Source organism: Adiantum capillus-veneris, chromosome 26, assembly GCF_014529385.1.
Source record: "Adiantum capillus-veneris isolate H3 chromosome 26, ASM1452938v2, whole genome shotgun sequence".
Lineage (NCBI taxonomy): Eukaryota > Viridiplantae > Streptophyta > Polypodiopsida > Polypodiales > Pteridaceae > Adiantum > Adiantum capillus-veneris.
Window position 1 is genome coordinate 62766722 of NC_140956.1, and position 72089 is coordinate 62838810.

Consider the following 72089-nt stretch of genomic DNA (forward strand, 5'->3'; position numbering starts at 1 on the left):
TGCAAAGGTTTTGGATCCGAATTGTTTGTCTGCATATGCTCGTCATCACCTGCACACGTCATCAAAGCGTACTAAGCCTGCTCAAGTCCTCATCATTACCATAGTGCAATCATCACCACAAGGAAATCGATTTGCTCGTGCAAGGTGCCCCTCCAACCACTGCTTTGCTCATCATCAAATTAGCTACCGTTTCTTCTTCGCACCATTGACCTTGCATGTTGTTGCAGTGTTGTGGTGAATTTGTTCTTATGAGCTGGATTTAGCTCTCTCCACTCACACACAGTTGCATTATGAGCCAAAAGAAATTACAGAATCCTCAAGGCACATTAGGTTTAGAATCTTCCATTGATCTCTCAGGCACGTCGTTGAAAGAGTTTGAAGAGGCTATGAAGCTTGTAGATGACATTAGCCAGAGGCTCAAAGAGCGTGAAAATATAGTGTCATCGAATGGTGATCCATCACATCTCATCTCCTCCACCCGGCAAAAAATTATTGATTTGAACACCTACAGTCTCAATCGGCTCAAAACCCTCCAAAAAGGCCTAGGTTGTATGTAATCTTCTCCCAATTTAGCGCATAGGCTCTAAAACCTTTTGTATTGCATCTATCTAGTCTCGTTTTCCCACGAGCCTCAAATAGTTCTCCCCATTGCGCGTGTTCACAACTCCTCTGTTGCTCAACCTCGGTACCACACTCATTGGAATATCTTTTTTTGGGAGTTTGCTATCCAAAGGCGGCTTTCCACGCGGATCTTCATGGAGTCAAGCTCCTTGCTTTCGAGGGCTATCCCATGCAGTTGCTTGTTAGCCAGCCACAAGCACTAGTGCCAATTTTTTTCCTTCTAACTCTCTTTAGCCATGATTTACTCACTTAATTTGCATATCTCTAATGGCTTAGACACCAAGGAGAGCATTTCTTAAAAATTACAAGCTCAAGTCTCAAGGACACTCACTCTTGTTGCAAGATTGCACACAAAACCCATTATAAAATGCATATAATATTTGTGTACAAGAGCACACACGAGTTTAGACATTGCCTACACATTATGTATACGGTAAGACCACCCATAAGCATGAGCACACACACAAGGACAACAAATGACATGCATGCGTGTCTTGCACTATTGGCCATGAAGGCTGCATCCTCAATGAACCGGATCAATGAAGAAGAACATATGACTGCATGATGATGAAGATGATGACAATGACATCATGACACCAAGACAAAGACGGTGAAGGGGGCGACAATGACTACCTCTCTTCTTCACTCAAGTAAAACTTTATGACATGAACTATTTTGTATTACCATAGGTCTATCTTGTAAGCCTACGATGAGTACTATTGAACCATGGACAATGAATCCATTATGAGAACCTCTATGATGAATCATGTACTATGCCTAGATGTATCACTAGAACCTAGGAGTACACTATGACATGAAGATTATGATATCTTTGTATTTTTCCCCAAGCGGTGGCTTAAGGGGGTGATTGTTAGGGTAAGCCCACACTAGTGGCACCACATGGGAAAGATTCCTACTCTACTAGGATGGATAAAAGGATGACTTGGTCCAGTAGGAAAAGGATGCAACCTCTTTAGCCGATGGATGTAAACTACCAAGCCTATATTAGAGGCTATTTTCTAATTAAGCTTTGCACTTTGAACTCTATCATTGTGTCTATATTCTCTCTCGTTATGCTCTTGCCATTGGTGTAACCTAATCCTAATCTCCATCTCTCCAACCCTAACACTAACACCATGGTTAAGCTAAGGCTTCACCTCCATAGCCTTATGCTAACTATTGGCGATTAGGGAGTACACTTCCGCATCGACTACCCATCATTACTTCATACCCCTTTGGTTGAAGCATGTAAATTTCCTCCTCCGAGTCACCATGAGGGAATGATGTATTTACATCCATTTGCTCGCAACCACAAGGCTTAAGACAAGCCTAATTGAGTTCATTTTTACAACAAGAGAAAATATTTCATTGAAATCAACCCTTTTTTTTGAGAAAACCCTTTTACCACAAGCCTGGAATTGTATCTTTTCTTCCCACCTTCTTCTTCCTTCAGCTTGTACACCCATTTGTTCTGTAGTGCCCACTTACCTCTAGGCAACTCAACCAACTCCCATGTTTGGTTGTGATGTAATGATTCCATCTCCACTTGCATGCTCTTCATCCATTCTTCTTTGGATCATGTTGCATAGCTTCTTCATATGATTCCGGCTCTCCAGAATCTGAGACCAAGAGGTAGTTGAAGGAAGGAACGAACCTTTTTGGAGGTCTACTTGTAGATCTTCAGGGCATAGGTTGAGGCTCCTCATCTAATTGGCATTGTTGCACATTGTCACCACTTGAACTTCTTTAGTCTTCACTGTCCTCAAGCTCCATGTCCTCATCACCTGTATCTTTTTTTTGTTTTCTTTCCATGTAATCTTTGTGCATATTTTGCTTGTTGAAAATTACATCCCTACTTCTAAATATTTTACCATCTTTGGGATTCCATAGGAGATACCCAAAGTCTGTTTCTCCATAGCCAATGAAGAAACACTTTTTGGACTTTGCATCTAGCTTTGACCTTAGGCTTCTATCTATGTGCATAAAAGCCTTGCACCCAAACACTTTGAGAAATGCATAATTCATTGGTTTACTGTCCATGCCTCTTTTGGAACTTCCCCATCCAATGCTATTGAGGGTGATTGGTTGATTAAGTACACAGACGTACTTACTGCTTCTTCCCAAAGCTCAAGCAGTAGGCTTGCATGTATCTGCATGTTTCGTTCTCGCTCCATTATTGTTTTGTTCATCATTTCCAAAATGTCATTTTGTTGAGGTGTCCTTGGGGTTGACCTTTGCCTCCAGATGCCATTGCTAGCACAAAATCCTTCAAAAGCTTGGTTGCACTATTCGCCTCCATTGTTGGATCTGAGGTATTTAAGCTTGGTACATGCTTCATTCTCCACAAAAGGCTTTTCAGCTTTGAAATATGAAAAACACATCAAATTTACTCTTCATTACATAAACCCATGTTTTCCTAGTTGCATCATTGATGAATGTTACATAGTACAATGAGCCACCAATGGTGTACTTGCAGGATCCCAAACATCAGAATGAACCAATTCAAGTTTTTATTTTTTCTTTCGTTTTTTGCTTTTTGAAATTTTACCCTCTTTTGTTTACCATAAATACAATCTTCACAGAACTCTAAATCCACTTCTTTCAAACCTGGTAGAGGCTTCTTTGATTGAAGAATTTGCATTTCTTTGTCACTCATATGCCCACCGGTAGTGCCACACAGCACAATCGACTTCTATAGTCGTTGCACAAGTTGAAGATTGCGTGCTGGCAATACACAAGTAAAGTGTACCAACCTTTTTTCCTTTGGCAACCACCAAAGATCCCTTTGGGATCTTCCACCGTTTGTTTCCGAATGCAATGTTGTGACATTTATCGACCAATTGTCCTGTAGAGATCAATTTTTTACAAAGAGAAGGAACATACCGAACATCTTTAAGCTTTCGTTCATTTGCATTTGCAGTTTTTACACAAACTGTATCTTTGTCGGAAATTTCACAAGCTTCATCATTTCCCAAGTATAAATACCCAAAATTATCTTTGGTGTAATCTTGGAAATGTTGCTTGTGTGGTGTCGCATGAAATGAAGCTCCGGAATCTACTATCAAGAAATTAGACACATTGTCTAATGAGAGAATTAGAGTGTCTTGCTCTAATTTACCTGCCACATTGGCCTCCGATGTTGGCTTATTGCCTTGAGACTCCGACTCCTTCTTCTTCTTGGACCAACAATCCTTCTTAACGTGGCCCTTCTTGCCGCAGTTCCAACGTTCAAGAACCGACTTTGTGCGTGACTTGCTCCGCCTTGAGCGATCACGACCCTTTTGGTTTTTGAACCTCTTCTTCAATCTTTCCCTTGTTTCCACTAACAGTGCAGCACTTGATGGTTCACTTGTGCTTCTCCTTCACATTTCCTCACTTAGGAGAACACCCACAACATCATCAAACTGAAGAGTCTTTATGTGAAAGACAGAGTTACTTACAACCATCACAAGGCTGTCCCAACTATTCGATAGAGACAATAGTATAAGGAGGACTTGCACTTTGTCATCGAAATTGACCTTCACCGATCAAAGTTGACTTATGTTGGTGTTAAAGTCATTTATATGTTCTGCAACTGAACCACTCTATGTTATTTTTGGATTGAACAAGCGCTTTATGAGAAATACCTTATTGGATGCCGATGGTTTCTCATAGAGGCCGTCAAGTGACTTCATCAAGTCCTCCGTGATCTTCATCTTCAAAAAGTTGAAGGCCACCGTCAATACCAAGCTTAACCGGATTGTTCCTAATGCCTTCCGGTCAAGGACAATCCATGCTTCATCTGCCATTGTTGCGGGATTCTTTGCAAGACTGCCTAGTGGCAAATAAAGGTCCTTTCGATAGAGATAGTCTTCAATCTGCATCTTCCAGTGTTGGAAGTTTTTGCCGTTGAGCTTCTCGATCTTGAGCTTAGTTTCCTCCGCCATTACTTCCACTCGATTCAACGAATCCTTTCCTTGAGACACTTTAGCTACGAGAAAACCTGGCTCTGATACCAGTTTTGTTAGGAAATAGGACGTAGCTTAAGTATATATTAGAGTATTTTACTTAATGAAGAGAAATTTTCACACGAGAGAGAGAGAGAGAGAGAGAGAGAGAGAGAGAGAGAGAGAGAGAGAGAGAGAGAGAGAGAGAGAGAGAGAGCACATGATATACGTGGTTCACCCAATGTGGGCTACATCCATGCAATCTCTTTCCTTGTGCTTGGCCAATATAAAGTGGTGGCTTATTTGGTAGTGCACTATTTCTTGTGATTGATTCTACATTGTGATCGTTATGTCCACGAGATGATGAAGCTTTCTAGGGTTGTGTTTGTGAAAGCATTCTGCCCCCTTGATATTGAGAGGAGAACTTAAATGTTGAACTAGTGCATCAAGAAAACACATCAAGAAAAAACCCAGGGGACTTCTTAAAAAATCTTATTGGATACGTAAAGGATAAATTTTCCTTTCCTATTCATATAAATGGTGACATAGCATTTGGGTGAAAAGGAGGTATTGCCCTAGAGGAGGAGCATGAAAGTAAGCTCGAATGCCTATGAAACCAGCCAACATTACTCTCGAACATTTGTATGTATGAGGCTATCCTAGGGAAGTGCTTCTTAAGGTGTTCAACTCAATCTCCTATTTAGTAAGGGATAACCTCTTGAAAGAACCCTCCCCAATAAAAAAACACCCCTCCCCAACCATTTTTATAATACCTTTTACCCCCGAAACTAGAAAACTAAAACCCTCCTAAGAAATTGGGAAAGCTATTCATCAAGCTTGCAAAAAATCTCCTAACCTCTCCCAGCTAGAAAAACCCATCACTTGTTGGACCACTGGACCCAATTTACATACAATTCACAAATTCTAAACCTATTTGCCACCTTTTTCAAACATCTTCAATCCTAAAACTCACCTTACTTAAACAACCCCCTACTCCCTTCCCAAACTTCTTTACCATCTCCAATCCCCCTAGGAACACCACTGATGAGCTCTCTAAAGAGCGAAACGTGTTTGATTTCTCGCCTCCCTCCTCCCCCCCCCCCCCCCCCTCTTTGTTTTTACCTCTCTTCCCCTACACCAAAATAAGGCTAGAGTGTCCTGCACGCTTGGTCGTTCTTAATATATTGATTTATTGAAAACAAGGGATGCTTTAAAGGTTTAAGATTATCAATGGTCACATGGTTAGGCCATTAGATACCTATTTCCACGGATTGAAAATATCTTTTTTTGTATATTTTAGAAGATTCCCTGATATCAAACACAACTGTGGTGTTAGAATTAAAAGATGATTCCTTTGCATCTTTCTGAGCATGAACTAAATTTTGACTAATGGATTTTCTTCAATAATCCCACCTAAACTTGGCTAGTATGATTTAAAATTATTTACAAAAGATGCACAAACCATTCATGCATTACACACACTCATGCTTTCAAGCTCTAATATAATATTCAGCTAATTCTCACATTTCTTTCACCAATGGCCATTGCCCTTTTTCTGGTTTGGGATGGAGAGAGAGAGAGAGAGAGAGAGAGAGAGAGAGAGAGAGAGAGAGAGAGAGAGAGAGAGAGAGAGAGAGAGAGAGAGAGAGAGAGAGAGAGAGAGAGAAATGAAATGAAATGTTATATTAACGTCTTCAAAAGCCCCCAGTGACCTATGAGACCAGAAAGTTACAATGTGGTGGATCTGATACAAAGTCAGAGTACAAGATGACAAAATGACAAAATAAAATACTATGGAATCCTAGACTGCTGGGTGTGGACTAAGCAGCTAAAACAGCTGGCTGGGATAGCTAGATCACAGGAGATCCAGCATTGGCCATTGGCGGATCTCATCAATCTCCTCCATGGTCAGTAGTCTGACCGGGCGTCGTGCATGTCGAGCCAAAGTGACCCGGATCCTCTGATGCATCCTTTGTTGATGTTGTGTAGTCCTCCGCAGTCATGGGCGTCTGGATCTCCCCAGCTCAGTCGCTCGGTCGATCACTATGCCTCTGGTGTAAAGCGACGAGCTCTGCTGTGGTAGTAACTCCTCCGAGTGTCCAGTGGCAGCTCTAAAGAAGTATGTGATCTGTCTCTGAGACTGGCTAGTCTTTCCTCTCATCAAGCTCTCTCTGTGTCTGCGCAGCTCGAGAAAAAACAAACCCAGGCATCTCTGATCCTCGTACTGCTTGACTCTACAGAATGGTCCAAAGCCCTCTCTAAACAAGCAATGGAAGCGGCCTCGTATCTCGTAGTAGACGGGGTAGTGGCATGTGTAGTGCAACTCTGTCTCAGGCTCAATGTCACACAGGGGGCATGTCCTGGCCTGTGCTGGTACTCCGCTTTATTTCCCAGTCTCGATCCGCAGCTGGTGTGAAGATGTGTGTATCTGGCCAATAGCACATTGTATCCCATGAGACAGGTGAGTGTCCATGTATCTGGGCCTCGTCACAAAACCATCCTCCGTAAGCTGGAGGAGATGCTCTCTTTAGAAATCCATCTTCGTGCCTAGCTCCTGTACTGGTTGTATCCATGTCCTCTTGGTGTCTAGTGAGTCAAGTCCTGGCGAATGAGCCTGGTGATCTCGGATTATATAAGAGTCAGAGAGGGCGCATCCAGTGAGTACCGAAAAGGAGGCAATCTATCTATGCTGAACCCATGCGCCTGAAAACCATGACGTCATCTCCCCATACCAACATGTTGTATCTCCCTGCATGGCTAACTGTCGAGAGGACTCAAGTGCAAGGCATGCATATCTGTCTCTAGGAAGTTCCCACATGCGGTGTATGAAGGAGACAGATCCGGTGAGCGCCTCAACCACCAGTGGGGAGGCAGCTAGCTCTGCTCGTATAATAGCACGTGGTACTGAAGTCTTGGCCCTAATGAGCCGCGAGATCATAGAGACTAGAGGCTTCTCCATGTCCCCCCATCCATCACTACGGCCTGTCTTCCCGTGATGGTCCAATGAAGGTCCCCAAACCTCAGCTCCATAGAGCATTACAGAAGCCACCAAAGTGTCAAAGAGCCAGAGCTTCGTTCGAGGCTCTTGAAACTGAACCTGTGAACACATCCTTTCGAATTTACCCAATGCTGCATGGGCTCTGGTCAATCTAGTCTCTGCTGCCCTCCTCAATGAAATGCTGGCGCACTAAAAACCACTCCAAGGTAAGTGTGAGCATCTGTATACTCCACCTTCTCCTGGCCGTATGTGAAGGCGGGCGTTGACCTCCTGATCCACTGTGGGGTGGTATTAAATACCATGACCTTGGTTTTACCAAGGTTGACGGACAAACCACTTTCTTGGGCAAACCTATGCAAAGCATCCAGGTGACGTTGCATCCCCTTCGGAGAGTCAGAGATCAAAACAATATCATCAACATATAACAATAGTGGAATCCATGTCCCCGCCAGCTGTACACCTCTATCACCATCTCTCTCAATGTATTCAGAAACCTCATCTACATACATACCAAATAGAGTAGGAGAGAGCGGGCAGCCCTGCTTCACCCCAATAGTGGAGTAAACCGGTGTGGATAGACCCTCTGGGGTGCGTACATGCCCCACTACTGACCTGTATAATGCCATGACACCCCAAATGAGCTCTGTGGGTACTCCCATCTGCTGCAATCTGCGCATCAATCTCACTCTGGGCACTGTGTCAAATGCTTTACGAAAATCCACAAAGCTGCAATAGATCCGTCTCCCATGTGATCTGCCCTCCTCAATGATGGCTCTGAGTGTCAAGATATGGTCAAGAGTAGAAAAACCCCTCCTGAACCCTGCATGCCCGGCTGCACGCATCGCCTCTCTCTCTGCCCATCTACTCAGTTGTTGCTCAAGAATAGATGCGTATAATCGTGCCAATGTGTGTCCAATCATGATAGTGCGATAGTTCCCAGGCTACATAGGGTCTCCCGACTTGAAGATAGGTACAATAGTAGATAGGCTCCAGGTATCAGGCAAGCCCTCACACATGGCACGGTTAAACATGACTGCTAGAAGCTCTGCTAGTAAATCTCTGGCATGCATGAAATGCTCAGCCACTAAGCCATCATGATCATATGCTCTCCCAGTCCTCATCTTGTCAATGGCCTTCCTCACCATCTCAGCGGCGGTGAAAAAAACACGTGTGTGGCCATGGATCAGGGGGTGGGGAAGGGGGGGCTGCTCAGGAACTGTGTACAAAGATGATGCATACTGGCCCCAGGCCTCTGTAGAAGTGATGGCAGGGGGGGGGAGTGCTCATGAAAGAGCCTCCACGCCTCACGTGAGTCCTGACTCAAGAATAGCTGGTATAGATCTTGCTCTAGGCGAGCCAAAAATGCCCTCTTCTTCCGCCACACTAGGCGTCGGAAGTCAATCTGTGACTGCCTATGAGTGATATCCCCGAAAAGCACCTCCCTCTGAAGTCTAGCTCTAGTGTCCCGACATTCCTCATCATACCAACTGTTCTGGGGCATGTTCTCTGAACGACATCTCTGCTCAGGCTGGGTATGTGGGTATGCCTCTGCTTGCTGCATCATGTAGTGTCCGTGTCAGTATAGTAGTAAGCTCCTCCAGAGGTCGCCCTGGCTCCTCTGTGCATAGGCACCTGTAGATCCCATCTATGTACACAGAGTCCGTCTCCCACGTGAAGGTGTAGCGAGTAGGGGCTGCTGCTCGTCGCCTGTGTGCTACACCAACTGAAAAGAAATGGTCAACGATACAAGAGCATGATCCAGTGCCACACCAACAGGTCTGGGTCCAACTGTGAGGTCGTTGGATACTAGAGATGAGGCTCGGTTGTGCCATGACATAGTCCACTGTGCTGGCTCCCTGTCTGTGTGGGAAGCATGTGAAGCCTCTCGAAGCAGGGAACCTCTATAGGCCATTCAAGATGGCCAGTCCATTTGCGGTGCCCATGTCTATTAGGTGTCCCCCATACTCAGTATATTCCGCATCGTGTGATAGTCTGGACAGGCCCTTCTCTACAACATCTAGCTCTCTCAGCATCTCCTCTGAAGTATCATAAAACACTGTCTGGTGATGGGCAGTCCTAGCATTGAAGTCCCCTAGAATGATAATGTCACCATCTCTAGAGAACTCCCATATGTCATCATCCAAAATAGAAAAGGGGGACTGTCCCCCGAGTGATGCATAGACGGACGTACTCGGGGGAAAGTAGCAAATAGCTATGTAAAGATATCTATCTGTCTTTGCTTTAAATCTCACCCACATGTACCTAGCCTGGTCATCCCTACGGGCTATATGTATCAATGGCTGCAAATCCTCTCTAAATAACACTGCCACTCCCCCCGAGCCCATCCTCTGTGCTCTGAGCGTGTCTCATGTCTGTAAGCTGTCACCATTTGTATCCACTGATGTGAGGCATGGATTGCCCAAGGTGGCCCTAATTCTCAAGGATGATCTTACCTTCTCATAGGTTGTTCAGTTTTCTAGTTGGCTTTGAATTAGGGTGTAAGGACCTCTTAAGCACATGGCCATTGATTTCAATTGCATCAATTACCCTACCAAGCCTTTTCACCGGAATATACCATTGTGGAGATGATATGGCCATTAATTTCTTGGAGGAAGGATTCCTTTGTTGGCCATCAAGCAAAGAGATTGTCTCGCAAATTCTCAAAAAAATCCACTAGATGCTAAATATGCTTCTCCTGAATAGATTGACTAGACTCTTGACCCATCAAAGAGAACATCAATATATGCTGTACATTTCTTAATAAGCCTCTCTATTATAGGATTGAAATTCCACCAAGCATTTGTGAGCTCAAAAGACATCAACTACTCGTGTTATCCAAAATTGATTCAAAGCAAAGGTAGTTTGATTACTAACCTACTAATAGCATCACTTCTTATTGATACAATTCAAGAAATTGGAGCTCTTAACCTTATCTAAGCTATTCTCTGCATGAGGAGTTGCAAACTTCCTCATTATTCAAGCTGCTGTTTGTGAGACCTCTCTTCTGTCCACGAGTCGATGAAGCTTTCTAGGGTTGTATTTGTGAAAGCATTCTGCTCCCTTGATATTGAGAGAACTCAAATGTTGAACTGGTGCATCAAGCACACATCAAGAAAAAACCAAGGGGACTTCTTAAAAAATCTTATTTGGATACGTGAAGGATAAATTTCCTATCCTATTCCTATAAATAGTGACATAGCATTTGGATGAAAGGGAGGTATTGCACTAGAGGAGCATGAAAGTAAGCTCGAATGCCAACATTACTCTAGAACATTTGTATCTATGAAGAGGAACTGTGGACCATTAATCATGCTCTTCATCCCCCTTTTGTGCATCCATTCCTGACCATGGGACCTGATGCCATTCTTCTCCCATCGACCGCCCAGCCATCATCGAGGACTGCACAGTGCACAGCTCAAGTCACAGTCTTTGCTTCGACAGAGGTGCTAACATCACAACGCAGTTCGAAGCACGTTACTCTCAGCTACACAAAGTTTAATACCTCCTCAGCTTTTCCTGGATTTGCCCTTCCCACTTGCACATACAACCACTTCAGGTCTCAGTTCAAAGTTCAAAGGCAAGCTTGGTAAATTCTGAAGTTGATTCATTGGTTTACTCTACACAGTAACCCAAAACGAAATTGAAGAGCCTTCCCAAAACCTTAGAACAGGACGCAAATCCTTAGGAAAAAACCCTCAACTAAAGTAGGAAAGGGGCATTCAGAAATCTGTTATCTAATGTCTTCAGCATGCAAAAGAAGATTGAACAGAGTATCGGAGATGTGACATTACGCTGTTGACCTCAACAAGAAATTCGAGATATATCCTCGGTCTTAGAAAACTAAACACACTAATACAACATAATCAGCTTCACTTTTACGCTTTGCTTGGAGAAGCCCAAGTACTGTAAGACAAGTTTTAAAAGTGGGACAAGCTCTCAATTGCTTCCCATACTGCCCTTATACTGCAAAAGGGCTTGTGCATAATTACACATCCCCGAATACCTAACAATTGTGGTATAAATGGGATCAGCAGCAGTAAATTGGTTCTCTGAAAAAATAGACGGTAGCCTGATTTTGCTCGATTTGTTATGCCAGTCTCAAACCGACAATTTACTTTGAGCAAGAATGCCGGAAACCTGCACAAAAAATCTAGTGCTCACACATCCTTATTTCATTGGCACAATCACCCTTGTCCTGCAAGTCCATTACCCGCAACAGCAGCAGGGGCTTTGGCTTTACTTTCAATGAGGACTCTTGCACAAAGCCAGGGGCTAGAAGGCCACTCTTTCTAGAAACCAAAAAGCTATACACTAGACATTATTGGTGCCGAGTTGTAGTTCGAGGGGTGACCCCATGAAGGAGCTTTGTAAAACCAGTAAAACTTAGCTTCCCATCCATATGTCGCACCCAATCATGGAAGACAACATGGGCAGGCACGGTTGCAGACAGACCTACCTCCTGTAGATAATAGAAATGGTTACACCCATAGACATTCGGAATCTGCAAAATGTCCAATTGCGACATATATCCCCAAGAAAAAAAAAACTTACTCGAACTAGTTCGTCGATGCTCACCACTCGATTCCCATCCCTTTCAAAATATTCATATGCGGTCCTTGCATATTGCTCCCAATGTTCTAGCGCTTCGAGTTGGTGCACACTGATTGCAGCTGAACAAAACTCTTGAAAATCCATCTTCTTGAAAGCGAGAGCATCCATCTAAATAGAGAAAAACAAGACTTTCAAGCAATAGCAGTATGTTGGCGTGCCTACTCTGCACATTTCTTAATCTCATATGGCAATGGCAACTACAGTACCGCATTTAAGATATCAAATTGCTTGGCTTCCTTCATAGACTCTGTTGAAATTCGTGCTAAAGCCTGCGTAATGATGAATGCACCAAATAAACCCTAGTATCATCAAATGACTTCTAGCAATCTTACAACTTCTGAGAAATGTACCGCTCGGAAGTTATCCAATGTGATGCGTCCATCCTTACTAGGCTGTAGTAAGGTGAACTGTGCTCGGAGGTAAATCAGTTCATCTTCAGTTAGCGTCTTTGATAAAGCCTGTAACAAAAATGATCAAACAACATCTTCATCTGTGACTGGTTGAATTCACTCTCATGTCCAAAAACGCAAGTGGAACATGCAATACTGCATTCATTTTAAGGCAAAAATTCAAAAGAGAAACCAAAGAGGGCCAAGCCCCAGAACAATTAACATACTTTGCAATCGAAAGCACCTACTCTTAAAATCAAGGTCAGCATTTCATTATTCATTTGTTCTGAAGTCACACCTTCAGGCTTCCAGTTTGAAGCTACATATTACAAAAATGCAGAAAACACACTGATTTTTCTGTCTTGCACACTGTTACGGAGCCATACCAGACTTGAATTATGATTGCAATTCATTCATGCCACCCAGCCTCTTGCATGAGGACTTCATCTCAGTGGGAATGATCTCTTCGAATCAATTGCAAAGGTTGCAATCTAGACAGATATCACACATGCATCGAGTGCCAAAGAACAACATATAAGATCCACAAAACAGGGGACGAAAAAACCATATCTATGACATCAAACCTAAGTTTCTCTGAATCCGGTGCTCCATCAAGTTTGTTATGCTCCCTTAGCACCAGCAGACGCATTCTAGCCTCAAGCTGTGACTAGTTGCAATTCTTAGGGCTTCTTTCAAGCCTTTGGCATGATTGGCCTCTTTGAGGTCCAGACCTCTTTAGAATGAGAAGGTCTGCAAAGATGGAGAGTTTATAATTACAGGAAACTAGCCCAGAGGTCGTAGCCTCGTGTTGAATTATTTGTGTTGGTGGGTAAAGACCGTGCTGCATTCCCAAAGGAGTTTATTCTAAAAACAACAGTTAATGACAGGACTGCAACTACGAGACATAAGAGTAAAAAGGCAACTGAAGTCTTAGTGTGTAGCTTCCTGAGAGACTCGTTGATTAACTTGCTGAATAATCCTCCGTTTGCCTCAAAGCCCTCTTAAATCAACACGTGGAGCTATAGACTTAGCATAAGAGATTCCTGTCTCCCTGTCCAGCAGAACGATTCTATTACAAATCATCTGCAAACTTCATCATGACAGAAAAGACCTTTGAGGGTGGATAATTTGCAGGACAGGGAGCAATCAAGTGACTGGCAGTATGATGGTAAAGGATCACAGAAGAGCAAGAATTCTCAAAAAATGAAGCTTATTTTAATTCTCACATGAAATAAAAAAGAAGAACTTCAAGAGACCTTCAAAGCAGCTCTCTTTAGATGTGACGCTCGAAGGTAGGCTTTGACCAGTTTATACACCAACATATCAAGGGGAATTTTATGGTCTCCTCTTAGCCAAGGATGCGCTGAAATACGCAAAATTGATGTGAGTGCGAGTCAAACTGACTGCGAGAATAACTTTCTCAAAAACACACAAAAAAACAACTTACTTAAAGCCTGTGCAGCTGTCATTCTCTTCCGATAATCTCTACTTAGAAGACGCTTCACAAAGTCCTTCGCTTCTAAGGAGAGAGAAGGCCATGGCATCTCGTCAAAGCTGGGGTCTGCACGTATAACAGCCCGAAAAATTCCAGACTCTGTTCGAGCCCAGAAAGGCCGGCTCCCACAAAGTAGTATGTATGTGATGACTCCAATACTCCAAACATCAGCTTCTGTGCTATAGGAACGATGAAGAACTTCAGGAGCTACGTAGTACGCACTTCCCACAATATCATTGAGTCTTTCCTCTGCAAAGATCCAAGTTCTGTAACCTTTGGTTTGGTCACAAAAGTTTTACAAGAAAAATGGAGGTCGTGGAATGGAGATCTACATGAAGCATCCAACCCTGGAAACCAGATCTACTATTTGATACCTGGTTTTACGAAGTCCGACAACCCAAAATCTATTGCCTTCATTGTTGAATTCTCGTCCTTCGTCATGAAAAGGAAGTTCTGTTGGGAAAAACAAAAGAAACTCTTAACTGCATTCGACTCTCAATTAAAGCTCTACCAAGGAAAAGAAGGGGAGAGGGGAGGAAATTAAGCCAGTACTCCCATGATACAAATAACCCAACCCATGCGTAGCACATTCCCTTCCAAAACACAGATGGTCAGCCATGAAAATCAGTTATGTTGGTCTTTTCCCAGATGACAATTCGATAACTAACCTCTGGCTTCAGGTCTCGATGAACCACCCCTTGCAAATGACAGAAAGACACAATGTTAAGTATTTGTACAACAATAACTTTTGCATCTTCCTCTGAATATCTCCCTCCCCTGCTACACAAAGAGCAAAGATTAAAAAAAATTGACTAAAGCAAAGCAAAAGATATATGGCCTTTTGACCGTACCGAGATAGGATTCTATCGAGTAGCTCTCCTCCCTCACAAAGCCTGAAAAATTTAGAGTTCCTTAAGACTGTGAAACAGCATATGGATTAGACATACAAAACAGAAAAAGCAGGAAATTCTCTAAATCTTTGTGTATTTCTTAACAAGCAGTGTCTCATTTCAACAGTAGTCTAGAATTTCAATACTTCCTGACATGGCAGATCATCATCTCAATGTCCCCTTCATTTTTTATCATGTGATCAAAGGAGAAACACGCCAATAAGATACAATAAAGCTCTGCTAATCATACTTAACCCACAAAGAATGACCCACCAACTCTTATCCATAATGTCTGCATGTCAGTGCATCATGCAGCAGTGCAATGATATGCTGAGAAAATCATAGATATTCAGAGGCCGGCCAAAATCTCTCCAGGCAGCAAGCTGAAATCATGACTATTGATACCTAAAAGATTGGAAAATCTGTAAGATACCATCTATAAAGTAAATTTCCTTGGAAACTTGCATAGCATTAAGCGCGCGCACACATGTAATGTGTGCGCGTTTACATGTGTGTGCGTGCGCGCTTTGTTATATGTGTGTATATATTGTTGGAATGAGACCTCCTTTCATAAAGGGAATGGTTTCTTATTGGTTAGCATCAGTTGTTGCATGGAGCCTTGAAGGCTATAAATACATTGTATCAATTAACTTTTATTAGACAAGGAGAGTTTCTCCCACCACCGACAGATCGAGGAGATCCGAGCCCGGGAGCGCCGTGCCACTGAGGAGCGAGTGGCTCAGATGAGGGCTGACCCGACAGCTTTCATCCGGGTAGCCTTGGCACCAGACCCACCCATGTACCACATCTTACATCCCCCCATTAGTACAGGATGGAGCTAGATAGCTTGATGCATTCTCATGATTGTACTACCTTGAGCATACAGACATGCATATACCCCTAGAGATAGAGCTCCATCCCTCCTCAGATACTCCACTACCTACATTCAGTTCAGTTTTGTATCAATTTTGTTTCATTTGTCTTTCCGATAGACGGATGACATACACACAATGTACATTTGATTTGTCTCATAGACCGATTTCGGCCTGACATAGACGTTAAAAATCTTTCTTTCTTTCTTTCTTTCTCTCGGAGATCAGCACCTACATTCACATATGGTCAGGACAATATGGAGTGGCATGCAACAAAGACATAAGACTTTCGAAATCCAAAGTGGCATCCATGCAACAAAGACATAAGACTTTCAAAATCCAACGTGGCACCCATGCAACAAAGACAAGACTTTCTAGATCCAATGTGTTTCTCCACACTGGATCATGTCTTTACACTCAGAGCTAACATCGAGGAAGGTCGGGCACATGGTAAACGGATATATTGCAGCTTTGTGGACTTCCGCAAAGCTTTTGACACAATACCGAGGGCCAGATTGATCCGCCGACTTATGGAATTGGGGGTACCCACAGAACTGATATGGGGGATTGTGGCATTGTACAGTTCAGTGATGGGTCATGTACGCACACCAGAGGGGATATATGACATAGTTCACTCCACTATCGGAGTGAAACAGGGATGCCCATTGTCCTCTACTTTATTTGGTATGTATGTTGATGAGGTCTCTCATTATATTGACAGAGGAGGAGAATCGAGATAGAGGTGCTCAGCTTGCAGGGACACGGATCCCTCTTTTGTTGTATGCTGACGATATCGTGTTGCTATCACACTCACCAGAGGGTATGCAGAGACATTTGGACGCATTGCATAGTTTTGCAGGGGATAGTGGATTGTCTGCCAACCTTGGTAAAACCAAGGTCATGGTATTTAATACCACGCCACAGTGGGTCAGGAGATCAGCACCTACATTCACATATGGTCAAAACAATATGGAGTATACTGATGCATACACATATCTTGGGGCGGTCTTTAGTGGACCGAGGTTCACACTGAAAGTGGCAGCAGACACTAGATTGACTCGTGCCTATGCAGCCCTAGGTGGTTTAGAGAGGATTTGTTCGCAAGTTCAGTTCCGGGAACCTCGAAAAAAGCTCTCGCTCTTAGACACTTTGGTCGCTTCAGTTATGCACTACGGGGTTCAGGTTTGGGGACCATCTGTTGACAGAGCTGGATGGAGTAATATGGCTCTGCCCTTGGTATCTATGATTTCTAGGCCAAGACCTCAGTTCCACATGACATCATACGAGCGGAGCTGGCTGCCCCACCTATGGAGATCGAGGCACTTACCAGATCAGTATCATTTGTATACAGCTTATGGGACACCACCAGGGACAGATATGGTAGGCTTGCTCTTGAGTCATCCAGACAGCTGGCATTACAGGGAGATACATCATGCTAGCATGCACAGATGAGCTCATGGTTTCAGAGGAATGGTTTCAGCATGGAAAGGATGCCCCCTTTCCAGTATTCTCTTGATGCACCATCTTTGGCTCTTACACGGATGGAGATTACTACTCATTCGGCAGGATCTTATCCAACTTGATACTAGGAGGACATGGATAGAGCCATCACCGGAGTTGGGTACGAAGAGGGCTTTCTATAGAGAGCATCTTCTCCAACTCACAACAGACGGATTTGTCACACGGCCCAGCTACATGGACACACATCTATCTCATGGGTTACGATGTGCCATGGGCCAGATACGCACATCTTCACACCAGCTTGGGATTGAGACAGGTAGATTCAGAGGCATCATAGTTACCAGGAACGGGAAACCGGAACGGGAAACCGGAACGGGAACGCGGAACAGGAACGCCGAACAAAATGCCATTCTCGGTTACGGGTACTCACGTTTGAAACACAGAACGGGGATTCGGAACGGGAACTTGGAATGGGAACGGGGAACGGAGACCTGAAAACGGCCATTCCCTGTTACTATGAGAGGTATACCAGCAGACAGGAGGATATGTCAGTTATGCCATGCAGAGCCACAGACAGAGTTTCACTTCATATGTCACTGCATAGTCTACTATGAGATTCGGGGACGCTTTCACTGTTTATTCAGAGATGGTTTTGACTCGTTAGATAGAGTCATGAAATATCAGGATCAGAGAAGTCTCGGATTATTTCTACTTGAGATATAGAGACATGGAGACTCTCTATTGAGAGTGCATAGACAGAGAGAGTCCCAGAGACACATCTCAGATTTCTTCAGTCCGAGTACCACAGAGGCAGAGGGGTCACCACCATAGCGCTCGGTTCCCACCCATACACACGCCAATGGTACTCTCATTGACCGAGCTATAGAGTTGGGGAGATCGGGACGACCACGACTGAGGGGAGCCACGCAACACCGACGGAGATTGCAGCAAAGGAGCCACAGGATTCTAGCACGACACCCAGAGTGTCGATCACGATAGGCTTCATGCTACTGCTATATTGTCACCTATCCCCACTTTGTACCTTTGGGGCATTATACCATTACTCAGCTTACAAGCCACCCATAGGAGTCGGTAGCACTCCTATCTCAGTTTCTAGTTTGTAGTTTTCTTTGTTTGTACCCAGACTTGGTACTAGACTCACCATTGTAATCAGTTTGGTCTCATAGGTCATTTTGGCCTTTTGTAGACGTTAATATATCATTTCATTTCTCCATTGTATCAGCTCACCCTTTGTATTTCCTATTCCCTTTGTATCAGCTTTCACCCCACCCCTACCCACTATTTTATTTTCTTTTCAGTTCTTTGTACTTTTTGTACCCATACTTGGTACTAGATTCACCACATGTAACCTTTTGGTCTCATAGGTCATTTTGGCCTTTTGAAGACGTTAATATTACATTTCATTTCATATCTCTCTCTCTCTCTCTCTCTCTCTCTCTCTCTCTCTCTCTCTCTCTCTCTCTCTCTCTCTCTCTCTCGGCTTACCTATCTCAGTTAGAGAGTGATCTGTAATACGTATCAGCTGTTTATGAGTCACAACTCTAGTGAGGCATGGAGGCTTTTCCATGAGCACTCTCCACTGCCAACCATCACTTCCACAGAGACATGGGGGAATATGCTACATCTCTCTATATAGCATTGGGGCAGCCACCTTTGCCTGACCCTCCAGAGGCATGCCCAGAGACATGTACTTTCTTTAATGCTGAGAGGGTAAGGAAAGCCATTGATAGGATGAAGACAGGAAGAGCACAAGATCATGATGGTCTGGTAGCAGAGCACTTTGTTCATGCCAGAGATATGCTTGCATAGCCTCTTGCTATGATGTTTAATAGAGCCATGTATGAGGGTTTTCCTGAGACTTGGAGTATGTCCACGATTGTGCCTATCTTCAAGTCGGGAAATCCTGTGCTTCCCAAGAATTACCACATCATCATGGTTGGTTACACTCTGGCAGATGGGCAGAGAGGTGAGTAGATGGGCACAGAGAGAGAGAGAGAGAGGACATACGGGTAGCACGACAAGTAGGCTTCATAAGAGGTTTCTCCACTCTTGACCATATTTTGACACTCAGAACAATTATTGAGGAGGGTAGACACCATGGCAGGAGGATTTATTGTAGCTTTGTGGATTTCCGCAAAGCCTTTGATACAGTGCCACGAACCAGACTCATACGCACATTGCAGGACATGGGGGTGCCCACAGAGCTGATTTGGGGAATCTTAGCTTAATACAGGATAGTGGTAGGGCGGGCACGCACTACTCAGGGCATGTCCAATGTGGTTCACTCCACCATAGGGGTGAAGCACCGTTGTCCCCTATCTCCGACTCTCTCTGGGATTTATGTAGATGAGTTTTCAGATTATGTACAGACAGAGGGTGATAGAGGTGCTCAGCTTGCGGGGACGTGGATTCCATTGCTATTATATGATGATGATATTGTGCCGATCTCAGATTCTCCATAGGGGATGCAACGTCATTTGGATGCATTGCATGTATTTGCACTGGACAATGGATTGTCTGTGAACCTTGGTAAGACCAAGGTAATGAACACTACGGCGCAATGGGTAAGGAGATTCATCCCCACCTTTACATATGGTCGAGAGACTGTGGAGTATGCAGATGCATATACTTACCTTGAGGCGGTTCTCAATGGTCCAGTATTTTCCCTAAGGCGTGCATGTAGGGAATAAAGGCACTTTGGCCTATTTCCAATGTCCGACCGTGTGAACGGGGGCTTAAATTAAAAAGTCAAAAGTCATCTCAATGTGTATAAGCTAAAGGCAGCCCCAAAATCAATAGAATCGTGGGCTTCAGAAATTTTCATATCTCTCTCTCTCTCTCTCTCTCTCTCTCTCTCTCTCTCTCTCTCTCTCTCTCTCTCTCTGCAGCCCCATACCTGCGCACACTCTCTCTCTCACAGCACTCCTTCTCCTTCCTCTCTCCTTGCGCTAACAGCCTACAGCCATAGCGCTCTTTTCTCCTCTTCCTCTCGCGAGAAGCTCACAGTAGGACCTCACAATTGGTATCAGAGCTTGGCTTCATCGCGAGAAAAGCAGGAATTGTGCACTTCTACGCATGCGTAGTGATCACAGAAGTGTGCACGTGAAAAGAGGGACATTTCGAAAGCTGCAGAGCTGAAAACAGGGCTGAAAACAGGAAATTCAGCGCACAAATCGAGTGGACAGCAGTGAATTAAAAGTCTACGACAATGAAAAAACAGTAAATTCAGCTACACAATTTCTCAGCAAATTAAGCGAGTTTGATCCCGTTCGCATTTGGGGGTTTTACTGAATTTTGATAATTCACGCATGTTTGGCCTGGCAATGCATAAACAAGCAAATTCTGATGCAATTTATGCACATTGAGCTCGGAAATTTGGGGGTTTTGCATTTTCTTATCGTCGAATGAGAAATTGATGCTGAATTTTCAAGACTCTTTCTGAAATTGATGTATTGACACTGGAATTGCCAAATTGGCATTTGTGTGATCAGCTGAGGTGCTGAATTTGTGTCATTACGGGTTAATTTCAGCGTTTACTGCTTGTATTCGAGTGCTTTATTGGTCTCTCGTGGTAGCACATGGCCTCCAGCAGTGATAGTAGCAATCTCTTGCACATCAAAAAGTTGGAAGGCGCCCATAACTTTGCTATATGGAAGAAGCAGTGTTACAATGTTCTCTTACAGAAGAGGCAGGCGAGATCGATTAAGGAAAAGGGAGTAAAACCAGCAATCATGGATGATGAAGAATGGGAAGAGATGGATGAGCTTGCCCGCTCCACAATTATGCTTTCCGTGTCGGATTCTGTTTTGTTCAATATCGAGAAAGAGAATGCATGCAATATGTGGAAGAGGCTCGATGAGTTGTATGCTCAACAAAGTGCTACTAGCAAAAAGTATATTGGTTGAAAAGGCTCATGGATCTTCGTATGAAAGAAGGCACTTTAATGTCAGTGCATTTGAATGAGTTCAATTCAATTTTCAGCCAGCTGACAAATTTGAATTTCAACATCGATGATGAATTCAAAGCTACGTTTTTGCTATCCACATTACTTGAAAGTTGGGACACTTTCAAGTACGTTTTTGCTATCCACATTACTTGAAAGTTGGGACACGTTTTTGCTATCCACATTACTTGAAAGTTGGGACACTTTTAGGCTTTGAGCAACTCACATGCCACACTTGCATATGCCGATGTGGAGAGCTCCCTTCTTACTAAAGAGATGAACAAGAAGAATATTGTTGCGAATAGTTCTTCTAGTGCCTTGAATGCAAGAGGTAGGTCCCAGCACAAATACCACGACATCGCCACTAACGTCGTCAGTGCCCAATAGTGGGTGTAGAACTAAATACTAACATATGCTCCCCAGCACAACACAAACCACACACAAACACACACACGCGCGCATACATCAACACAAAGTTCAACGAACTGAGTCATGACTCCGGAGATCAAGGGTAGACTCAGCCGTAATGAAGCCTAGCACTAAAAGAAGCATTAAGTCGAAAAAATTAGCACAAACATGAGGTAGTTGATACGGCATACGCACCACAAAAGATAGAAATGCTTGATTAGATATGCTCGATTAGCACTAGAGTCTTCGCGACAGCTGGCATTGCAAGGAGATAGATCATGTTGGTATGCAGAGATGGCATCTTGGTTTCATTTACATGGCTTTAATATGGATCAACTACCCCCATTTCAATACTCTCTGGATGCACTCTCCATCTCCCTCACTAGGGCAGAGATTACCAAACTCATCAGACGACTTGATCCAGTTGGATACGAAGAGGACATGGATACAGCCTACACATGAGTTGGGTACGAAGAAGGCTTTCTACAGAGAGCATCTTCTCCAGCTTATGGAGGATGGTTTTGTGATCAAACCAGGATACATGGATACTCATCTATCCCACGGGATACGATGTGTTATTGGTGAGATATGCACATCCTCACATCAGCTAGATATCGAGACATGGCACATGCAGATTTAGAGGAGTACCCACCGAGTCCAGGATTTGTCAGGTGTGTTAGATAGAGCCCGAGACAGAGCTACATAACATATTGCCTAGTATACTATGAGATACGAGGCCGCTTTCACTGTCTATTCAGAGAGGGTTTTAGTCCACTATCTAGAGTCATGAGATACTAGGATCAGAAAAGCCTCAAATTATACTTAGTGGAGATTCGCAGACACAGAGAGGACGGCTTGAAGAGGGGCACAATGAGAGAGATCCCGCGACAGCGGCAGAGTACAGATTTCTTTCAGTCACAGACAGAGGAGTTCGAGCAGCCCCCACAGCATAGCAGCACCAGAGGCACCAGAGGGATACTTCTTGATCGCGCAATAGAGTTGGAGCCGTCCCGTCGCCCACGGATGAGGGGGCCCTCTCGACATCGACGTAGATTGCGACAGAGGATCCATACCATATTGGCGCAACATAAGAGCCGTCCCGACAGAGTGCTTACCTTGGAGGACATTGAACCTCTAAAGCCTTTTGGATACTGATGTATATGTATATGATGCCTCTACTGTCAGAGAGCTCCATTGTATCAGCTCACTCTCTGTATCCCCTTTGTATCAACTCTCACCCCACCCTACCCACTATTTTCTTTTCAGTTCTTTGTACTTTTTGTACCCAGACCTGGTATTAGATTCACCACATGTAACCTTTTGGTCTCATACGTCATTTTGGCCTTTTGAAGATCTTAACATTTCATCATCTCTCTCTCTCTCTCTCTCTCTCTCTCTCTCTCTCTCTCTCGTCGGTTGTGGTCTCCTTTGTGCAGTAACTCCTGAGCCCTTTAGGCAGACCACAACATTACTTTTCTATCTGCTTTGTCAATGGCACAAATCTGTACGAAGTTACTGAAAGTAGCGCTTTACAAAACTTTTTATTGTACTCCCCCAAGTTTTCGTAGCTAGCCCCATTGAGTTGGTGCCAATCTGTCATAATGTCAACTTCAAACTCATTTGACGGCCATGCACATGCAAACATCTGTTTGAAGTATGCCCATGTGGCAGGTGCCTATCCTTGCATTAAGAAACTTGTTCACCCTTTCCTTTTAAGAAAGTGGCAACTTTCCGAACCTTCGATGCTTCTATGAAATTCCCCCTTGCATATGCAGTCTCAAACTGTTGGGGGTCTCTAATCACCAAGCAAAAAAAACCGAGCAAAGATAAATCCGAGCAAATTGATACAAGAGCAACAATGGTGAAAGAAAAAAATTATTCCATGCACATTACTTTCACTACCACAAATCTGACACTTAATTGACAAAAAATGAGATTTTAGAACCATTATGAGAATTTAATAGGTGCATATACAAGCAAGTTAAATTGATTGAGAGGTTAACATATCTATATATCATAGATCTGCCTAACCTTGTGGGAATTGATTGTTTTCTTCTAGATTTGTGAACATAGCTGCTGACATGCATGAGGTCTTAATATTTTTCAGGGAGGAGTCCAAGACAAAAGCGAAGCGGCAAGGTATTTTGAAAAAGGTTTGTGGAAAGCTTTAGTTTACTAATTACCAAAAGTTCTCGTCTTGCTTAAGTTCCCTGGCAACTTGTCACAATACGGGAGCGTACACGAGCACTTAGAAAATCTGAAAATTATAATTCTTTGAAAACATGAAAGAAGGGAGAAGATCGACACAGTATTGGGGACCAAAAGATGGGCTGGTCCCCCCCCCCGTTAAGAGTATTCTTTTATTCAGGGAGAATTCTTATACAAGCACGAGAACCCGAGGAAACCCCTCCGTTCTATAGTCTTAGACCCGAAGGTCGTGCTTTCCTGTAAAGGGCTTGGGCACAAGGCCGTTCCTTCCCGTGAGGGACTTAGGCGCGAAGCCGTACTTTCCCATCAGGGACTTAGGCATGAAGCCGTACTTCCCGTGAAGGGCCTTCCCGTGAGACGGGAGATTCCTGCAAAACAAACCACACAAAGCAGCAATTCTCAATGCGTATCAACACCTTATACTTGTCGCTCCTTGCTCAGAGAATCAACCTCCGTACTCAGTCGTCACGCGAGCACTTGCAAATTCCGTCGCCAGTCTCTGCTACAGAATCCCAGCGCTTGCACTTCCTGCTGCTTCCGGCTCCTCCACACTGAAACACTGGCTACCCTTTTATAGGGTCTGACACCCGGCAGGAATAGGGGTCCAAAAGCAGAGCTTGGTGCTCCTAGAGAGAGGAGAGAGAAAATCGCGTTTTTTAGAGAGAGGAGAGAGAGAGATCGCAATTCAGCCCCCCTGCGTAGGTTTTAGCGCTGGCTTCTTTTTTAAGGGCCTTGCTTGCTTTATTTTATTAATAAAAGCTTGGTCACTTAAAAGTGACCGGCCACTTTAATAAAATAAAGTGTATAAAATAAAGTGTGAACCTGTTCAAACTTTAAAAACTCACTTAGTTAGTGAAAACAATGCTATACGAACACATTCCAGGCGTCCCCGGGTGCAGGACACAACACAGATGCAATGCAGACACAGACTCCTCGCGGGAAAACATCTGTCCTCTCGCGACTGTTCCTGCTTTTCGTAAAAAGCTTCATTGAACCCATCTTTATTCTTGTGCTTGCGTTCTTACGCGTATTTTCTTACTCAGTTCGGATTTCCTCCTTAGCCTACGGGATGCCCCCTTACTGATGCACCCGTCACCCATCATGTGACGCATCAGAGGCACTCGTAACCCGGCCCTTTCCACCGAACTTACAGAAACTCCTTCGCGATGTTTACCGTCACCCATCAAATGACACATAAGAGTTGTCCGTTCTTGATGGCATTTCCTGTAGCTACAATCTATTTAACAGTTCTTAGTGCACATAATAAAATATCCTAAAAAAGAGATTTAATCATTAAAAATAAGAAAATAGTCCAATTAGCAACATCCCTCTGGCTTCTAAACAGTTGACCTCAACTGTAGTGCTTGGACATATGCCTCCAGTATCTCGGGATAAGCTGCTAATTCCTCCTGCGTCATCCACTGAGCATCTAGATTCGAATAGTTCTTAAACTTAACCAAATACTTCCGTGTTATCTTTCCGGATTTGAGAGACCGCTCCTGATGACTTACTATTTGCTCCGGTTGGAGTATTTCTTCTGTTTCCTCAACCTCAGGAGGTTCCTCAGCGCTAAGTTGGCTCGGAGGCGGTCCTACATACGACCGGAGTAAACTGATATGGAAAGCATTATGGATCTTCCAATTAGGCGGTAGCTCTAATCGGAAAGTGACATCATTCACTCGCTCAGTGATCTTAAACGGCCCATAGTAGCGGGTAGAAAGTTTTACCACTTTCCCCTTATGAGACACTTGTTTCTTAAGTCTTGCCTTCTCAAACTTGAGTAAGACTAATTGTCCGACTGTTAAGTCTAGATTCCTTATGTGCTTGTCTGCAGCTTTCTTATGCTTTTCCTGAGAGCGTAGAATAGCTCTCCTAACTTGCCCGTAGGCTGTGTCCAAATCCCGAACAAATTCATCCGTTGCAAAGATCTTATCCTTAGTTAAAAGGATGGGTGGAAGCAAAGGCTTACCATAGAGAATCTCAAAAGGTGCTTTCCCCATCGATGAGTGTATGGTAATGTTATACGCATACTCGACAAGAGGCAAATATTTCTCCCAATCAAATTGCCGGTCTGACACATAAGCTTTTAACATATCCAATACTATGGAATTGGCTATCTCACTTTGCCCGTCCGTTTGAGGATGGTAGGCAGATGAAAAATTCAGCTTTGTACCAAGATTATCCATCAAGGCACGCCAAAAATTTCCTGTCATGCGAGGATCTCGATCACTCACAATTGACTTAGGCATTCCATGATGCTTAAAGATCTGTGCCAGGAAGACCCTAGTCATATGATCTGCTTTGATCGTTTTCTTGACTGGTATAAAGTGTGCTTGCTTGCTAAACCTGTCCACAATGGTCCAGATCGCGTCATTTCCAGTCTGAGTTCTAGGGAGGTCCATGATGAAGTCCATGGCAATACTTTCCCAAGGTTCATTAGGCACAGGCAAAGGTTGTAGCAACCCAGGCGTCTTATGCCGATCATACTTCACTTTTTGGCAAACCAAACATTCCCTGACATACTTATCAATCTCTGCTTTAAGGCTAGGCCAAAAGAAATATCTTTTCATTGCTAAGGTTGTAGGGAGAATACCCCGATGACCCGCATAAGGCGAAGCGTGTGCTTCATCCATGATCTTCTTTCTTAATGGTTCCGCCACACATATGGCCTGATGGTGGTAGAGATAACCGTCCTGAATGGAATAGGGAAACTCATTCTCTCCACGATGTAGCTTTCTCCAGATGGTGGAGAAGTCTGGATCATTCGGATATAGAGCCGGTAGTGCTTCTAATTCTTGGTGATACACCGAAGTGATAGCGTTCACCCTTGGCCGCCTAGACAGTGCGTCTACGACTACATTCTTACTCCCAGCCGTGTGAAGGATCTGGAAGTGAAACATAGACAAAAAGTTTGCCCACCTCATCTGCTTCTCAAATAGTTTCCTTTGCGTAAGAAAATACCGCAAACTCTGGTGATCAGTCTTGATCACAAAATCCGCTCCTAGAAGATAGTGCTTCCAGTTGGATAAGGCGTGAATCACAGCCGTGAGTTCCTTTTCGTAGATTGATGCATGCAACTCTGCATCCTTAAGCCGTCTGCTTTCATAAGCCACTGCATGGCCTTCTTGGTTTAACACTGCTCCGATGCAATCACCTGAAGCATCGCAGTGAACCTCAAATGGTTTCCTTAAGTCAGGCACTATCAAAATAGGTCCATGGCTTAGCAAGTACTTGAGCCGATCAAAAGCTCCTTGTTGTCTCGATCCCCATCTGAAAGGAATCTTCTTCTTTGTCAAATCATGAAGTGGTCCTGCTACATGAGCAAATCCTCGGACAAACCTTCGATAATACGAACATAATCCCAGGAAGCTACGTACATCATGTACCGTAGTGGGAATAGGCCAATCTTCTACCACTCGGATCTTGGCAGGATCCATACTCACTTTATTGTGGGAGACTATATGGCCGAGATAGTGTATCTCAGAGAGAAAGAACTCGCTCTTCTTTGCATTCACATGCAACTCATGCTTTCGCAATTCTTGAAACACTAAGTCCAAGTGCTTCCGATGTTCCTCTTCTGACTTAGAGAAGATGATTATGTCGTCAAAGAATACTCCCGTAAAAGCTCGATACGGGCTGAAAATGCGGTCCATCATGCGATTGAACGTCGCAGGAGCATTGGTCAAGCCGAAAGGCATTACCAAGAATTCATATAGTCCAAAGGTTGTGCGGAAAGCAGTCTTATGGACATTCTCAGGGGCGATCCATATCTGATGATACCCACTCTTTAAGTCTATGCAACTAAAGACACTTGCACCCTGCAACTTATCAAGTATATCATCAATCCGAGGGATCGGAAAGCGATTCTTGATTGTGATCTTGTTTAAAGACCTATAGTCTATGCACATTCGAAACGTGCCATCTTTCTTCTGCACCAGTAGAACTGGAGAGCAGTAGGGTGAAGCACTTGGCCGTACTAACCCTTTCTCTAGAAGCTCGTTGACTTGCTTCAAAATTTCCTCTTGCTGAGCAAGACTCACCCGATAAGGGGGTTGATTCGGAGGCGAGCTACCCGGTATGAGATCTATGCGGTGATCTTCCGGGCGTACCGGAGGGAGTTCATCAGGAAGTGTTTCCGTGAAACAATCCTTGTACTTTTCAATAAATTGAAGACGCTTAATTTCCAAACTAGAGAGAGAGTCCCTACTAGTTTTATCCTTTGCAAAAATCAAGTAAGCAGAAACACACTTCTTCATTTCTTTCTTAATGGAGATATGGCTTACAATTGGGAACTGCCAATCTCCTGCATCAGCTTGAATCTTTATTTTCCTGCCCCCATGATCAAAAGTGAGGATCTTTTCCACATAATCGGGAATAGGTGTCATGTGGAAGTGCCATGACATACCCAAGATGATATCACATCCCTCGATGGGTGCCGTCAAAAATGATTCGCGGTCCTTGTACTCGCCAATCCGAAGATTGAGCTGTCCTTGCATGGGAGTTGCATTGGTTGTCAACCCCTCGAATGCCGATCCGGATGTAACCGGTGTGCCAAGCTGAGCCGGTGTGAGGCACAAACGTTCCGCAGTATCCAGGGAGATAAAGTTATCCGTGGATCCTGGATCATAAAGAATCAGTATTTGTTGGTTGTTCAAAGGCCCCCAACCCTTGAGAAGTTGACGCTTCCCTTTCTCCATTTCTGTGTTTCCTTGAACATCTGGAATGGAGTTCAAGCTTGGTGGTGCGGGTTCCTTCCTTGCTTTCTCTTGCCTCGTAGAGGCTTGCTCTTGCCGTTGTTGCTTTAGCGGGCAGTCCGATTTCATATGTCCTTTCTCCCCACAGTAGAAGCATCTTCCTTCCTCTCTGAAAGTTTGAAGTTGAGTAGGAGAAAGGTACTTAGTTCGCTTGCCAATGCCCTCTTGCTTCTTAGAATGATCATCGTCTCTAGATGGAGGACGTTTTCTTCCTTGGCCCCCTTGGTCATCGTAGACCCCTCTTTGTCTTGCACGGTAAGTGCTATGCTCCATCTTTCTGGGCGTCCCAGTTGAGTGCAAATCCTCACCAATGATTGCTGACTCCATCATCCTTTGAAGAGTATCATGCGGATACACCTTCATACTCTTTCGAGGCTGCGGTTGGAGACCCGCTTCGAACTTTCGTTTCTTTTCCTTGTCGGCAATCTTCATGAAGGGAGTGACCTTCAGAAGAACCGACCAATACTTGTCCACATAGGTCGTTACTCTTTCATGTTCCTTCTCGGCAAGCCAGTCCCATTCCTTCCGTATGTCCTGCTCGAAGTCAGGCGGAAGAAATTGTTCATAAAATTCAGATTTGAAGCTCTCCCAAGTTCTGGCCTGAGAACCTTCCAGAATCTTGGCTAACCACCAATTACTTGCCGTTTCCTTGAGGTGCATCCCCACATGGCGTAATTTGGATTTTTCTGTGAAGTGCCCATTGGTAAAGGCGACTTCAAACTGTCTGATGAAGGACAATGCTTTGGAGATGTCTCTCCGTCCGTTGTAGGTTTCGAACTTGATGTCCTTGTCGCCCGATTTGAAGACTCTCATGCGATGTTGAGACTTGCGACCATGCTTCTTGAATCGAGGTTTATCTTTAGGTTGATGTAGGGTAGTGGCAGTAGTAACGGCTTCCTTCTTCTGACGAGATGATCGAGAAGTAGAAGTATAATCAGGAGAGTAAGATGGAGATGAGATAGAGATGTCCTTGCTCTCGTCTAGCAAAGAGAGCGCTTTTTCCTGGCCTTTCCTTAAAGTAGGCCGTTCATTCCGATCCGTAGATCCTTTGTGCACCTCAGCACGTTCTTCTTCTCTTGCCTCCTGTGGTCTCACGCCAACAGTGTTGTCTGGATGCTTTGCTGCATCAGTTCCATTCGTTTTCTTCATTCCGCCCAAAAGCTTTTGGACGTCTGGCAACAGTAAGATTTGTTGCAACTCCGCAAGCTAAGCTTGCACTTCAACGCTTCTCCCTTGGCTCGACATGGTTCTTCCCGTTCTTCCCGGAATCGTCCTTCTTTGCAGAGGAAGAGAGGAGTCCGAGCTCTGATACCACTGTCACAATACGAGAGCATACACGAGCACTTAGAAAATCTGAAAATTATAATTCTTTGAAAACATGAGAGAAGGGAGAAGATCGACACAATATTGGGGACCAGAAGATGAGCTGGTCCCCCCCCCCCCCGTTAAGAGTATTCTTTTATTCAGGGAGAATTCTTATACAAGCACGAGAACCCGAGGAAACCCCTCCGTTCTGTAGTCTTAGACCCGAAGGTCGTGCTTTCCCGTAAAGGGCTTGGGCACAAGGCCGTTCCTTCCCGTGAGGGACTTAGGCGCGAAGCCGTACTTTCCCGTAAGGGACTTAGGCATGAAGCCGTACTTCCCGTGAAGGGCCTTCCCGTGAGACGAGAGATTCCTACAAAACAAACCACACACACCAGCAATTCTCAATGCGTATCAACACCTTATACCTGTCGCTCCTTGCTCGGAGAATCAACCTCCGTACTCAATCGTCACGCGAGCACTTGCAAATTCCGTCGCCAGTCTCAGCTCCAGAATCCCAGCGCTTGCACTTCCTGCTACTTCCGGCTCCTCCAAACTGAAACGCTGGCTACCCTTTTATAGGGTTTGACACCCGGCAAGAATAGTGGTCCAAAAGCAGAGCTTGGCGCTCCTAGAGAGAGGAGAGAGAAAATCGCGTTTTCTAGAGAGAGGAGAGAGAGAGAGAGAGAGATCGCAATTCAGCCCCCCTGCGTAAGTTTTAGCGCTGGCTTCTTTTTTAAGGGCGTTGCTTGCTTTATTTTATTAATAAAAGCCTGGTCACTTAAAAGTGACCGGCCACTTTAATAAAATAAAGTGTGAACCTGTTCAAACTTTAAAAACTCACTTAGTTAGTGAAAACAATGCTATACGAACACATTCCAGGCGTCCCCGGGTGCAGAACACGACACAGATGCAATGCAGACACAGACTCCTCGCGGGAAAACATCTGTCCTCTCGCGACTGTTCCTGCTTTTCGTAAAAAGCTTCATTGAACCCATCTTTATTCTTGTGCTTGCGTTCTTACGCGTATTTTCTTACTCAGTTCGGATTTCCTCCTTAGCCTATGGGATGCCCCCTTACTGATGCACCCGTCACCCATCATGTGACGCATCAGAGGCACTCGTAACCCGGCCCTTTCCACCGAACTTACAGAAACTCCTTCGCGATGTTTACCGTCACCCATCAAATGACACATCAGAGTTGTCCGTTCCTGATGGCAGTTCCTGTAGCTACAATCTTTTTAACAGTTCTTAGTGCACATAATAAAATATCCTAAAAAAGAGATTTAATCATTAAAAATAAGAAAATAGTCCAATTAGCAACACAGCTTGTGCAACATTGGCTTCTAAGCTGCCACTTCATTCTTTGAGACCTCCTAATTGCAAATTCAAGGATAAAATAAAGCTTGAAGAGGTGCCTTGTAGGGACCTCCAAAAGGCTGCTTGATCTGGTCATTTTGCTTTTGGAACCACTTTTCGTGAGGATATTTTTTTGCCTAGCGAGTCTATCGTAATCATTAAACAGAAACGATTCGACCTAGAGCCAAATGCAAGTTATTTTGCACAGGGAAGGCCCAAGTCTCGGGTGCATTTGCCTCTCGATGGAGAGGTAAAGTAATGAAGCATCAATTTCTTAAAATCTCCTATGGTGTGAATGCTCACTGTTGAAAACACCCAAGGTCCTAGGATATTCATGCCAAGATTAAAAGAATATTTTAGTCCTAACTCACATAATGGCGATTTAAAGTTTCAAAAGCCTACCAAATTCATTGTAGCAGCACGTAAACAAGAGCAACCATAGTAGGAGCAGAGTTGTTTCTTCTTTAATGCTCGGATCCATGCACCTCTTGTCACTGCAGCTCAAGAACCTGCAAATCTCATCATCATTTGATCTTCTTCCACTACTCACAAGAAGATTTAGAAATTTTCTCATGTAGGAAAACGGAGTCTTTCTCAATGTTTTTCATATAATGCATGACATCATGAGCTTCTGCTCGAGAGGCATTGCATACCTAGCTAGGTACGAGTGGGGGCAGGGGATCACCGGTCCCTCCCCACCGGGCCAGCAGTCCCCCGCCCCCAATCGTACCTAGCTAGGTATGCGGCACCTCCCTCACAGAAGCTCATGATGTTGAGGTAAGTCACAGTGTGAGAAATATTGTGAGAATTTGTCCAAAACTTCTTGTGACTATTCCTGCTCTGCAGGCTTGCATTCATACATTGCTCAATCAATTGCGACCGAATGCTTTCCCTTTGCCCGGGCCTTGGAGCCCCTACAAAGCTTACCAAACGCGCCCTCCTCTCCTCTCTGTCAACATATACCTGCCATGTCCTCACGTTCTGGTCGTCCCTAGGACGAAAGAACGCCAGATGCGGCACCCCAACATCATTCTCATGCCATGGCTTCCTATCTATTAATAGCTTTGTGGGATTGCGCATTTCATATTGCAAGAGAAAGTTTCTCCCCCACTTACCTGAGGGCGTTCGCCGAAAGTCCCATGTAATCCTTTCCAATACAAGCACATGATCCAGCCCTTCATTCTTCCTCCATGTGGGCTGCTCTCTCAACGGCCACCTCAGAAGCTCCTCCCCCAGCTCATCCTTTTGTTCTCGAGTGAGATTCTTCGCAAAATGCCATGTGAGCACATCAAACCCCCCGTAAAATGGTATGTATCCGCAAGCTCTGTAACAGACTTGGACACTCCAAGTCAAGAATCAACCGCGACAGCACCAAATAACCACTTCAAAACAATTCACAGATCACAATGGATTTGCACTGGCCCGGCGGAGTTCCGTGCCTAGAGATATTGGCCCCAAAGACTGGCGCCCCTTTCGGTATTTCTTTTTGTATTAATCAATCATCAAAGTACAAGAGGGCGGTTAGGGTTTCACTCTCAGACTCTGCGTCCAGATCCTCTGAGAAGTGAGGCCCTCACCACTAATTTAAAGGTTACAAGGGATGCCCAAAAGGCTAAAAGCAGAGCCCCAAAAGCTTGAAAGCAAAAGCAGATTCTCTCTCTCTCTCTAAATGAGAGTCAGTAAAAAGCAAGTTCTCTTTTTCTTTCTTCTCCAAAATCAAAGCGAAAAGCTGAGATTTGCATCGCTCAAAATTTTCCATAAAAATAAATAAAAATAAAAATAATAATAATATTCCGCCTCCGCGATTTCCGGAAATTAGGGTTTCTGGCAGAAATTAGGGTTTGCAGGAATTTTAGGGTTTCTGGCAGAAATTAGGGTTTTTGTTGTCCGCCACATCATCACTTTGTGACATACCCCCCTCTTGAAAGCATTGTAATCGACCACGATTACGCCTGCAAAACCGACAAAAGCCATAAACCGTCTTAGCAGACACCGACTGTTAGTACCTACGTACTAGGAACACACATCTAGCACATGTACAAAATCGACAGTCACATCACACGACATCACAGGACATCACCAGACATCACATGACATTTAACATTCATTCGGATCTTAGACCATGATTTATCGGCAATGTAGCTAGCAATCACATCTAGGTCCAATCGGGACCTCATCGATGTCCGATTGACTAACCCCTATTGCAACCATGTCTATTCGAGATCAATCAGACCAAAATGCTGCAGTCATTTCGTCTATCAGTTCCTGCACTCACAAGAAGTCAAGAACAAATCAGTATCATAATCAAGAATTCCATTTCATAAAGTCATCCAGCAGAATACTGTCAGCTCTTAGTATCCCTGAAGCTCAAAGAGACATCAGTGACTTCAGTATCAAAATCGAGGCATCCGTTGACAAAGGAGCGGAGTAACTCCCCTCTTGTGCATCCCACTGCACCAGATCTTCGGCCAAGCTGAGTTTCTGGGTTTCGTTTGGAGTAGACTATGCTAAACCAAAACATCGAGGTAAAGTTTCACAATCCGAGGAGTATCTGCTAGGTCCTCCTCCTCCATCCACTTCGCATCAAATGCAGGAAAGTTCTTGAACTAAACCAAGAACCGCCTTCGGACTTTACCTTTCATCGTATCGTTATGTTCCAAAATCTGCTCAGGAACAAGGATCTCCTCCTTTTCTTCCACTGCGGGTTGCTCATCAGGCTCCCCATCATCAGGCACATTACCCTTAACAGGTTTCAAGAGACTCACATGCAATGCATTGTGAATCCTCCAAGTATCTGGCAGTTTCAATCGGAAGGAGACATCATTTATCTTTTCAGTGATCTGGAAAGGTCCGTAGTATCACATACTAAGCTTTGGAAAAAGCCTCTCCTTTCCCTTTTTCTTTCTTAGGCGTGCCTTCTCAAAAGTAAGAGCACCCAATCATCCTCCTTCAGTTTCAAGTTGCGACGATGGCAATCCGCTGCCTTTTTTTTTGTCGTTCTTGAGACTCCTACAAAGTCTCGCGAACCTTGGCAAAAGCCGTATCCTAATCTCGCGAATATTCATGCGCTTCAAATATCTAATCTTTCGTGCTCAGGAAGGATGGAACCTTCGCAGCACTTTCAACAATCTCACATATGGCGTCGTCCTTGTCGAAGAGTGTATCGTGTTATTATAACAAATTCCACCAAAGGTAAGTTCTTTTCCCATTGAGTCTTCTGATCCAAGATACAAGACTTCAATAAATCTAAAATCACTGAATTGGCAATCTCAAATTGCCCGTCAGTCTGCAAGTGCAACGATGACGAGAACTGCAACTACGTGCCAATGTTCTCCCAAATTCCCTTCCAAAACAAACTCATAAATCTGGGGTCTCTGCCGGAGACAATCATCTCAGACGTGCCATTTATCGGAAAATCATCGTGATCATTCTGTGTTCTCGAGAGATCAAAAATAAAATCCATTGCAATACTTTCCCAGGGGTGGGTGGCTATGGGTAAAGGCTGTAACAATCCCTGTGCCTTATGCCTGTCAAACTTGACCTTCTGGCATACCAAGCAACTGCGCACAAACTCTTCCACATCCTTTTTGAGTCTCGGCCCAGAGAAGTATCTCTCTACCCCTTTCATGGTGGTAGCAATGCCGCGGTGACCCGTAAAAGGTGGATAGTGGCATTCAGTCATAACCTTTTCCCTCAACGGCTGTGTAATGCACAACATAGTTTTTTTCATCAAGTAGCCTTCCCGAAGGGAGTATCCAGCTACTGTCTCCCCATCCCGTATCCGTGTCAAAATATCTGCAAAATCTGTATCTGTGGCATACTGATCGACCATATCCTCGAAGCTCCTATGATGTATCGCGGAAATAGCCAGAACCAACGGTTTCCGAGACAAAGCATCTGCCACCACATTCTTCTGTCCCTGCACATGGACAATCTGGAAGTGGATCTATGACAAGATGTTCGTCCACCGCATCTGCTTTTCCGAAAGCTGCTTCTGTGACAAGAAGTAGCGCAAACTCTGATGGTCTGTAAAGACAGTAAAATCCGCTCCGAGTAGCTAATGCAACCACTGAGTAAGAGCATGGATAACCGCCAAAAGCTCTTTCTCATAGATTTGTGCTGTCATCTCCGGCCTAGAGAACAAACGGCTCTCGTAAGCTATGACATGGCCTTCTTGCATCAAGACCGCACCCAGACTACGACCACAAGCATCACAAAATACTTCAAATGACTTCTGCAAGTCCGGCAAAGTCAAATTTGGTCCTGTAGTGAATTTCTCTTTCAATGTTCGAACGACAGTCACCTCTGTGGGTCCCTACGAAAAAGGTACTCCTTTTTGTGTCAAGGTATGCAAAGGGGAAGCAACCTCTGCAAACTTTCGTATGAACCGCCTGTAGTACGAACACAATCCCAAGAAGCTTCTAACTTCATGGACATTCCTCAAATCGGGCCAATCACGGATAGTCTCTATCTTGGCCAGGTCCATTTGCACTCCTGCTGCTAACACAACGTGTCCCAAAAAGTGTATCTCTGGTAGGAAAAATTCACTTTTCTTTGCATTAATCACTAACGTGTGATCTCGTAATGCCTGAAAGACTTGAAGCAGATGATCTCTGTGTTCTGCCTCATTATTGGAGAAAACAATGATGTCGTCAAAGAAAGTGCCAACAAATAGCCAGTACTCTCGAAAAATCCTATCCATCATCCGGTTAAATGTCGCAGGAGCATTGGTTAAGCCAAAAGGTATCACCAAAAACTCAAATAACCCAAAAGTCGTCCGAAAAGCTGTCTTGTAGACATCTCTTGGCGCTATCCTGATCTGATGATATCCACTCTTCAAGTCAATCCTACTAAAGCACGAGGATCCCTGTAACCTGTCAAGTATATCATCGATCCTAGGAATCGGAAATCTGTTCTTGATGGTGATTTCGTTGAGAGTGCTATAATCGATGCACATTCTCCAAGATCCGTCTTTCTTCAAAACCAACAACACTGGAGAGCAATACGGTGAAGTACTAGGCTCGAGAAAACCCTTTTCCAAGAGGTCTTTCACTGGGTTCATAATCTTTTCATTCTATACTCGGCTCACACGGTAAGGTGGCTGATTCGGTGGCGTGCTTCCAAGTATCAGATCAATGGTTTGATCTTCAGGCCCTCTATAAAGCAATCGGCATGAGTGTGGAGAAAAATCTTGGCGTTCTTTTGATCGGGTCAAAACATATTCAACCTTTATCCAGCGTTCAGTTCTCTCCCAAAAGAATGAGTAAGAAACTGAAATTCATCAAGTACAATCTCTAAGCCCTTCATTTATCAAAGTCGCTTTCTCCGCCCGGTAGTCAACCACGGCGTAGTTCTTGTGGTACCAAGGGATCCTGAGTAGAACGTCACTCGCGTGCCCTGAACACCCCTGTCATTGCAAATGAAGTTTGCCAATGCTCGGTGTAATGGCAACATCCCATCTGGGTGCCAGTCGAACTACCTCCGCCTATGGCGTCAGTCTGTTGGACGTAATTCCAAATCGGACCGCCAATTCCAAGTGAAAAGAAGTTGGCCTTGGCTCCTTCAAAAGAGCTTCCTGATCCTTCACTTTGCTCCAAAAGCGGCAAAGTTTTTACCTTCATTCATTAGATTCGGTGCAGGTCCCACGCCATGTGGTACCCGTTCTGTTTTTCTAACTGCCTTTTCTGCCACGTTCCTCAGCTGCTCTCGAACTCTCAGGCCTGTGGTCATCTTTATCATTCTGTTCTTTTTGTGCCTTATCAGGGCACTTCGCGGAGATATGTCCATGTTCCCCGCATCCAAAGCACTTCCCCTCTCTGATGAAGCGAGCTCTCTCCTCAGGAGTAAGCTTGGGTCGTGCATCCTTTTTCTCTGGGTTGCTCTTTTTCTTTCTACTTTCATTCCCAGAAGTCTATTCGGCTCGTTGTGTCATGGCCTTATCTGTGGGGTAGGTCAAACTGCCAGAGTGAATGGCAAAGCCCCGCTTCGCATGACTCATCAACTCATGAATAGAAGCTGACTTCTGTTCCAAGCAGTGATCTCGGATCTCTGTAGGTAGACCCAAGGTAAACCGCTCAATCTGTTCTCTGAACGAGATCTTCTTGAATGAAGAGGCGGGTAGAAAAGAGCTCCAAAATCTTTCACAATAAGCATTGATTGTATCTTTCTTGGTCATCCGAAGATGGTTCCAAGCAGCTCGTATATCTCGCTCAAACTCTTGAGTCAACCAAGAAGAAATAAAAAGCCTCTTAAATTTCAGCCATTTAACTGGCGCAGTCTTGTTTAAAAGAAGCATGGACCACCAAGTACGAGCATTCCCCTTAAAGTAAGAGGCAGCTCTCCGAATCTTGGAGTGCTCTGAATAGCGTCCTCCCGCGAAAGCGATGTCAAACTGCTGTATAAAAGACAAAGCCTTCGAAGCATCTGAGTATCCTCAAAAAGTATCAAACTTGATCGAGTGGCCACCTTCCTTAAACTCTCGGACTTTCTTGCTTTCATCTTCGAGAAAGTCATACTGGTTGGCTTTGTAAAAATTCTTCTTGTTCGCATAAAACTTTCTGTCATCGGAATCTGAGCTGTCTCTAGACGAGTCCTCAGTAGAACTGTCAGTCTCTGGGCGAGATGTAGCCTTCTTTGCCATTTTCTTGCCCTTTCCGAAGCTTTGTTTCTTGCTTCGCTTTTTGCTTTTCCTGTCTTCTTCGCTCGAGTCTAAAGAGCTAGAAGAACTGTGAGAAGAAGAAGAAGAAGAAGAAGAACTGGGTAGGCCTTCAAACTTGACGCGCTTCTTCAGTTTCTTTGCCTTGTCGAATGTCGACCGACGACCCAAATATCCCGGGTAGTCAGTGCCTTTCTTCTGCTTTTTGCCGTGCTTTTTGTCCTTCTTTTGCACGTCGAAAAGCTGAGCAATCCGTGCATCAACAACGTGCTCCAGTTCCTTCTCCGTATATTTCTTGGAGGCAGAAGGTTTCTTGAGAGCGGGTTTCGGGAGTGGTGTCGTGGTTCTCTGCCACTCCATCTGTACCTCTTCCAGAGAGGTCTAGTTCATATATTTTGCCATCTTCGGATCCTTGGCAAAATTGAGCATCATCTTTGTTGCATCGCCAATCAATTGACAACGCTCCATCTCTCTTTGCTCCGGCTGAGTAGGCCGAGGCGGGCCATACTCTCTGTCTGAATCTTCGTTGTGATCCCAGCCCGCATCTCCAGATGCAGAGGGAGTCGACTGATCATTGCCTGAAGCCATAGGTGTCGCGGAAAAAAAAATTCGGGGATCGGATTTCCCGTAGAAGAGAAATCGGCTGTGCTCTGATACCACTGTAACAGACTTGGACACTCCAAGTCAAGAATCAACCGCGACAGCACCAAATAACCACTTCAAAACAATTCACAGATCACAATAGATCTGCACTGGCCCGGCGGAGTTTCGTGCCTAGAGATATTGGCCCCAAAGACTGGTGCCCCTTTCGGTATTTCTTTTTGTATTAATCAATCATCAAAGTACAAGAGAGCGGTTAGGGTTTCACTCGCAGACTCTATGTCCACATCCTCTGAGAAGTGAGGCCCTCACCACTAATTTAAAGGTTACAAGGGATGCCCAAAAGCAGAGCCCCAAAAGCTTGAAAGCAAAAGCAAATTCTCTCTCTCTCTCAATGAGTCAGTAAAAAGCAAGTTCTCTTTTTCTCTTTCTTTCTCCCAAATCAAAGCGAAAAGCTGAGATTTGCGTCGCTCAAAATTTCCCCCCAAAAAAAAATAAAAATAATAATAATAATATTCCGCCTCCGCGATTTTCGAAAACTAGGGTTTCTTGCAAAAATTAGGGTTTGCAGGAATTTTAGGGTTTTTGTTGTCCGCCACGTCATCACTCTGTGACAAGCTCCACCGGTATCACGCCAACGCCCCAGTCCCTTCAATCATGGAAAAAAAAGCCCTCTCATTGCTTGCCATCATTGTTTGCAGTCGTACTGTCGTTCACCTTCAACACGTCAACATCATGTCGCCTCGCCATTGTTTGCCCAAGAGGCAAGCGATTCAATGATCTCTTGCCGCTAACCATTACCTGCCATGCTTTATCTGCCTATGGTGCCGCCTACTACAGCAACTCCCTGGTCTGCAATGACGTTCTTTTAAAAAGAAGTGGCACTACCCGCATGACCCTACCCCTCCCTCGTCTGCTGTAACCAGTCCGCGTGGGCACGGACTGGTTCCCGCGCGGACTGGTTGCAACAGCAGACTAGGGAGGGGTGACATTTTCTTATTAAAAAAATGTCAATCTGGTAGGGGTGCCAAGCTTTTCAAGAAGGGTTGTTGCGCAAATCTCCCCAGATGCTCCCTCTTATCAAAGTGGCGAGAGCCAAACAGATGATCATGAACCAGTGAGACGACGAGCCAGTGAGGGGGGTGGGCGTAATCAAGGAGCACTGCTCGTCGGCGACGACGACAGGGGGCCCGAGGGAGAGCCCCGCCACCACGTAATATAAAGGCTCTGCAATGTCGACGGCATGTTCGAATGGGTGGACTGGCTAGCAAAAACATGTAGAAGTCTTTGTGAGTCTGTGTCGTTCTGGAAGAAGAGGCAGCGACAGAATTTGTGGAGATTTCATGTATTGAAATCGAATCAGTTTGTCGTCACCATTTTGAAAATTAATTTCTAAGTGATCGAATCTAGGGCTTGCTGCTGCTGCTGCTCTCTCTCTCTCTCTCTCTCTCTCTCTCTCTCTCTCTCTCTCTCTCTCTCTCTCTCTCTCTCTCTCTCTCTCTCTCTCTCTCTCTCTCTCTCTCTCTCTCTCTCTCTCTCTCTCTCTCTCTCTCTCTCTCTCTCTCTCTCTCTCTCTCTCTCTCTCTCTCTCTCTCTCTCCCCCCCCCCCTGCAATGTCGCTGACGAGGTTGGGTGTTGAAGGAACTGAGGACACAAACTGTGTAACAGATGTCTGGTCGGGAATACGTCAGCTATACGAGGCAGGCAACAACATTCCTGTACTGCTTCTAGTATATCCGTGGGGAAGGATTGTGAAGCGATACGTTCTCTTCGGGCTCAAGAGGAGTGTCACTCGGTCTGCAGCCTGTCATATGGAATCTCTCCAGAATAGCATTTGCATACTTCCGCTGAGAAAAGAAGATGTCGTCTTGTGTCTAAAAAATCTGGAATCCAAGAAAATAGTGAAGACGCCCAAGATCAGTCATCTCGTGTAAGGTGCAGCAGAATGAATGTTTGAACTTTGCTCAAGATGAGTGCTCCGAACTGTGCTCAAGGTTCCTTTTGTTCTTATGGAAGGGAGAGCCTTCCGTTCTTAATGAGAGAGTGCAATGGACACACTGTGCGTGAAAGCGTATGAGACTGAGAGATAGAGAAGAGAATACGACACCAGAGACGACGTAAAACCCTCCTCCGAAGGCCCCACTCTCTATGGCGAGAGTGGTGTACAATTGATTGCACAAACTGGTACAAAGTGGATGCATGTGACTGATGCAAGTCTAGGCAAGATCGATGTCGACGACGGGGATGACGAGACCGATCTAAGGACTAAAAATGGGTGCTTTTGTCCTCCTGTCCAAAAACGCTACTGGCTGAAATCTGATGCAAATCTGCTGCTGTCCCAAAAACGCTAATGGCTGAAAATTGCTGGAGCCAAAAACGCTCATGTGGGCTGGTTTCTGTTGGCTGAAAATCACTCGTTTTAGGTTGTCAAACCGCTGAAATCTGTTGATGCTTGGCAATGCTGAAAACGCTATGCAAAGGGGGCGATTTGGGGATTCTGGAAACGCCAGGGCTGAGGTGGTCTTGCGATGAAGTCTAGATGAAAAATGCCAAGGCTTGGGAGGCTTATGGCGATGGGCACTGGATGAAAACACTAGAAGATGGGATGTCTTGCTTGCAGGGAAAACGCCACCAAGGGGGGGGGGGGGGGGGGGGGGTCTTGCTGAGAAGTTGCCTGTTGAGCAATGGTGCGCCTGCAGCCTCTTCTGCCAATTAGTGCTAGCCTAGGTTTGCTTATATACAAACTTACTCAATTTGCCCTACCTACTTTCCAACAAAAGTCGCTTAAATTAATAAGTGAAAAATGTCAAAAATAGGGGAAATAGGTTAAATGCACTGGAAAATTCCCCTGAAGGATTCTGATGGATTCTGATGGGAATGCTTATGATCATGTTGTGTGCAACCAGAGGATATGCATCTACACTAAGTGCCACGGTCTACGAACAGACTCACAAAAGTGCCAGAACACTTGCTAATCTAGACTGACGGAACCCTTGTTATGAAGTAGCTTGTCCATGGACACTTAGGGTTGGATGTGTCACATGACATCTCGAAACGCGTCTCCATAGCTTTCATGATCGACTTAATCTTGCTAGTCCATGAGCCTGTGAAAATGAGACCGTCCACATAGACAATCACTATCGCAACCAAAGAGCCATCAGAGACAACATAACAGTTGGAATTTGATGAGATATGCCGTAACCCCAACTTTACGAGACACTGGACAAGTGTGAGGTACCATTGTCGTCCAGCCTGCTTCAGTCCATACAACGCTTTCCACAACTAATAGACCCAATCCTCCTTGCCTGGTATACGAAACCCAAGAGATTGCTCCACATAAACTTCTTTATCCAAATCTCCATTCAGAAACGCACTTTTGACATCCATCCGGAAGATAGACCAACCAAAGTCGGCTGCAAGAGCAAACATTGTGCGTATGGTAGTCATGCGAGTGGTGGGAGCAAAGGTCTCGTCAAAGTCCACGCCTGGTCGCTGTGTGAAACTACGAGCAACAAGTCTCGCCTTGTGTTTGTCGAGGGAACCATTGGCTTTGTACTTTGTCTTGAAAATCCATTTCGTAGAAACCACCTTCCGCTTGGACCTGGGAACCAAAGGCCAGGTTTTATTCCGCTTGATAGCGTCCATCTCTGTCTGCATGGCACGCTTCCAGCAATCATGTTGGAGTGCTTCCTCCACCGAGGAAGGCTCAACTGGTGAAGCCTGAATCCCAGACATGAGTGCAAAGTTCACGAATTCTACGCCATCATAAACTTGCCTGTCCTTGAGGCGTGCAGAACGTCGACGTTGTCCAAGGTCTGGTGGGTCTGGTAACTTCGTGACTCCAAAGGAAGAAACCGTAGAGTAAAGCCAACCAGGAACTAACTTCTCCTTGTGAGGTGGGACTGCCTCCACCGAAGGAGAACCATCATCCACATCAGAATCGGAATCGAACATGGCATGATCAGGTGAAGTAACTGGCTACGGTGTAGAGGGAACAGGGATAGGATCAGGTGTAGGAGGTGGACGAGGAGGAGGAGGAGGAGGAGGTAGAGATGGTATAGGCTTGGATGTTGCCCCCTCTGCAGGTGTGCTGAAGAGCTCCATGAAAGTCACATCACAGCTAACTGTGGTAGTCTTGGCGTCGGGATCATAAAGCCGGTATCCGTCAAACTCTTGTGAATAGCCCACGAAGATGAGCTTCTTCGCCTTGAAGTCTAACTTTTGTCACTTCTCCTTTGGTACATGGACAAAGGCCGAACACTCAAAAACTCGAAAGTGTGAGACCGAGGGCTTGCGCCCGTAGTAAACCTGGTAAGGAGTCCAGCAAAGCATGGGTAGGAGAACGGTTCTGGATGTAAACCGCAGTGTTGCACGCCTCTGCCCAGTGAACCCAGGGCAAAGAAGCATGCACAAGCATCGCACGAGCCATCTCCATGATAGTCCGATTCTTCCGCTCAACAACTCTGTTCTGGAAGGAGTGTAAGGAGTAGTCAGTTGGTGTTGGATGCCCTCTGACTTGCACCACTGTGCAAAGTCCTTCGAGGTGAAATCACCCCCGCTGTCTGAGCGAATACATTTGACGTGCAAGTCCTCCTTTTCAACCATCGTCTTCCAATTTTGAATGAAACTGAAAGCCTCCGACTTGAGCTTTAGGAACCAGAGTACCTGTCGTAGAATCAGAAATGGTGACTATGCCACTCCCAAAGTGTATGCCAGCTCCTTGAGAGTCCAAACTCGACACAGAGAGGAGGTTGAAGGCCATGTCCGGAACGTAAAGCGCCTCCATTGAACTGAACTTCGGGTCTGAGGTAGAACGAAAAAAGGGTAATTTGGCATGTGCCAGACACTGGAAACTCATGGTTGTCACCCATAGTGACGGTATGCCCGTGAGTTTCCTTGAGAGAGCTAAACCATGACTGTTGGGGAGTCATATGAGTGGTGGCTCCACTGTCAACAACCCAAGTACCTGACAACCATGTAGCAAGAGCATGGTCCGTCATCGCGACAAGAGCGGTCCCCGCCGTCTCGTGAGAGGCTGCTACTGCAGTCGAGGCTGTCTATTTCTCCTTGTTGGCCTCGTCTCGCTTCTTCTTTCTGCATTCTGATTCTCTATGCCCTTTCTTGTGGCAATGGTAACATTCGATGTCCTTCTTCTTCTTCTTCTTCTTCTTCTTCTTCTTCTTCTTCTTCTTCCCTTTACCTTTCTTGTTACCTCCTTGAGCTATCAAAGCTCCTTCTACATCAACAACACCTCCCGCTTAGAATGCGGAGTGCCCCTCAATCTGTCTAAGGGAAGGGAGAATCTCGTCCCAAGTGGGAAAAGAGGTACGTCCAGATGTGAGCAAACTCTGAAAGTAGGGATCAAAGCGTGGGGGAAGCTTGAATAGTAAGAGGCCATCCATGCGTGCCGAGGTGATGTCGCCTCCGACAGAGACAAGGTCGTCCCAGAGTCCCCGTATGCGACGGGTCAACCCATCAAGTGAGTTGAAATCCTTGAACTGGAGGTTGTACAACTCCTGTTCAAGTGTGACCTGTCTGGCAAAAGACGTCTCCTCAAACTGGTCAAGAATCCGTCTCCACAATGGATGTGTGCATGCTCCTCTTTCGAAACTTTCTTTGTGATGCGGTCCTAGAGGTTCATCATAAGAAAGGTGTAGACTCGTATGTCCCGATCCACCCACCCGTCGATTTGGGCTTGAGTGGCAGTGGGAAGGGAAGGCTGAGTAGCCGAATGGGTGGAATCATTCAACCATTCCCAGAGTCGATGGTAGGCAATAATTGTGCGGACTCGTGTCCTCCACACAAAATAGTTGTGTACATCCAACTTCTTCTCCTCAGCAAACTGGGTGAGGGCATAATTGTTGGGTGTAGCGTTGGCAGATGCCGACGTAGTCACGGAAGTGGAAGTGGCCGTAGTCGCGCAGAAGACGTAGTGGCCCCCTTCTGGGACTGTTGTTGTTGTTCCTTTTGCTTCGGAGTCGACATGTCACATGCTCAGAGAGAAGTCCCACAGGTAGATCAATAAGATCGCAAGTCGTCAATGAAGGTACCGTTCCCAAGGCTGTAGCAGTCCAAGATAACCGCACGGACAACCATCGGATGGTGTCCTGACGAGCAAGGGATGGTTCAACCGCACAAGAGGTAAAACTTCAGCAGGCTATCTGCCCAAAAAACACTGCAAAGGTGCTGAAAACAATGTTGTAATAGAGATTTCAGCGTGCCTATACCCCACCAATCCGTGCGAAAGCGTCGCAGAGTGTCAAAGGAGAGGGTTCTCGCACTTTTCAGCCGTCGAGGGGCTGAAAACAGAGAAAAAACAGCAAGTATTGAAAATGGTGTCGATTGGGTGTAGATACCAATCCAAGGTGTAACAGACTTGGACACTCCAAGTCAAGAATCAACCGCGACAGCACCAAATAACCACTTCCAAACAATTCACAGATCACAATAGATTTGCATTGGCCTGGCGGAGTTCCGTGCCTAGAGATATTGGCCCCAAAGACTGGCGCCCCTTTCGGTATTTCTTTTTGTATTAATCAATCATCAAAGTACAAGAGAGCGGTAGGGTTTCACTCTTAGACTCTGCGTCCAGATGCTCTGAGAAGTGAGGCCCTCACCACTAATTTAAAGGTTACAAGGCATGCCCAAAAGCAGAGCCCCAAAAGCTTCAAATCAAAAGCAATTGCTCTCTCTCTCACACAGAGAGTCAAAACATGAAAGCAAAAGCATTCTCTCTCTCTTTCTCATTTAAGTAGAGAAAAAGCGAAATTTGCGTCGCTCATCATTTTCCAAAAAAAAAAAAACGATGAGGTCCGATTGACTAACCCCTATTGCAACCATGTCTATTCGAGATCAATCAGACCAAAATGCTGCAGTCATTTCGGCTATCAGTTCCTGCACTCACAAGAAGTCAAGAACAAATCAGTATCATAATCAGGAATTCCATTTCATAAAGTCATCCAGCAGAATACTGTCAGCTCTCAGTATCCCTGAAGCTCAAAGAGACATCACTGACTTTAGTATCAAAATCAAGGCATCTGTTGACAAAGGAGTGGAGTGACTCCCCTCTTGTGCATCCCACTGCACCAGATCTCCAGCCAAGCTGAATTCTGGGTTCCGTTTGGAGTAGACTATGCTAAACCAAAACATCGAGGTAAAGTTTCACAATCCGAGGAGTATCTGCTAGGTCCTCCTCCTCCATCCACTTCGCATCAAATGCAGGAAAGTTCTTGAACTAAACCAAGAACCGCCTTCGGACTTTACCTTTCATCGTATCGTTATGTTCCAAAATCTGCTCAGGAACAAGGATCTCCTCCTTTTCTTCCACTGCGGGTTGCTCATCAGGCTCCCCATCATCAGGCACATTACCCTTAACAGGTTTCAAGAGACTCACATGCAATGCATTGTGAATCCTCCAAGTATCTGGCAGTTTCAATCGGAAGGAGACATCATTTATCTTTTCAGTGATCTGGAAAGGTCCGTAGTATCACATACTAAGCTTTGGAAAAAGCCTCTCCTTTCCCTTTTTCTTTCTTAGGCGTGCCTTCTCAAAAGTAAGAGCACCCAATCATCCTCCTTCAGTTTCCAGTCGCGACGATGGCGATCTGCTGCCTTTTTCTGTCGTTCTTGAGACTTCTGCAAAGTCTCGCGAACCTTGGCAAAAGCCGTATCCAAGTCTCGCGAATATTCATCCGCTTCAAATTTCTAATCTTTCGTGCTCAAGAAGGATGGAACCTTCGCAGCAATTTCAACAATCTCACATGGCGTCTTCCCCGTCGAAGAGTGTATCGTGTTATTGTAGGCAAATTCCACAAAAGGTAAGTTCTTTTCCCATTGAGTCTTCTGATGCGAGATACAAGACTTCAATAAATCTAAAATCACTGAATTGGGAAACTCAGATTGCCCGTCAGTCTGTAAGTGGAACGATGACGAGAACTGCAACCGCGTGCCAATGTTCTCCCAAATTGCCTTCCAAAACAAACTCATAAATCTGGGGTCTCTGTCGGAGATAATCGTCTCAGGCGTGCCATGTAATCGGAAAATCATCGTGATCATTCTGTATTCTCGGGAGATCAAAAAAAATGAAATCCATTTCAATATTTTCCCAGGGGCGGGTGGGTATGGGTAAAGGCTGTAACAATCCCTGTGCCTTATGCCTGTCAAACTTGACCTTCTGGCATACCAAGCAACTGCGCACAAACTCTTCCACATCCTTCTTCAGTCTCCGCCAAAAGAAATCTCTCTCTACCCCTTTCATGGTGGTAGCAATGCCGCGGTGACCCGTAAAAAGTGGACAGTGGCAATCAATCATAACCTTTTCTCTCAACGGCTGTGTAACGCACAACAGTCTTTTTCATCAAGTAGCCTTCCCGAAGGGTGTATCCCGCTACTGTCTCCCCATCTCGTATTCGTGTGAAAATATCTGCAAAATCTGTATCTGTGGCATACTGATCGACCATATCCTCAAACCTCCTATGATGTATCGCGGAAATAGCCAAAACCAACGGTTTTCGAGACAAAGCATCTGCCACCACATTCTTCTGTCCCTGCACATGGACAATCTGGAAGTGGAACTGTGACAAGATGTTCACCCACCGCATCTGCTTTTCCGAAAGCTCCTTCTGTGACAAGAAGTAGCGCAAACTCTAATGGTCTGTAAAGACAGTAAAATCCGCTCCGAGTAGGTAATGCCGCCACTGAGTAAGAGCGTGGATAACCGCCAAAAGCTCTTTCCCATAGATCTGTGCTGTCATCTCTGGCCTAGAGAACAAACGGCTCTCGTAAGCTATGACATGGCCTTCTTGCATCAAGACCGTACCCAGACTACGACCACAAGCATCACAAAATACTTCAAATGACTTCTGCAAGTCCGGCAAAGTCAAATCTGGTCCTGTAGTGAATTTCTCTTTCAATGTCTGAAAGGCAGTCACCTCTGTGGGTCCCCACGAAAAAGGTACTCCTTTCTGTGTCAAGGTATGCAAAGGGGAAGCAACCTCTGCAAACTTTCGTATGAACCGCCTGTAGTACGAACACAATCCCAAGAAGCTTCTAACTTCATGGACATTCCTCAAATCGGGCCAATCACGGATAGTCTCTATCTTAGCCGGGTTCATTTGCACTCCTGCTGTTGAAACAATGTGTCCCAAAAAATGTATCTCTGGTAGGAAAAATTCACTTTTCTTAGCATTAATCACTAATGTGTGATCTCGTAATGCCTGAAAGACTTTGAAGCAGATGATCTCTGTGTTCTGCCTCGTTCTTGGAGAAAACAATGATGTCGTCAAAGAAAGTGCCAACAAATAGCCAGTACTCTCGAAAAATCCTATCCATCATCCGGTTAAATGTCGCAGGAGCAGTGGTTAAGCCAAAAGGTATCACCAAAAACTCAAATAACCCAAAAGTCGTCCGAAAAGCTGTCTTGTAGACATCTCCTGGCGCTATCCTGATCTGATGATATCCACTCTTCAAGTCAATCCTGCTAAAGCACGAGGATCCCTGTAACCTGTCGAGTATATCATCGATCCTAGGAATCGGAAATCTGTTCTTGATGGTGATTCGTTGAGAGTGCTATAATCGATGCACATTCTCCAAGATCCGTCTTTCTTCAAAACCAACAACACTGGAGAGCAATACGGTGAAGTACTAGGCTGGACAAGACCCTTTTCCAAGAGGTCTTTCACTGAGTTCATAATCTTTTCATTCTGTACTCGGCTCACACGATAAGGTGGCCGATTCGGTGGCGTGCTTCCAGATATCAGATCAATGGTATGATCTTCAGGTCCTCTCAAAAGCAATCGGCATGAGCGTGGAGAAAAAATCTTGGCGTTCTTTTCTTCAGGTCAAAACATATTCAACCTTTATCCATCGTTCAGTTCTCACAAAAGAATGAGTAAGAAATCTGAAGTTCATCAAGTACAATCTCTAAGCCCTTCATTTATCAAAGTCGCTTTCTCGGCCCGGTAGTCAACCACGGCGTAGTTCTTATGGTACCAAGGGATCCCGAGTAGAACGTCACTCGCGTGCCCAGACACCCCTGTCATTGCAAACAAAGTTTGCCAATGCTCGGTGTAATGGCAACATCCCATCCGGGTGCCAGTCGAACTACCTCCGCCTGTGGCGTCAGTCTGTCGGGCGTAGTTCCAAATCGAGCCGCCAATTCCAAGTGAAAAGAAGTTGGCCTTGGCTCCTTCAAAAGAGCTTCCTGATCCTTCACTTTGCCCCGAAAGTGGCAAAGTTTGTACTTTCATTCATTAGATTCAATGCAGGTCCCACGCCATGTGGTACCAGTTCTGCTTTTCTATCTGCCTTTTCTGCCACATTCCTCAGCTGCTCTCGAACTCTCAGACCTGTCGTCGTCTTTATCATTCAGTTCTTTCTGTGCCTTATCAGGGCACTTTGCGGAAATATGTCCATGTTCCCCGCATCCAAAGCACTTCCCCTCTCTGATGAAGCGAGCTCTCTCCTCAGGAGTAAGCTTGGGTCGTGCATCCTTATTTTTCTCTGGGTTGCTCTTTTTCATTCTACTTTCATTCCCAGAAGTCTGTTCGGCTCGTTGTGTCATGGCCTTATCTGTGGGGTAGGTCAAACTGCCAGAGTGAATGGCAAAGCCCCGCTTCGCATGACTCATCAACTCCTGAATAGAAGCTGACTTTTGTTCCAAGCAGTGATCTCGGATCTCTGTAGGTAGACCCAAGGTAAACCGCTCAATCTGTTCTCTGAACGAGATCTTCTTGAATGAAGAGGCGGGTAGAAAAGAGCTCCAGAATCTTTCACAATAAGCATTGATTGTATCTTTCTTGGTCATCCGAAGATGGTTCCAAGCAGCTCGTACATCTCGTTCATATTCTTGCGTCAACCAAGAAGAAATAAAAAGCTTCTTAAATTTCAGCCATTTAACTGGCGCAGTCTTGTTTAAAAGAAGCGTGGACCACCAAGTACGAGCATTCCTCTTAAAGTAAGAGGCAGCTCTCTGAATCTTGGAGTGCTCTAAATAGCGTCCTTCCGCGAAAGCGTTGTCAAACTGCTGAATAAAAGACAAAGCCTTCGAAGCATCTGAGTATCCTGAAAAGTATCAAACTTGATCGAGTGGCCACCTTCCTTAAACTCTCGGACTTTCTTGCTTTTTTTCTTCGAGAAAGTCATACTGGTTGGCTTTGTAAAAATTCTTCTTGTTTACATAAAACTTTCCGTCATCGGAATCTCAGCTATCTGTAGACGAGTCCTCAGTAGAACTGTCAGTCTTTGGGCGAGATGTAGCCTTCTTTGCCTTTTTCTTGCCCTTTCCGAAGCTTTGTGTCTTGCTTCGCTTTTTGCTTTTTCTGTCTTCTTCGCTCTAATCCGAGGAGCTAGAAGAACTGTCAGAAGAAGAAGAAGAAGAACTGGGTACTCCTTCAAATCGAACACGCTTCTTCTGTTTCTTTGCCTCGTCAAATGTCGACCGACGACCCAAATATCCCGGGAAGTCAGTACCTTTCTTCTGCTTTTTGCCTTTCTTTTGCGCGTCGAAAAGCTGAGCAATCCGTGCATCAACCACCTTCTCCAGTTCCTGCTCCGTATATTTTCTTGGAGGCAGAAGGTTTCTTGAGAGCGGGTTTCGGGAGCGGTGTTGTGGTTCTCTGCCACTCCATCTGTACCTCTTCCAAAGAGGTCTGGTTCATATATTTTGCCATCTTCGGGTCCTTGGCAAAATTGAGCATCATCTTTGTTGCATCGCTGATCAACTGGCGACGCTCTATCTCTCGCCGCTCCGCCTAAGTAGGCCAAGGCGGGCCATACTCTTTGCTTGAATCTTCGTTGTGATCCCAACCCGCATCTCCAGATGCAGAGGGAGTCGACTGATCATTGCCTGAAGCCATAGGTGCCGCGGAAAAAAAATTCGGGGATCGGATTTCCCGTAAAAGAGAAATCGGTCGTGCTCTGATACCACTGTAACAGACTTGGACACTCCCAAGTCAAGAATCAACCGCGATAGCACCAAATAACCACTTCCAAACAATTCACAGATCACAATAGATTTGCATTGGCCCGGCGGAGTTCCGTGCCTAGAGATATTGGCCCCAAAGACTGGCGCCCCTTTCGGTATTTCTTTTTGTATTAATCAATCATCAAAGTACAAGAGAGCGGTAGGGTTTCACTCTCAGACTCTGCGTCCAGATGCTCTGAGAAGTGAGGCCCTCACCACTAATTTAAAGGTTACAAGGGATGCCCAAAAGCAGAGCCCCAAAAGCTTCAAATCAAAAGCAATTGCTCTCTCTCTCTCTCACAGAGAGTCAAAACATGAAAGCAAAAGCATTCTCTCTCTCTTTCTCATTTAAGTAGAGAAAAAGCGAAATTTGCGTCGCTCATCATTTTCCAAAAAAAAAAAAAATCAGCCTCCGCGATTTCCGAAAATTAGGGTTTCTGCTATCCGCCACGTCATCACTTTGTGACACAAGGTGTAGATCTGCAAGTTCTAGGCAATGTGGAAGACTCTTGGGTGTTCCTTGGCCACTCCCATAGGTGCACAAGATCAACATTTTGTGAAAAACGTCGCAAATCACCAAAAACGCCAGCAAAACACCAACGCAGGCTGTCCAAAAACGCTAGGGTTTGCAAAAAAGCAAGCAGATTTTGGTGCCAGTTTTGGTGTGATTCTGCTGCAGGAGGGAAGCGCTAGGAAGAGGGATGCAAATCAAGGCTATAAATGCAAAAACGTTGTTGTTCTTGCAAACAACGCTAGGGCTGAAAAATGCTAATCAGCGTTTTTGTGTTTTACCGCATCGGAAACCGCCAGAAGTGCTAGCGCTAGCCTCAGGAGGAGAGATTGAATCATCGATGCAGATTCTCCGTTGTTGGCGAATGATACCATATGAGGGTGAACAGCGGAAAGAGTGTGAGCCACGCATGCGAGAGAGAGAGAGAGAGAGAGAGAGAGAGAGAGAGAGAGAGAGAGAGAACACAAGTGCTCTACAAATGATGCTCTCAATACAGAATATGTATGACTACAAGACCCTAAGCATTCTATTTATAGAATCTTAGGTTGAGGTAGGGCAAAAATGTGTACCTGGTGCAAAAACATAAAAGCCCACAAATGGCTAAAAATGTGTGCACCCAAGCCAGGCTCAGAAAATGACCGTCCGGACACGTGCTAAAAGTGTCCGCCCATGCAATCTACATGATGTGCGATGGGTGGCCAACCCGGGACAATCACTAGCTGTACAAAATGGCGAAGCAACGGTGGTGTAACTCTAACAAGTAAGCTAACGAGCCAGGCTCAGAAAATGACCGGCTGGACACGTGCTAAAAGTGTCCGCCCATGCAATCTACATGATGTGCGATGGGTGGCCAACCCGGGACAATCACTAGCCGTACAAAATGACGAAGCAACGGTGGTGTAACTCTAACAAGTTAGCTAATGAGCTTCTGAGTAGAGAACCCGCGGGAGTCGCAACTTTGCTCAAGCATTAATATAAAAATAAATACCGAAAGGGGCACCAGATTTTGGGGCCAATACCTCTGGGCACGGAAGTATGCCGGGCCGTGTCGACTCTATTTTCTTTAAAGTGTAATAAAGTTGTGAAGTATTTTAAGTAATTCTCCCGTGTGTCGTATCAAATTAACGGCTTGGACAGTCCTTGAAAGTTTACTGGAAATTCTATTAAAGAATCCTCGTGCCCCGAACCGAGATTATTAGCCACTCCCACCCTTACTTCATCGCGCATCGGGCGCGCTCCCGTACAACTTTCGAACTACCTGATGTTGAAAAGTACTTGCTTCCACTCCTCTCAGTCCTTGTTTTTTCCAACAAGGAAGATCCAATCCTTGCTTTCCTATATGACTTCTTCTAATTTGACCGATGAAGGGTTTCTTTTAAAAACACGAAGGTTTCTTGATTTCCAGGTTTGTTTGTGATAGCAGAAGTGTGTACAAACTAGAATGGTTTGATTTTTGAAAACCTTCCATCCTAGGATCAAATCATTCTCTAAAAAGCGGATCTTCCAAGTCTTTTGCACCAATTTGGAGCTTTTTCTTGCTAGACCTTTCATGGCTTGGTAGTCTTTGAGTAGGTGGAGGGGGTCTCCATTTGTTGCTTTGCATCTTGAGCACATGTCCGTGTCAAAACCTCTGGCTCTTACCTTGATCTTAGTAGGTATGCCCCCCAACACCTTCCACAAGAAGAACTTTATCATGTTAGGCCATAGAGGACCTAAGATACTAGTGGTAGTCGTTGCCCATTTTGAATTAGGCCACAGCAGCTTCCATTGTTTATTAAGCAAAGAGAACTAATATGCTTTGTAGCTAAGCTTGATATATGTTCCCCTTGTTTTGTGGTAGAGCAAGCTTCTGTTTTTAAGCCAATTCCAAGATTTTTGATCAAATTCTCCTTCATAAAGAGGCACTAGAACATTGCTTAGACCTTCAACCACTGTGTTGACCAAAGGTCTTTCATTTTTGTTGAGATTGCATTAAGTAACCAACTGGTATCCTCTTCCCAACTCAAGCCATTTTTGTCCAAGAATTGAGTTAGATGTTTTAAACCCTGGTTATTGATTGTCTGGCTATTTCTCTCGAGAAGCGCCATGTTAAGTCACCTCCACCCTTAGAGAGCGAGGGGGACTTGTCAAGACAAGGGTAGATCAGGGGGGCACGAACGCTAGGCAAGGTTGACTAGACATGCATGTTCACGACTTGCTAACGATAGGCTACAAGCCTATAAGAAGATAGGGTTGGACAAAGATCAACATGCACTAGTTCCTAATGGTATTTCCCTGGTATCAAAGCCAAAGCTCTCTCTCTCTCTCTCTCTCTCTCTCTCTCTCTCTCTCTCTCTCTCAAAACAAGGTAATAACTAGTCTTGAGTTCCAACTCCTCGTCGGCTAGATCTTTAAGGTCTCTTGGGATAGTTTCCTACGACGTGGATCTCCCACTCTCTTCTTCTCGGGTGTGTGTGTGGATGTGTGTAACAAACTGTTGACGTGTCGAAGCCTAAAGAATGGAGCCAACTTACAGATGCGGCTGAGGGGCCTAAACTGTCACAAAGTGATGACGTGGCTGCCCAAGAGCAGAAACCCTAACCCTAATTTCTGCCAAAAACCCTAATTCTGGAAACCCTAACCCTAATTTCTGCCAAAAACCCTAACTGCTGAAACCCTAATTCTAGAAACCCTAACCCTAAAACTGTAGAAACCCTAACCCTAACCCTAAGGACAGCAAGGAGATTTCCAAAAATTGCGCTGGCTGATGACGTGGCAGACTGCACGGATTTTCGTGACTTATGCTGGGAGCTTTTTGGCTTTGCTTTTGGACCATATGCTTTTGAGTTTGAAGGCTTTTCATTGTAATTGCTTTTTAGGCCAAGGGCCTTTAAATATGAGGTTAGGGCTCATTCTCTGGCATGCTTCCTGGAGAAGGTGCAAAGTTTGGAGTACTGGCTTGTACTGTGTCGATGCAATATAAAAAAATACCGAAAGGGGAGCCAAGGTTTGGAGCCAATACTCTCTGGGGTGGAATTTCGCCACTCCGTGTCGCGTGTCGTCTCTCTCTATTTCAGTTCAGTTGTTATTTGAAGTGCTTAAAGTTGTTCAATCTATTCTTTTCTATTGGCACGTGTTGCCCGCCTTGTGACAGTGTGTGTGAAGCCCGCGCTAATAACCTTTCTATCACCCAAGTGTGGTAGATTGGTTATGCCATTTCCCTCTTGAATAACAGGTCTCTTGGGATAGTTTCCTACGACGTTAAAACTCTTTTCTTCTCGGGTGCGTGTGGGTGTGTGTGCGCTGATAAAAAGAGGAAAAATTTCCCTCTTGATAACAGGTCTTGAGTTCAACTCCTCGTCGGCTAGATCTTTAAGGTCTCTTGGGATAGTTTCCTACGACGTTAAAACTCTCTTCTTCTTCTTCTTCTTCTCTCTCTCTCTCAAAACAAGGAAATAAAAGGAACCATCGCTCGTGCTAAGTGAAACCCATTAACGCAAAGAGAGAAGTAAAGATTTGTGGAAGTGTAAAGTCTAGATTTTCAATTCCGTTGCACCCGACATGCAAAAACATTTGTCCAAAAGTGCTCTCCACAACAAAACACAGCTCGATCTCGCCTTCTTATTGGCTTAAACGCAACCTCCAAGCCCCCCCTCGTGCTCCGGATCCACTAGGCATTGTAAAGCATATGCTCTGATACCATGTCAAAGTGCAGCAGAAGTATGGTGGCAAGGGAACATGGGGGGGGGGGGGGGGGGGGGGGGGGGGGGGGGGGAGGGGGGGGGGGAGTGTGGACAAGCCCTGTGGGGAAACTTGCTAACAAGAGAATGCAAGGCTCTGCACACTACAATGCTGAAATCCCCCCCCCCCCCTCAATATATAGGAAAGTAACAATAATGTCTGACCCACATCTCAATAACCCATGTCAAATAAATGGTAATGTGAATCAAAAAGGGCACAAGGGGCACAGAGGACAAAATCTGGGAATACCCCATGATCCCTAGACTCTAGAAAAGCCTCACAAGGCCAGGCACAACCACAAAGAAGCCACCATTCACAAGCTCTAGACGGGAAAACCGAGAGAAGAACTCCAAAACTCTAACATTAGTGGCAACATAGTTACAAGGAAACTCCGTTTTGGGGCCTATTGGATCAGAAAGTCCCATCAAAGTCCCCTGTTTCTCATTTCCGTTTAGTTGTTTCTTCAAGGAGTTCCAAATGTTTTATACACAATATGCCTACCAAAGGCCATTTCTAAACCGTTCCAAAATGAGCAAGCCATTTTTGTCCTGGATGCCTTGCCGTTCTCGTTCCCGTTTCCTGTTCAAGGTGACTAGGGTAGCAACCATTGCTCCCTCCCACAATTATGGTACTTTTGCTCATTAAGCATTGCTCATGAAACAGTGGCTTCAAAGTGACGAGTGCTTGTTGCATCAACATCTGTATACAGGACTGACTTATTGAATTATTAGACAGCGAACCAACAAGTCGAAGGGACAACACTATCAAGTACATACAACCATCGTGCTTCTGAATCTCCTTATCTTCTGTCCAAGTCCTTCAGCCCTATCCAATCATCTTGTTTTCATGTTCACTGCCTATATTAATCACTTCACAAGGCAATAGCAAAGAAATGCCTCCCTAGCACTACCATAGTATCACAGTTAACAGTATAACAGTCATACACTTGTAGAGGAGAAGGATGAGACATACTCCATGACAATGTAAACATTGTTATTGTCTTCACATGCATCATAAAACTGCACAAGGTTTTCATGTCCTGACAGGGCCCTCAGTATCTTCACCTCCCTCTTCACATCCTCAATAGAAATGGCTGTTGTCATCTGAAGTGAAAGCCAATCAGAAATTCACCATTTGCTAGATTGCCACCCACATGTGAGCAACCGCACACAGTGACATCAATCAAAAGCTTAAAAAATATATACGTGATTCTAAAAAAGCGAATGACAACCTTTGCTTTGGCAATAACTTTCACAGCAACTGCCTGGCCTTTCCGATCCCCTTTCTTCACTCTTGCAAAGCAGGTATGCCCAAAGTGCCCACGTCCAACCTCTTGCCCTAACTCATATTTACTTGAAAAGCTTCTGGAATAACCAAAAGTCGTTTCAGCAGCCTTATCAGGTTCAGCACCTTCGGGAATAGGTCCCTCCTTGGGTTTTGATGCGCCATATCTCTTTAGCAAAGAAGCTTGTATGTGCTTTGCTGGAGAAGGAGGGGGAAAAGGCCTTTTGAAGAAGCGTCGAGGTGTGGAGCGGGCAGGAGAAGGGCTCTGCATTGGAACTGAACTTGTACCTGGAAGAGGGCTGTAGAAGGTAGGCAGCGGGCTTGCAGATGGTAAAGGAGATACCGTGAATGTAGATTTCGCACCACGGTTTCCTGTGGGAATGCCATTTTCTGGAGCTCCAGACTCTCTGCGTCTTTCCTTGTTTGCAGATGTCTTGCCATAGCACTGGCCCATGGCCTCTCTATGGATAGAGGCTTCAAGTTCTTAATGAAACTAGGCTGTGATTAGTCATAATATCTGCAGCTGTTGGAACATTGGCGGAGATGGAATGCAAGGAGAGCCCATGAGGCAATCCAAAAACAGCGACTTCACCAGGGTGCTGAGAGCACCACAGCTCACCAGCCTACCGAATGAAGCCCCATAAGCGAGTAATGAGCTGCGATTTTGTGCAGGTGATCCTGTATCGAAGTAGACTGAAATCCACTGCTTGAATGAATTGCACTCCCTGCAGGTAGATGACGATGGAGCAGTTTCTTGCTTTCAAAAGTGCTTACCTCACATTTTCAGTCGCCAGCTCCAAGAAATCAAACTTATAGCCGATGATGGTATGGCACGCAGTGCTTGAAAGAGGACACTGACGTAGTCTATATGTGTTGCCAGAGAGGATTTTCTTCAGGAAGCGACCAAGGGCACTCCACCTGCAACTGGTTAGGGTATACTTTGGCAACTCAGATGCGCTGCAGATGCCGACAACCAAGACGCAGAGGGGAAGACGAAAACCCACCTACTGTTTAGGACAAGGGTAACTATACGCGAAGAAAAGGCACCTAGAGAGAGAAAGACGAAAGGTCAACAGGAACACCTCTCCCTCTCTCTCTCTCTCTCTCTCTCTCTCTCTCTGGTGAGAGTCCGTGAGACCACCGGGTGTCAGACCCTTGAGATGATGGTCGTTGATGGTGGGTGGGGAAGAGAGAGATAGACAGAGGTCTAGCTATGGCGAATCTTGTCTCTATAACCTGTCTGTATGTAACATGCTGGATATGGGGAGAGTGGTAAGCACGTCATCAACAGCCACTTCATTCAGTTTCTGGAGTTCCCCGTACTCGTCGGCCTCCTTTCAGAGAGGAACTGCTGGCATGCAGCTGTCTCCTTGCCAATCGCTGCGAATCAAAATGCACTCAACTCTTCCCCTTTGATCCTTCAAGGCTACTATTCCAATTTCCTTCCTTCCCTCTCCTCTCCGTCTTTCTTCTTCTTCCTCTCCTCCTCCTCCTCCTCCTCCTCCTCCTCTCTCTCTCTCTCTCGGTTCGCTCTTGCTCTTGAGTAGCACGTCTTGAGTTCACCCCTTTCGGGCAGTGTCTTGGCATTGATCCTCAGACTGGGGCTGTGTGCGAATAAAAAGAGGAAAGTGGAATAACCTTTCTATCGCCCATGTGTCATAGATTGGTTATGGGAAGACCTTTTGATGCAAGTTTGGCCATTAAATACATTGAATAGGCTAGTCATCATCTTTCTAATAAGTGTATCTTCTATTTACTCTATTGTGGAGAAGAGTATTCAAGCATCTATTGTATCTATTTACTCTATTGTGGAGAAGAGTATTTAGGCATGCCACATGGCATTAAATAGTTATCTTCTTTCTAAAGAGTGTATCTTCTATCTATACTATCTATACTCCTCTATAATGGAGACGGAAATCCCCTATAATGGAGAACAAAATTCAAGGAAGCCACATGGTTCAAAAAGAAATCGTCAGTGGATGGAACGTGGGCCTTGGGGAGTGAAGAAGCTAAAGAGACTTCGTGTATGTGCACAATCATGACAGGTTAAATTCCCGACCTCCACACACACACACACACATATATATATATAGAGAGAGAGAGAGAGAGAGATTCCTTGATGTTGTCGCTTGAGAGAAGAGGATCAACTGGGAGACTTGCCCGAAACCATCATGCACGACCGAGCAGGTGGGATAAGCCCGCAAGACCAAAGAGAGCACTTTGCAGCCTTATGATTGGGAGAGAAAGAGCTTGCATCACTACTGAGAGAGAGAGAGAGAGAGAGAAGCGTTTTTTGGGAGGGTGCAATTGCAACCTCAGCTGAGGCCGCCATGCCCTACAACTCTCCCCGCCTTTTCCTTGACTCTTGTGTTCGTCTCCAATGAGTCCTTGCTTTGCTGGCAAAACGAGAGAGAGAGAGAGAGAGAGAATCATTGTTGATCTCAACTTGCTTCCTTTTAACACATTTGTTTGCAAACCCTCTTTGTCATTAGTATTTATGCGTTTCCTAGGATTGAATTGCTCCCTCTTTGTCATTAGTATTTATGCGTTTCCTTGGATTGAATTGTTGAATATTTATAGGAAAAAGCTTCACCTTTATGACAATGTCTAAGTTGCTACAAGAGGTGTCTTCAATAAGTCAATGGGTGCTAGCTCAATTGGCACAGTCATAACATATGTGCTTAAGGTCTTGGGTTCAATCTCCCTTGGCGACCTGAAGACATGTTCTAAGTCCTTAGGGATTGTTCCCATATGTCTCCACCATGGGGGCTGTGTATGTGCTTGTGATGGGATGCCTCTCTCCCTACCTGTGAGGGTGTGTGCATGTGTTTCAAAGTTCATGTACTCTCTAAAAACAAGGTGGAGGCACGAAGGCCTGCTAAGTTAAGGGGAGAATGAGATTTATGAAAAATAAGTTTAAATGAGTGCCTACAATCACATGAATTTTTTATTGTGCATTATCATTTAAAAACAAAATAAAACGAAAAAAATAAAAACAAAAAATACTTTATATTATTCATTATGCATACACAAACTGAATTCACAAGAGTCGGCGGTAAAAACCTCTTACTCTTCTTCCACCTCTCTCTTCATCCACAAGGGATGGAGATAGCTCTATGAAATTTATTCTACACGATTTTGACGTCCAATGAGCTGTATTATAGTGTGTGTTGTTGAGTACGTAGCTGTTGGATTCAATTCAATCACACCAATCCACGTTTTGTGTTGAAAAGCGGATGATAGAACTGCTCTTCCGAGGGGGGGAAGGCATGCTAATTTTTTTGTGGGTGCAAAGAAGTGTAATTTTCTTTTGTGCCAATGGACAACCTCCATGGTGAAGGCACATTCCTTTTTGAATGTCTTTCATCGGCTCTCGTGAACCCAACCATAATCTCGAATGGTTTATATATTAAAAAAGACTCCACTTAATTAATAATGTGAAAGGTGCACATTACACATTATTATTTGAAAACAAAATAAAATAAATAAAATAAAATAAAAGCAATAAAATAAAAAACACATTAAAAACGTAAAAAAAGAATATATTAATTCTTTCATGAAAAAGATAGATTTAATAAGTATATAGAATAATAAATCAATTTAATAATTTAATAAAATAAATCTTTGTGAATTCTTTAAATAATAAGGTGAGGAGGCAAGAAGGCCTATTAAGTTAAGGGGAGATGAGGGAGAGTAAGTTTAAATGCAAACCCATAATCACATGAAATTTTTATTGTGTATTAATATAAAATTGTATGATCTATTACACATATATAATCACAAGTAGTTTATTTATTATAAAAAGCCCCACTTAAATAATGTGAAAGGTCACATTGCAAATCATAAAATAAAATGAGAAAGAAGTAAAATAAAATAAATAAAATTTGAATTTAAAATACAACAAAATATTTTAGTGTTTTTTAATAAGAAAATATAAATATAATAAACATAAACAAGATAGTGAAATGAACTTTTATGAAGTTTTTAAATGAAAGAACTTTTTATCAATACCTCATATCATGGGATCAAACTCGTATGCATACACTTGTTAATCCAAAAGGTGAATGCAACTTTGAAAAATAGCATTTAAAAGATTATGATGTCTTTCTATTTACTAGATTTCAAGGTCTTTTTGGACACTTGTCAAGCAAAGAAATTTGAACGACCTTCGCCCATAAAGCACTAAGGCCTTTAGAAGGCCAAAAATAAGTCAAGGCAATAGTGGGAGCACAAGTGTGTTCAAAAATTGTAATACCGATCCTTTTGTTCCTAAGATGCAAGGTGGTGTGTGTGTGTGTGTGTGTGTGTGTGTGTGTGTGTGTGTGTGTGTGAGAGAGAGAGAGAGAGAGAGAGAGAGCAAACGATAAATTTTTGTTGGGGTATAGGCCAGGCGACCATGGGAACCACCCTAACTTCATTTTCTCTATAATGAATATAGGGAGAGAAAGTGAAAGTTGACTTGCACTCTCACTTTCTACTCCACTAACCCAAGCAGCTATTTGTGCTTCTCCTTCTTCCCCAAGTCCCCCTCATACACTCTCCCTTGCTAGTGCACCTACGCATGCACTCATCCGCATGCACGCGTACTCTACAACTGGTATCAGAGCTTGACGGCAATCTGCGGCAACAAACCCCTCCCCTCCGACGAGCTCTCGGCGACAACCATGGAAGCTTGACGAACTTCGAGCGGATCCCAAATCAAAGCGATCCGGTGAGGAGAAAAGGAATCGAGCACCTTGTGTGTGTATTTCAAGCATTGGATAAGCAACATGCTGTTTGCAATTGAGAAGGGAAATTAGAGAATCGACATGGGCACTTTGCAGGGGATCGAGCTCCACTTGCAAGGCTTGTGAACACACTCAATCGAGCAGGGTTGGAGCAGCTTAGGAAAATTAAGCAAGCAAAGGTTGAAGGAAAGCTTACGAGTAGCAAGTGAGGAAATCTCTACAGGTAGATCTTGAAGCAATCAGGCAAGCAAGACAGGATGCAGAGATTGTGAGCTCTGCAAAGCATATTGGAGGGACCAACGTGAGGTTTTCTTTGAGTTGGGGTATTCTCAAATGTTGAGATGCCTTCGGTGATACAGGTAGCTGAAGTTCCCCATTACGGTACCCTCGCCATAGGATATATATCTGGTCGTATTTTATGCTTGACGTCGTGTATGGCAGTCTATTGGTAGTGACAATGTCAGTTTTTTGATGCCCAGTCAGTGCGGCTAGCACATTCTATGCGTTTTTTGAGTTGAGTTTTGACTCCTCATATAGAGGAGACTCTGCCAGGTTTTTTCCCGCGAGTCGTGACTTTCATTGTTGGCACTTTTGAGCCCATTTCAGTTGAGATTTTTCTCTCGATACAAAGGTTACTCTGGCCAATTTTTTGCAGCTTCTCGCCATAGTTTGGTACCTCTCAAACCCTCTTGTTAGTGATGGCTTCTTCTTTAGAAAAGGAGGAGTATTTCATCTGCAAGTTTGATGGCAGCAATGTCACCATGTGAAAGAGCGCATGAAGGATGTTTTGACTAACAAATGTCTATCAGAACTGCTAAAAGAGCGGGCAGAGGGTGATGGCTATATGCAGGCTCAATGGGAGCTTTTGGATGCGAAAGCCATGGCTACATAAGTCTACATCTAGCCGAGTCAGTGTTCTTCATTATCATAAGGAAGACGACAGCCAAGGATCTATGGGATAGCTTATGTTCAGGATGGGAGAGCAAAAGTGCATCCAGCAAAGTTTTTCTCATGAAAAAGCTTATGAAGCTCAGCATGAAAGAAGATAGCACAGTTTCTGGACACTTAAATGAGTTCAACTCCTTGTTCAGTCAATTGACATCTCATACTACTATTGCTCCAGAGAGTGCAGAGTCCAACAATTAGGCATTGAGATGCTTTGCAAGAGTATCAGGTGCACCCGAGCGGTTTGAGCCAGGTATACTCCACATTTTGGTCACTGACGGTGGAGAGCCAACCTGCTACAAAGAATGGATGATAGCGTTAAGTGGGAGCATGCTATGCAATTATAATACAATTCGATTCTGGCTAATGAGACATGGATTTGGTTGAACTACCACGAGGCAAACATGCTTTACCTTACAAGTGGGTATACAAGAAGAAGTATACATCGAAAGATCCCGAGCCTAGGTACAAGGCTTGTCTAATTGCCAAGGGTTTCAAGCAGCAAAAGGTGTGGATTTTAACGAGATTTTCTCTCCAGTAGTCAAGATGACTACACTTCGCACCATGCTTGGCTTGGTTGCTATCCAGGACATGGAACTTGTCCAAATGGACGTGAAAACAACATCTCTTCACGGGGATCTAGATGAAGATGTCTACATGAAACAGCCAGAGGGTTTCGTATGTGAAACTCAAAAGCTAACGAGGGTAGAATTGGTTTGTAGACTTAAGAAGTTACTCTATGGCCTTAAGCAAGGTTCAAGGCAATGGTACCAAAAGTTTGACAAATTCATGCAGCCTCAGGGTCACATAAGGAGTCAAGAGGATCACTACTTATACACAAGAAAGTTGAATGATGGTTCTTTGATCATCTTGATCTTGTGTGTAGATGATATGCTTATCGTAGGGAAATCAATTAATGAGATCAATCAGTTTTTGAAAAGGATGCTAAGCACTCAGTTTTCCATGAAAGACTTGTGAAATGCCAATAACTTTCTTGGTATGCGCATCAAGAGAGATAGGCAACGTGGAATTCTTGAATTGTCTCAAGAAAAGTACATCCACAAGGCCTTGCAAAGTTTTAGTATGCAAGGGGGGAAGTCATTGAGTACCCCAATGCAAGCATACTTAAAACTTAGCAAGGAAGATTCTCCCAAGACAGATGCTGAGAAAGAGAAAATGGCAAAAGTGCAATACTCTTCAACAGTTGGCAGCCTAATGTACGCTATAGTAGCCACAAGATTAGACATTGCACATGCAGTGGGAGTGGTTAGTAGGTACATGTCAAACCCTGGCAAGAAGCATTGGGAAGCAGTGAAGAAAATCCTCAAATACCTGAAGGGTACACCTAGCAAGGAAGATTCTCCCAAGACAGATGCTGAGAAAGAGGAAATGGCAAAAGTGCCATATTCTTTAGCAGTTGGCAGTTTGATGTACGCTATGATAGTCACAAGACCAGACATTGCATATGCAGTGGGAGTGGTTAGTAGGTACATGTCAAACTCTGGCAAGAAGCATTGGGAAGCAGTCAAGAAAATCCTCATATACCGGAAGGGTACAACTAGCAAGTGTTTACGCTCCGGGAACAGCGATGCATCTATTGTGGGTGACACAGATGTGGATTATGAGGGTTGTGTGGATAGTAGAAGATCCACATTTGGCTATGTGTTCATGTTTGTTGGAGCGGCTATCTCTTGGAGATCGTGTCTCCAAGATTGCACGTCCTCATCTACCACTGAGGCAGAGTATGTTGCTACATCTGACGCCAGCAAGGAAGCCATATGGTTAGCTCGTCTAGTGGGAGATTTGGGCATTCACGAGGTTCCAGTATTACATTGTGATAGTCAAAGTGCCATTGCTTTGGCAAAGAATCCAATGTTTCACTCAAAGTCAAAACACATAGAGGTCAGATACCATGTCATACGAGATGTGTTGGCTGGCAACCTCGCAAATGCTCTCATGAAGAGCGTAGCCTTGGAGCGGTTTACACACTGCATAGAGCTTGTGGGTGTAGGATGAAGCCTAGGTGATTGTTAGTGCTTGATGTGTCAGGGTACATATCTTTTTGGACTGTAACTAAGGTCTTAGTTTTAAACCTTAGGGGCATGTTCACACAAGTGCCTAATGCTTAAGTAGTTTGAAATACCTGAATTCTCTTATGGCGTGTAGCAGTTTTTTGATGTAACCAACGAATAGTTTGCAGTCTTCCTGTAGTCATACTGATGTTTTGGGCCTGTAATCTGATGATGATGCTGAATACATAGTGAAGAAGTACCTTCTTTCTCTCAATCATGGTGTTTATTATTCACATGCTTTGCATTTTTGTGACTTAATGTGCAGTATAATGTCTTCTCTTTCTCCTGCACTACATGTTTCTTGTACTTAATACATGTTAGGGCTGTGAGCCCCTAACACTTTGGCGATCATACAATTGGTTTGAGTTCAGTTTGAACCATATGGCACTTAGGAATGCAGCAGGGTACTGACATGTTGGTCGACATAGACCACCTCTGCAGAAATTCTCAAATTGGGTAACCCTGCAGGAAGAGTTCGAGGAATATGTAGCAAAGTTATTGGAGTTCTTCCCAAATCTACCAAGGGAAATCAAAATTGCAATTGCTGACAAGGTAGTTACATCATTTTTACCTCTTGGTGCCTATAATTTGCCTTCATGTTACAGCCAGTATGAAAGGAAAGTGTTGGTACAGTATTGAAGACAAAAGAGAAGAAGCAATGCATGAGTGGGTTAGGTCAAGGGTCCAATGTACCACGACACTCATATGGCACAAGGTTTAGATTGAGGACAGAATTCTCCGCAAGGGGAAGACAAGAACAAGAGTCTGGTAGTGATGACTAAGAAAATCCTATAAGGGGGTTTGCTGCAGGAGTAGGAATTGTTGGAGTGGGGACTGAATTGCAAGAGCCTGAACACAGGTTGCAGGAGACCCCACCTGCAAACCAAGGAGGCCAACAAACAACTCCTCCCACAACAGACCCACTTGTGGGACAGCTGGTTAATGTACTGCTAGCTCAGACAGTCTTAAGGGCAAGAAGACAGTTGCAATTCGTACCATTAGGGATGTTAGTGCCTAATTTGTCAGGGCATTCATGGTATTCAGGATATTATATTCTGAATTGTAACTAAAGACCTTTAACTTTTGAACCTTAGGGATATGTGGACATCAGTACTTATATTTTTGGGTAGTTGTGAATGTGCCTTATGGTATCTGATGGTGTGAGGCAGTTTCTAGATAACTAACAAGGCAGTTCTCTTCCTCCTGATCTCGTACTGCTGTTTTTACTCTGTAATTGGGTGATGATGATAAATATACTCTGATGGCAGTCTCTTTTCCTCTTCCTTATGGTGTTCTTTGCTTATTTACTTTGCAGTATTATGTATGAATACTCAGTTTACTGTTCCTGATTCCTATAAACTGCATGTTTCCTGCATTGAATACCTGTTAGGGCTGTGTGCCCCTAACATTTGGCGATCCTGCTGTGTGTGTCCTAATCGACATGGGAGCGAATTATAGTAATCTCAAAGCAAAACGATGAGTCGTTTATGATGCGAAGTTTCTTTCTCGTGCTCTAATCGCCACTTTCTCTGTGAAGCGGTTCTTGCAACTGGTTCAAATTCAGCCTGAAGCATATTGCCCTCAAGAATCCAAGAGGTTCTTGACATGTTAGTCGACCTCGACCACCTGCAGGAATTCTTGAATTGTGTAACCCCGCAGGAAGTGTCTGAGGAACATACATCAAAGTTATTGGAGGATTTCTTCCCGAATCTGCCAGGGGAAATCAAAATTACAATTGTTGACAAGTTGCAAGTGTTTATAGGGGTTCTTGACAGTTTTTGTGCAGTTTTTGTGCAGGCAGTTTTTGTGCAGTCTGCAGTTTGTAGTTCAACTGTTTACATATTGCAGATTATAGCATTGCAGTTTGTAGAATGCAGTTTCAATTTTTCAGTTTGCAGAATGCAGTTTCAGTCTTTCAGTTTACATACTACAGTTTCAGGTATTTCAGTTTGCAATGCAGTTTAAGCAGTTTCAGCAATTTCAGGGTTTAAAGAGGTACAAATGCTCTCTATTCTTTTGATGGGTGATTAATGGCAAAGAAGAAGAAGAAAAAGTGTGCTATTTGTCAAAAAGATGGGCACTGTGCAAAGCAATGTCCTTACATGTGCAAGCCATGTCAAAAGGAAGATGTATGTGTCAAATACTGTATGCATAAACTGTGCAAGAAGTTGTATCGAATTGTCATATCTTTTCGAGATGCATCAGATCATGAGGAACTATGTGATGCACAAGAGGATTTGGATGATTTTTCTAATCTTCTTGACAAGGCGGAAGACTGGCATGAAGGTCGTGAAGGAAAAAGAAGAAAGTCATGCTCTAGTATGCGCAGGATACAGGTGTTACAAGAAGCAATTGAAGTCTTGACAGAGAAGTATGAAGATCGTTTTCAGGAGGAAGATGAAAATGATGATGAGTGGGGAGTTACAACACCAATGTTTCCCTTGGTTGGGAAAAATCAAGTACAATCATGTTTAACTTCTCCAAATGCACTTGGTGTAAGTCCCAAATCAATGAAAGAAGTTCAAGCACAAAGCCAACCTGAAGAAGTCAAGAAGGTGATGTTGGAAAGGGCAGAAGAAAAGGAGCATCCTGAGAGCCAAAGAAGCCAAAAGGAACACTTAGTATCCCAAAACCACACTCCAGATAGACTCAAGGGTTTGCACAATGTTGAAGTATCAACAATTTTTCAGGCACCTACAGTTTCAAAAACTGAAGTTTCAAAGCCTGAATTTGAATTTTCAGTACCTGAAGTTTTTCAACCTGATTTTGATGTTCTTGAATATGGGATCAAAGTTGTAGATACTCAGATTATTGAAGAGAAGAATTTGATTCAAGAAGGAGAGTTTGTTCAATGCAAGGGAGATGAAGTCCAAAAGATGATGAAGAAAGAAAGAGGAAGCCAGGAGCAACTCATGAGCTAAAGGAGCCAAGAGGATTGCCAGCTATCCCCAAACCTCACATCGAAGAGACTCACCTCTTTGCAGGAAGAGAAGGAAAGTTTCCCAAAAGAAGAATTACTGATTGAGAAGAAGGGAATACAATTGGGAGTGAGCGAGAGAAGCCACCAATATCCCATACAAACCCATATACCAACATTTGAAATCAATCTTGAAGATGTTGAAATTCAGGGAGACATCAGATTTCAGTGTAGTGAAGTGGAAGAGCTGAAGATAGATAAAGACATAATGTGTGCTACTGATGAGGATAATGTGATGAATCAGTTTTTGATGAATCTTGATGAGGAGTATTCGACAGGTGACGGTCCGGAAGGTGTTTGTGTTGATGGAGAAGAGTTTTTTGGAGTTTTGAAGATTGAAAGCCAATTTCTAGGAGTGGATATGAGTTATTCAGGTTGTGAAGATAAGGATCTTGACTTTCAAATCCCTGAATTACCAGTTTCAATGCTGAAGGTCCCTGGTTTACAAAATGCCATAATGCAGGTCCCTGAACAAAAACTTACTGATTTGCAAATAGATTTTGTTCTTGAATTTCATGAATTTCAAAGTCTTATTGCTACTCAAGCAATGATCATCAACAATCTCTCATTAGATTTGAAGAATGAGAGATATTCAAATCAGGTGGCAACAAATCAAACCATTTTTATGATCGATCGACTTCAAGAAGAGAAGCAATCATTAATCAAGAAGTGTTCGCAGGATCAGTATCTTGTCAAAGATATTCAAGAAGTAGTTTTTGACAAAGAAGAAGCAAACTACAGGTTCTCAAAGTTCAACATTGGGTGTTTGCAACAAATTTCTACTTGTGTTCAATGGTTTGGAAGTCTTTCTTGGAATTTACTGATTATTTTCTTTTGGAAATGGATCAAGTGGAAAAAGGGTTTGGATGAAAGAAGCATGAAGGATATTGTGGAAGAATATGAAATCAAGAAATTTCAAATTCAGGTTCATTTGCAGGAGATTTTTGAAGTGCAGGAAGCTTCATCTTTGCAGTATATTGAATACTTGCAAACAGGGAAAGAGCACTACAATGTACTTACAAGGAATTGAACATATGCAAGAGAATGAATATTTGCAGGAGATTGTATACATGAATCAAGAAGGGAACTTTTCGCTTGAATGTTTGCAATGCATTGAATGCATAAAGTGGAAGCAAAGTAGGATAATTTTGTTTAAGTTGAAACTATATGAAGACTTGAAGCCTCAATTTGTGATGGTGAAGGGCCAAAAGATTCAGCCATTGCAGTTAAGACAGAATGAACAGTATGCAAAGATGGATGTTTGGAAACAAGGAGATGAGAGGAACCTGAAGAAGAAGTATGATGACTTAAAACAAGAATATGATCAACTGAATTTGCAGGTGCAGCTTAGCTTAAATCAAGTACAAGTGCAGATGGATACTATTATGGAAGAGCAGATACAAGATGAAGTTCAAAAGAATCAAGTTCAAGATGTAGTGCAGGATGCAGTGACAGAGCCTGAGGAATCAGGAACACAACAGTCAACTTCAAATCAGATCTTTATTATTGAAGATGATATACCACCTGCAAATAATGTCAAAAGTACAAATGAAGTTGTTCAAGTTTCAGAAGCTGTGAAGGTTGCAGAGATAGTTGCAATTCCAAAAGAAGTTGAAGTTGAAGGGGAAATAAGCAAGCAGACTGATACTGAGCTTGACTTATACCAAGTTTTTGATGTCAATGGTGTTTATGACGCTGAGGAGATGATTTTGACCGATGATTATGCAAGTCTTTTGGAAGTTTTTGATGATGATAAAGTGGGTTTTCTTGGAGATTGTTCTACATTTCTATGTGATGTTGTTAATGGAGGAGATGATGTTGATATTCTTATATCTCATTGGTTTTATATCTTCATGCTTGATGACATAAGGGAAGTTTTTCAGGGAGAAGAAGTCAAAAGTTTTCCATTTCAGGGAGATATCACTGATTGGACAGTTTTGCAGCTACAAAGTGGATTTCTTTCTATTTTCAAGTAGAAATGTGAGCAAGCCATCTTGGTGGTGTTTTTTATGCATAAAGGAGAGTTCAATCTGTTATTTTTAAGCCTTAAATCAGATCAGTTTGATGAAGAAGCAAATCAATTTTGGTTTTTCCTGAATCAAGATTTTCAGGGAAATCAATTGTTTTGGCATGCGGAGTCTAAATCAGGTCTTCAAGTGTTACATCTACATGCAAAGATATTGGATGTGTTCCAGAGGCAATGTCTAATGGTTGCAAAGTTTGCATCCTACCTTGAATTTTTCTTCATTCTTCTTGAAGGGAAACTTGAACCTGACCCTGAACCTGAACTTGCTATTGAATTTGGATATGTACTTCAATATGAAAATGGGCCTAAAGACCTGAAATCACTTGAAGAAGGGGAGAGTTTTCTACTTTGTAGAAGGTATCTCAATTCAACAGATGTGGAGAAAATGAAGACTGAAGTGATGGAATACATGAAGGGAGTATGGGAGCATATCAAAATAAGGATGTATGATGTGGTGAGTAAACCATATCCGATGTTTGCAGAGGAGGAGATGAAGGAGGAAAACTTGTTTATGGAGAAGCAGAATGCTGAACTGAAGCAGCAGTATACTGACCTGAAAGAGCAGTTTGAGGACCTGAAGATGCAGTTGCAGCAACAAGAAGGCCAACAATCTGAGCAGGTGTTTGTTAATAAAAATTCTGAAGTGTTTGCAGGAACTGATGTGGCAGAAGGAGTTCAGGAGCATATGACTGAATCAGCAGGGAGAGGTGCAGCTGCAGAATAGCCTAAAGATGTTAGAGAGGAGGACACAGAAGGTGCAAGAGGAATTCACAACTTAAATGATCCAGTGCAAATGATTGTGGATGAGATACTCTATCAGGACATTGAAAGTACTAAGGAGGTAGTTACAGTTCAAGTGGATGCAGAGGTTGAAGATTTGACAAGGAAACTCCAACTACAGCAGCAGTTTCACAACAAACTGAATTCAAGGATCAGCTCGTGGATGAATTTTTGATCAAGGGATATTGTGGGTTCTCACAATGTTTGAGAAACATTGCCCACCAGGTGTGCCAAGTTTTAGTGCTTGATCTGTCAGGGCATTCATGGTATTCAGGATATTATATTGTGAATTGTAACTAAAGACCCTTTGAACCTTAGGGATATGTGGACATCAGTACTTATATTTTTGGGTAGTTGTGAATGTGCCTTATGGTATCTGATGGTGTGAGGCAGTTTCTAGATAACTAACAAGGCAGTTCTCTTCCTCCTGATCTCGTACTGCTGTTTTTACTCTGTAATTGGGTGATGATGATAAATATACTCTGATGGCAGTCTCTTTTCCTCTTCCTTATGGTGTTCTTTGCTTATTTACTTTGCAGTATTGTGTATGAATACTCAGTTTACTGTTCCTGATTCCTGTAAACTGCATGTTTCCTGCATTGAATATCTGTTAGGGTTGTGTGTCCCTAACAAGGGACAGGTACTTTACCTTTCAATCCACTCCCAACAAGAGCACTCAGAGCACTTCCGATACCTCCAATGGCTGCACCAAATCCCAAAGTGGATGTGACGAAGTTCAGTGGGAAAAAGTCCCAAGATGCTGACAGCCACGTTGATTAGTTTCAAACAAGGTGGTATGCACGTGGATATGAGGCATTACATCCGGATGTATTGAAGAAAGAGCATTTTTCATCAACACTGTAGGGTAAGGCCATGGATTGGTCCTTACATTATGGCATGGCAGCTTTTGTTGATTATAATGATTTGAAGCATATATTTTTAGTGAGATTCAGGGAGGATAAAACACTTGAAGACATTTTGAAGAAGTTGAGGAAATTGAAGCAGAAAGACTTGCTGGTTGGATTATGTGCAAAAATTTAGAAATTTGAACAATAGACTGGAGGTAGCACAATAGCCTAATATGGAGCAATTGGGAGACTACTTTTGTAAGGGACTCAAAAAGGAGTTCAAAAGAGCAGTAGCAGGGAGACCCCCCGTTAGCAAATGCGTATGATTTTACTGGATTGGTTGAAGCAGATGCAAGATCTGAAAGAAGATATGGAGGTAAGGTAGAACTAAAGGAAAAGAAGAAAAAGCACAGTGAGGATTCAGATTCATAATCGGATGATTTAGAATCAAAAGGTGAAGATTCAGATCAAGATACTGAAGAGGAAACTGATACTGATGATGAAGATTGGTCAAAAAAGAAGAAGAAGCGGGAAAAGAAGAAGTAGAAGAAGGATAAGCGGAAGCATAAGAAGGAAAAGAAGCAGGGAAAGGAAGTAGTAACTATAGATGCAATCAACAAAATTGTTCAGGAAAAACTGCAGACAATTGGAATGAGCCAGTTGGAATGTCAGGAAAACCATATTGTCAGGTTTGTCAAAGATTTTGCCATGAGTATGAAAATTGTTATTATAATCCAGATTTCAGGGGAAGATGACATGAGTATATTACTCAAAAAATAAGGAAAGAAGTTGCAAATGTGGTAGCTCCTCAAGGTGTTAACATGAGATATTAGGGACCTGCACCTCAAAGAGGTTCCAAAACCCAAATAATTGGGGATACCAAAACAGAGGTCATAATAATATGCAACAATTGTAATGTAATTACTATGGAAAAGTGGGACATAGACAAGGTCCTGATTGTAAACTGTGGTGTAGACACAGAAATGATAGAGGCATTCCTATCATCGGGTACAACAATAACTGTAATGGAAATGGCCTATGAACTTTGAGAGTAGCGGAATTAGGAAATTAGATAAAGCACTTATGTGAGATTACTTTGTAAGCATATCATGTGAACTTAATTGATGGTAGGAACATAAACATAGTACTTAGTTAACTTGACATGAACGATACTTTTTGCAAGAGAGAGAGTTCAGAGAACATGACAACAGTTGAGGACTGGATTTATGTGGAGCTGATCCCCCCTCCAATAGGCATTTGTATTATAGTTTCTCCCATCAAGAGAGACTTGGTACAATACAATCTTTGTGTTCCTTGTGACCTAGGTGATGCAATGAAGATGGAAAGCGTCATGCATCATGAACATAACATAAACTTTATAGAAAGCATTAACTATCCCAAGCCTCAACCCCAAGGCCTCAAACACCTTCGAAGGTGGAGAGAGCTAGCGGGGAATGAAGGTAGGGAAGAGGAAGAAGACACATTTTATAGGAGAAAGAAATAGTTCCTCACTTATCATCACTATTCTTGCCAGCATACATAATAGCATAGTAATGAAGTTGGAGAAGATGTCAAGCTTAAGCATTGAAGCATGGCTCTTTGGTTGGATTTGCATTCCATAGCCAAGAGTGTTGCTGTAGCCTATCACTTCTCAACAAGCTTGCAGAAGGAGATGGAGTTCATCTACTTTCACCAAGTGAGAATGCTTGAAAAAATTGAGTGTGT

At 44.0% G+C, this 72089-nt stretch overlaps 1 protein-coding gene and 1 pseudogene across 1 annotated transcript; one reads left to right on the forward strand and one right to left on the reverse strand.

Moving 5' to 3' along the window:
- Positions 1 to 11340: 11340 nt before the first annotated feature.
- On the reverse strand, positions 11341 to 57570 carry LOC147423564 (CDPK-related kinase 5-like). Its single transcript, XM_086501944.1, has 11 exons — positions 55937 to 57570; positions 55678 to 55808; positions 14892 to 14933; positions 14709 to 14817; positions 14415 to 14493; positions 13993 to 14289; positions 13802 to 13908; positions 12507 to 12614; positions 12363 to 12425; positions 12097 to 12264; positions 11341 to 12004 (listed from the first exon to the last, which is right to left on the reverse strand). Exons 1-11 carry the CDS (start codon positions 56441 to 56443, stop codon positions 11864 to 11866), a joined length of 1752 nt encoding a protein of 583 aa, XP_086358070.1. The 5' UTR covers positions 56444 to 57570; the 3' UTR covers positions 11341 to 11863.
- A 10017-nt stretch (positions 57571 to 67587) lies between these two features.
- LOC147423565 (uncharacterized) lies at positions 67588 to 68288 on the forward strand (annotated as a pseudogene).
- The last annotated feature ends 3801 nt before the right edge of the window (positions 68289 to 72089 follow it).

What these genes read in the sequence shown, in the direction of transcription:
- LOC147423564 (XM_086501944.1), bottom strand. Translation starts at nt 56,443, where the DNA reads ATGGGCCAGTGCTATGGCAAGACATCTGCAAACAAGGAAAGACGCAGA. An exon ending in ATCGAGACCTGAAGCCAGAG is followed by an intron (nt 14,494 to 14,708) that starts GTTAGTTATCGA and finishes TTTTCCCAACAG; the next exon opens with AACTTCCTTTTCATGACGAA. An exon ending in GTCGGACTTCGTAAAACCAG is followed by an intron (nt 14,290 to 14,414) that starts GTATCAAATAGT and finishes GGATCTTTGCAG; the next exon opens with AGGAAAGACTCAATGATATT.